The 71,111-nt window shown below is 52.4% G+C and overlaps 1 protein-coding gene across 1 annotated transcript; it reads right to left on the reverse strand.

Annotated features, from left to right (window-relative positions):
- Nucleotides 1-1,889: 1,889 nt before the first annotated feature.
- On the reverse strand, nucleotides 1,890-44,100 carry FAM78B (family with sequence similarity 78 member B). The gene is made up of 2 exons (XM_033092831.1): nucleotides 43,450-44,100; nucleotides 1,890-2,634 (listed from the first exon to the last, which is right to left on the reverse strand). Exons 1-2 carry the CDS (start codon nucleotides 43,710-43,712, stop codon nucleotides 2,112-2,114), a joined length of 786 nt encoding a protein of 261 aa, XP_032948722.1. The 5' UTR covers nucleotides 43,713-44,100; the 3' UTR covers nucleotides 1,890-2,111.
- Between the last annotated feature and the right edge of the window lie 27,011 nt (nucleotides 44,101-71,111).

The raw sequence follows: 71,111 nt of genomic DNA on the forward strand, positions 1-71,111 counted from the left end.
CAGGTCTTTTGTGAGTCACTGAGGTGTCGTTAAATGCACTGTTATAAATAGCTCCACTTGCCATGAGTAACTAATCTATAAGACAGCAGCGGGTGGTTGGGGTGTGAGGTTAATACCACATAACCTGAGCGGGATCTGTGAACCCTCTCATGTAAATAAGCACCATCCCCTGGGATTAGAACCTGAAAGAAATGAGACCAAGCGGAGTAAAAGTGATAACGATTTCCTCCTGCTTTCCCTGCTCCCTTCCCAAACTGGTAGAAGGCACATCTTAGGAGCCATAGGACTGTACTCATTGCTCTGACCTCCGCTCCCTCACCTCTGAAATTAGGCTGGCAGTATGCACCCATAAGACCCATGATGACATAGTGAGAGGTTTAGAATTATTTTGCATGGGGAGGTTTGAACAAGGAAATACACACACACATACACATTGTGGGTGCCAAAAAAAAAATGTACACAAGTGGACACTTTGGTCAGCATTGCTCAAGCAGTCGTCCACCGTAATCAGAAGTGTCTGGACGCTGATGGGGACCACTTTGAGCACCTCTTGTAATTGCAGAAGTCAAACATGACTTGTATTCATCTTTTGTTATTGGTATATATTGAATATTACATTTTTAATAGTTTTTTCCTTTCTTAATACATTTTTTTTGGCATCCTCTGTATATATATTCACAAGTTGTATGATTGAGAATAAAGGGAAAAGCTCTTTTTTGGGGTGATGTAAGCTAGAAAAGCTGGGAAAATTCTTATTGTAAAGACCGGAAACTCTTTAAAAACTTTGATATTGGCTTGACTAAAGGAAATATGGTCTCTCATCTTTATTGGCTGGCTCTGAGCTGTACAGGCTTGTTTAACAAGAGTAGCTCAGATTTTCATTAAAGAGCTCTGGAGTTAAGCTTTATGAAGCACTTTCTCACAAAGGCTCAAGAAGCTAAAGTTGAGCTTCTGTGAAATTGAGCTAAAGTAAACATATGTGGGTACACAGTGTATGTGCTGTGTTCCTCAAGGCTACCAGGGCATATGTGGTACTGCCGAGAACCCCGCTAGTAATTGTGCTATACACGCCCTTGCATGCATGCATTCTACGTGGTAAATCATTCAGAAACTAAACAAACAAACAAACAAACAAAAACAAACAGACAAAAAAAATGAAAATGCTATTCTTATTTGCTGAAATGTTCTTGAAACCCTCCGTGGATTCATGGCTCATAAATAATTATCTTTGTAAATTTAGGGCTAGTAATGGGAACAGAATAAACAGCTGTAAACAAAATCACAATTCAGGTGTCACTAAAGACATGGTGAAGGCCCCAAATAGCATAGCTGCTACAGAATACAGCAACGATCTATCCAAAGAGCGTGACTAAGGATACTCTGAATAGTCGCTTTTTGGAAAGAGGTAGGTAGGTGGAACCCCTGGAAGTCGCCATCGGTTAGTAACAGTTCACATCAGAACCTGGGACAGCTCCCAGGAAGCTCTCCCACAGAACAGGGCAACTCCCACTCTATCTCCAGTTTTCTAAGTGTTCCTTGCATTCTAGTGAGTATGCTGATGATCTGGTGATCAACTAATAAATGCACAAGAATTAGTTTGTAATAATACTGATTCCTTTCTCTCCCCAGTCTCTTCACCACCGTACTTCCACGCCACCCTTTTCCCCAGCACCTTATGGTCAGACAGAGAGTCTCTTACAAACACCTGGTGTGGATGTTTCCATGCCCCCTTCTAATTGGTAGAGAAGCAGCATTTGCCACAGGCACTGTTTAATTTCGTTTCCATCCCCTGCAGCTCACAGGAGAGAAATGGTCAATAGTTCAGATAGAAGGATCATCCTGGTCAGCTCCAAAATATGGCTACTTGCATGGTAATCACAGCAAGTCTGTCAAATCACTGATTTCTTTATTCCTAAAAGGAAGGGACTTTTCCTAAAGATTATGGTTCTACCACCCAAGCAGCAGCCCTCCTCGTCACCAGTGGCTGCAAAGGCTGGTGAACCAAGAGGTCTGCTTTGGCTCAGAAACTCAGTTTGGCTCCCGCCACCCCTGGCGGCCTCACTGCGTGTCTCCGCGGCATGTGCTCCCCACACCATCGGGCCAGTCTGCTGCTACTTAGGGGGGATCACAACCAGAGGTGGCCCCCGCTTGGGCCTCCACATGAGGACCTGTGCGTCGTTGGCATTGGGTTTCACTAGTGCATTGGGGGGGATGGGCTCCATCCGGCTCAGGATCCGGGGCTGCTCTTGCTGAGTCCTGCCTACCAGCCGGGCCCGTTGCCCCAAGAGCTGAAGGGGGTCCACCTGAATGTCCACTCTCATCCTCCACTTGATGGTCTGCAGAATGATTTTCTCCTTCGTGGTCGTGTTCATGGCCACCAGCCAGGTAGTAAAACTTTGGTCCCTCTTGATCCTGGTGAGCAGTGGCACGTTGCTGTCACTCACTGGCACTGCCCACGTCACACTCGGGTAGAAGTTGTCATTCATGCTGACGGAGAACCTGGAGATCTTGTTGGTGGGGCCAGCCAGGGTCACCGTTTCTGTGGTGTTCCCGTACCAAGGGTAGCTCACCCCGTCTGAGTCACTGATGGCTTTTACTCTCCCTTCCCTCAGGTCGGGCAGTTCCCAGCTTGACCTGGCAAAGCAGAAGAGATGCACAAGAAAAGGCTAAATGAATTTTTCAGAAGCTGGAGAGGGGCCCGCCACTTTACTACCACAGACAGCCAAGGTAGGCAAAAATGGGACGTTCAGAGGAGAATTCACCTCAGAAAGTTCTATGTTGTGCTGTTTGGAGGATTAAATGGGAACAAGTTTTTAAAAACCTACAAAAATAAAAGAGTGATACCAAAACAAGTTAAATAAAACCACAGCTGGTCCAACTAACCTAAAGCAGAAAGCTCCAAGGGGCATCTGTGACGCCCACAAAGTGGCATCGACTCTCTGGGACGGTGGAATTCTAATCAACCATTTAGAGGCATTCCACTGCAAGAACCACTTTCTTGGGAAGTATGAGTGTGTGTAAGGTTTCTTTGTTGCAAAGAGGTGGTGGTTAAAATGTGATGTACTTGGAAGGAACTATGGTGGCAAGGGGGGCAAAAAGGGGCGAGGTTAAGGTTACACTAATTCCTAGGAAGTCATAGAATTTAAATTCCAGTCGTTGGCCAATCAGCACTTAGAAAACATTGACATAGAAACTGACAACACAGGAGATAGTGGTCACTTTCTGGAAATCACCTCAATGTGGAAGTTGTGCTGCAGGCTGGCGCACACGGTCTTTCGGATGCTGTTCTCCCGTTGTCAGTCCAGCGTGGAAGTCTAATTGCTTAGTTTAGCAAACTTGCCATCTGGGGCACTTTGCTACTCTTCCTGGCTCCCCTGACCTTGTACCGGAGGGAGGAGGACCTGTGCCCCACCCTTAGCCCATGTCTCTCTCCCCTTCCATGGACTCATCTACCACCACCATCGTCCTGCCACCATCATCATTACCATTATCACCACCACCACCCCACCACCCCCCCCACCATCACCACCATCACCATCACCACCCCCACCCCCCCCACCATCACCACCATCACCATCACCACCCCCATCACCACCCCCACCACCACCCCCACCATCACCACCACCACCATCACCACCATCACCATCACCACCACCACCACCACCACCACCATCACCACCATCACCACCACCACCACCACTACCCCCACCACCACCATCATAGCTGATACTTATTGAGCACTTACTCTATTCCAACCACTGTGGAATAGAGCATTTTCTCCGTTAATGCTCAAAATATCCCACAAGATAAGTGAATTTTTATTTCCCTTTACACAGGAGAAGAAAGAGGCACCTCAGATTCCACATGGCGCAAACTAACCTCATCATGTCCACCGTAAACGTGGCCGTTTCCCCTGTCTCTGCGGCAGCGGGGGCCCAGTGCTCACTGTCTGCTAGGCCACAAGTGAGGGTCATCTTTGGCTCTTCTTGTGCCCTCTCCTGGACGGCCATACCTACTGTGTTACCACATCCTGTGAATTTTGCCTCGTAAGGGATGCTTGAGTCTGTCTCCTTTTCTCCATCCAACTCTCACTGTCCTCACTTCATCCAAGCCCTCAGCATCTCTGACCTGGTCCACTGCATGGTCCATCACTGGTCTCTCTGCCTCCGACCCCAATCCCTCTCAAACTCATCTTTTAGGATGCACTGGTGTTCCGACACGCAGACCTGATTATGTCCTTTCTATGCCTGACACCCTTCAAAGGACCCTCTACATGGACCTCACTGGAAGCACCCACAGGATAAAACCCAAGTTCCTCAGTGGACATAAAAGGACATATATGGCCCTCACAGTTGGGCCTGCTTGTCCCCACACCACGCTGCTTCTCACCTGTGCCCATTTGCTCATGCCCTGTCCTCCACCTGCCCTACTGTCTCCCTTCTAAAAATCTCACTGTACCTAACTACGCATCCTTTGAGAATCATTGCATGCATCACCTCCTCCAGGAAGCCTTCCTTTCTGTGCTCCCATGGATAGATCCAGATCTTTACAGGTCCCGGTTGTAATTATTTGTTTCTCTGTCTGTCTTCCCCATTAGATTATGATTTCCTTGAGGCTTGGGATTGTGACTTATTTTTGAATTAGTGTCTGGCACATTACTGGCACATGGTAGATCTCAATAAATCTTTGCTGAATGAATAAATAACTACCTTGTTTTAATTCTTTTCATGCCCGTATATCTGGGACTTGGTACAGCTGGTATACTACAAAGTACTTTATCATAGTTTTACACTTTATATATTCACTCACCTTAGAAAAGCACTACCATCCACTATTCATTTAGGATCGATTATTGGAATAGCACCAGGCCTAACACTGGGAGTTATTTATGCTTGAGGAGGAGGCACACAAGCCACACGTAAGTAGAAATGAATTGGTGACATAAATGATACTTAGTGACTGTTCATGCCATCAGATACCTGCACATGAAAACAAGCGACACAGACTCCAAGTGGGACATGAGTCGGAGACAACGACATCTGTGAGAGCTGTATCGGGGGAGAGCTCTGTGGAGAAAATGGGCTGCGAACTGCTGAGAATGAAGGAAAGAAAGGCACCCCCAGGTGAAAGCGTCCATCATGCGTGATCGTGTGACATCAAACATGAACAGAGTGTCCAGGAAACGGGAAATCGTGTCACTCCTCTGCCACCAAGTTCCCATGGCTCCTAAACCACCAGAAAAGCCCAGGTCCTTACAAGGACCTGAAGGAAAGAGGGGCGGAGGCTGTGAAGTTTAACTGAGGTGCCTCTGCCTGTGTGGAGTTGCAAAGCTGGGTCCAGCACTTAGGAGGAAGTCAGGCTAGAGAGGGGAATGTGGCACCTGTCTGTATGGAGAGGGTCAGTGCATGTGATGGTGACGGTGAGATCTCTGGGGTGAAAGAGAGATCTGAACAGGCTGGTTTAGATGGCACGAAAACCAAGAGGAATCTGGAAAGCAGAAGAGCCAGTGACAGGGAGAGCTGGTTTCCAAAGTCAAGAGAACTCCAGGGAATCACCCGTGTCAAAAGTCCCATAAACCGAAGAGACTGGGGTGAAGAGAAAGCCACGCAGATTTATTAACGACCAGACAGCAGTAAAGATATGCTGGTGGAGGCCATACTGCAAAGGGTTACAGAGTACTGAACAAGCACAAGAAAAAGCTGCGAGTTCAGGTCACTCCTGCAGGAAGGTGGCAAGGAAGGGGGGCGTGAGCTGCAGTAGGGAGCTGGCTCAGCACAGTCGCCGAGGGCAGGGCTCGTGGAGCCAGACTCCCGGCTCGTCAGCCTCGTGCTGCGACTGCCTAGCGTGTGAACGAGACGGGTTTCTCGTCCCCCACCTATAAAACAGGCATGATCACAGTACTTAGGCCGGGCTTGTTGTGAGAAAGGAAATTGGAAAACGAAGTTCTTAGCAGGGTGTATGGCCCAAAGCGAATGACACTGAACTTTAGGTCTTAGAAAGGGACAGAGATGGGGGAGAGAAGGAAGCGACAGCCCTGGAACCTTCGTGGTGTAAGCACATGACAGTAACCATCAGAGGCAGGGACCGGTACACGTTCATACACAAGGAAAAGCGGCTCAGAGTAAACCGACCAAAGTCCCCCGGGCGGGAAGGGGCGGCGCCAGCATGGGAAGCCAGGTCTCTCTCACCTCGAACCCTGCCTTTTCTACTGCACCTCTCTGGGAGGAGCTGCTTTGTTTCTCACTCTCATCCCTCTTTCCTCCAAGTCTTTCACGTGGTGAATAGAGGACACTCGGGAGGTCAGGGTGTCACCTCGCTGACCTCGGGAAGGTCCCTCCTGCCAGCCTCCTCCTGTGTATGACAGGAGGAAAAAGAGCTGGAGACCTCCTTACATCTCGGAGCCGTTACAGGGCTCAAATGAAGTGACGGTGTGTGAGCAAATGCACGGGGAACTAACACACCAGGTCAGCGTGAGTTACTCTCTCCTTGTCCTCCTCCAAACCTTCTTTTCCTCACCGTGATGAACAGTGTTTGCGTTTGAGGCAATCAGCCATTGAGCCAGAGCTCACAGCGAATGGACTCACCAATGGAGCTAATAATGAAAACATCGATTATTGCAACCGTCATGCTTTCTGCATCCCATCCTTAGAAGAAAGAGGCAAATCTCCATCAAACAAGCTCACGTGAAGCATTTCATTAAAATAAGTGGTCCCTGGGTGGAGGTCCAGGCTCTACCCAGACCCAGCCAGTTCTCTAGCGCCCACCAGAGCAGAGCCACCTCTCTGAAGAGACCCCCTGAAGCCCTGTGGTCATTGAAGAGGTAGGGGGGGCAGCGGCATTCTTGAAGGCAGGGAGGAGGCAGGTGTGCAGGGCACTGCTGCCCTAAGGTCCCCGCTGGAGTGGGATGGGAGTCGGGGGACCACATGTGGAGGGGATGTGCAGAGCTCCCAGGGGAGGCCTGGAGATGCGCGATGGTGGCGCCCCTGGGCTCAGGTGACAGGAGCCCCTGCCGGGCCCTACACATTAAAGGAACCCACTCAGGTATCTTCTGGCCATGTCCTTCCATCCTGACAAGGGGTCTGTGGGGGCTGTGGGGACCGGTGCCCTGCTTTAGACCCCACTCTGGGGGTCGGGGACCTCAGTGCTCCCAGCCAGCTGTCCCAAACCTGCCCTTTTCTGGTCTGTCTTCCTAAGGGAGGGGCACTCCCCGTGAGTGTGCCCTGGGCCCGGTGGGTGGCCACAGCAGCTGTGCTAACTGCACTGCGCTCAGCCGTGGGGAAGAGGCTCCACGTTCTCTCTCGTCTTCACGGCTCAGCCCTACAAAGTCACCGCAGGACATGGAAAGCTCAGTTAGAGGAGCCCCACATTTTCTCCATCTAGCACTGAGAAGCGCACTGTGCCTACGTGCCAGCGGGCCCTCCTGCTCCGACTGGGCAAAGGCAGCACCCGGCACCTTTCTGTTCCCCAAACCCCACTACAGGAGCTGGAGATAGAGAGGGGAGAGGATGGAGAAAAGCCCCTTTCAAGGGGCAGGTGGGGGCAGGGTTCAGGGCCGGGAAGCAGGCTGTGCTGGGAGGTCGGGGGGCTGGAGGCTCCATGCCAGTGCCCCGTGTCACCAGGCGAGTCACAAGCCCACAGCCTCTGGGCGGCCTTGCAGCCCACGCAGACGCCAGGCCCAGCCCCCGCGCAGATCCATTTCTCAGATGGTTTAACCATGATTACAGTGTAAGTTTTAAAATTAGGTTTTCCTCATTCTGCACCGTTGATGTCGGACTCTGGGAAGCCTGTGAATCCCAGCTTCCCAGCTCCCCTCCGCCCTCTTCCTTTCCGACCACATCCTTTCCTTTCTGGCATTTTTTCCCACAGCAGAAAAGACCATTTCCAGTGTTTTAAAGAGCCCTCTGTGGGGAGAGCGGCCGCAGGTTGAGGGGAAGGCCGCTCTCGTCAGCATCCTCTTCCGTTTGCACTGCGTCTCTAGGGCTGGGGGTAGCTTCTCATTACAGTTACCCTTCACTACTTGGAGGCTGGTCCTTTCAAACCGCCGTCCCCGCTGGCTTGTTCCCATTTCACAGCCCTGAGGTCTCGGCTCAGCGGCCAGTTTTCGGGGTCATGTCTGAGGGGGACTGGACCTCCAAATACACTTCTGAAGCTCTTGGAGCAGAGCGCCTCCCCACACGAAAAGCTGCAGGTCAGGGAGCCTCAAACATGTCCTCACGCAGGCCTGAGGATGGCTGTGCAGCTGGGGTTGTGCCCCAAGGAGCTGGCCGGGCATGGACCCTGTGCTGGGCATGGCGGTCTGTGCCGGCCTCGAGGAGCTCACAGCCTCCCCGAGGTGACGGGTCACATGGCCTCTTGATGGGACACACACCAGAATTTGTCTCTTCTCGATCTGCATGGCCTGGCCACCACCCTGCTCCCAGCCACTTGTCCTCTCCAGACACTGCAACGACCTTCTGGGCCCCACGCCCAAGCTCGCCCCGCCCCCACAAGCCATAGATGTGTTTTTTTAAAATGTCAATCAGATCCTGCCTCATGTCTGAGAGACCCCACTCCGGCCTCTTACGACACCACGGGGCACTGTCTGGCCCCCACCAGGTCTCAGCTGCGTCTCCACCACCGCCCTGGGCCCCTTACACTCCAGAACCCCGATCCTCTCCTCCTGGAACAAGACAAACCCCCTTCCCACCTCAGGGCCGTTGGACTTGCTGTTCCCTTTGTCTAGAACCCTCTTCCCGCAGCTCTTTATACACTCGGCTCCTTTTACCCTCAACTGGGAGCTCAAAGTCACCTCCTGAGAGGACCAACCTGTGGTGTGTAATTTCAATGTGCTGCGCTTACATATCCCCACTGGACTGTGGGCCCCGCGAGGACAGGCCTTGCCTCCAGGGGGCAGCCCACTGTGGGGGGCATGGGAGTGAGCTGGCTGCCTGGCGAGGTCAGTTCGAGAGTGCAGCAGGGGGATGAGGGTTCTCAGTCTAAATACACCTGTTCTAGAAACCACCAGCCTGGTGCCCTCCTGGGTGACTCTTGAGCCCTGTCTCCAGCGAGAGCCCTTTCACCTTCAGTCTCCTCATCTATGAAACCAAGAGGGTGGACTCAACCTCAGCGGACGAGGCTACGTCAGCGCCTAGCGTCTGTGACCGAAGCCCTCGGCCTTTGTGCTGATGGCCAGCGGGACTTTCGGGGCCACAGCAGGAAGATGTTAAATGAGAAACGCAGTGGGGATTCCCCAGGGATGAGCTGCACCTCCCGGAACACAGGACCCCACAAAACGGGTTCTCCTTGGGCTCCCAGGCCACTGGGGACTCAGGACATCTGCCCGGACCTACGCTGGGCCTAGGTCCTCCTTCACTCTCTTCCCCAGGGTTCCGGCATCCTCCTGATTGCGCCACCTGCACCACCTGCTGTTGGGGAGGTGGTAAACACCTCTGATTGGCTGCTGCACAGGCTTCTGACCTGCACTGCTCCTGCCTTCACATCCCTGGATCCCAGCCCCAAACCAGAGCAGAGGTGACCCAGGTGGGGGCAAGAGCCGTCCCCTGAGTGTTCAATGGAGATGACCCACAGCGGGTGGAGAAGTGGCTCAAAGCACCCACGGCCTGGGCTTCACACTGGGAGTCTGACCCATGCTACCTTCCCCAGGTGCAGCAGACACTAATAATGAGCTACCACGGCAATCAGGACAACAATCCCGTCCACAGACGCATCAAAGGAATAAAAAACTTAGGAGCAAGTGACCTCCCCAGGACCCGCAGAATGTTCTGTGGTCTGAGTGCCACTCCAGTCACCAGTTCCTTGCATCAAAATCATTAATTACACCCACCAGGAGCCCGGTCACAGCCAGTTATGTGTCCCCTTGGACACAGGAGGACTTCAAAATGATGTGCTCAAGAATAAATCAACGAACAAAGTGGGGAGGAGTGCAGATAAATACGGTGACTTTTTAAAATTGAACACACAACAGTCACGAGGGAGGCAAACAGTTTAGGGGAAGGAACTCGGGGGTCTAAAGGGTTGAAGGACCTCTCTGGGTTTAAAGCCCACCTCTGCCACTCAGCGGTGGGAATAGTACAGGGAAGCCACTGAAGTCCTCTCATTCGTCAGTCAGGGCTACCGAGGTCCCCTTCACCAGGACAGGTAGGTAGCCCAAACGAGGTGACCCGACCCAGGTACCTAGCATGGTGTCTGAAGCATGGCAGGAGCTCCAGGAATGGCGGTTTCCTTCCTGTCTGGAGAGCTGAACTTAACCTGGGGCCGTGGAAACGGCTGCTCGGGTAGAATCCTGGCCCCGTGGTTGACTGGCTGCGTGATCCCCCGCAACTCTAACTCTCTCTCTCTCCCTCTCTCTGGAGGTGGTGATAATAGAAGCCAGATGGCCGTGTTGTTACAGGCTGAGTGACAGCTAAGTGAGAGCCGGTGTGCAAAGCACTTAGCTCCATAGCAGTGAGAGGGGCACCGGGGCCCTGCAACACTTAGACGCCCCTCGATGTTTTGGAATCTCTCTGCCCCTCTAGTTTGGTGAGACCCATGTGAATTGCTCTGTGCCCCCATGTGCCCACCTCTACTCCCTGTGGTGTGGGGTGGCCCTACCCTCCATCCACGGGAGGTGGAATTTTGCAAATGGCCCTTGGACTCAGCAGCAGGGAGCTCGGCAGCAAGTGGGGGTGCTCTGTACACACAACTGCCTGGGGGTTGAACAGCAGCTCTTGGGGCGGCCTGGGGCTCACACTGGCCCTGACCACACGGGGGCGCTCGCCCTCCCGGCCTCAATGACCAAGTTGAACAGGTGAGGCGGGTGCAAAGCCAAACCGGAAGCTGCTAGTAGTAACAGCCTCCTGGTTAAGTAGCTCTTTTAAAACAGAAAGGTTCGCGCCAAGGCCGGGTATACAAGGCTCCCCCCTCCCTCCCTCCCAGGCCCTACCGCTCTTCTTCTCAGGGCCCACGTACAGACCCGCTGCTCTCGTGGGGGTTGAAAGGTGTCATGACAGAGACTGGGAACCAGAAAGCTCCATCCGCACGCACCACTCTTCAGGGCTCCTGAGTACACAGTCGCGGGGATAACTCTCCGTTTTCCAAGCCGGACCCCCAACCATCGGCTCGTCCACCCACGCGTGACGCTGCCCAGGCCTGGGCAGGCAGATCAACACCCGGCCATTGAAACTGACCCCCCCCCCCAACAGGCAGACCGAGCGGAAGGAGCCAAAGTAGCAAGGGAGTCGGTGCCATGTGCCAAAGGAGGTCACTTCTCCAAGGACAATGGGCTAGACCACCCGAGATCACAGCTAAGTTCATGCTTTCACCGCCGTGACTCGCCACACCGAAGGGAATGTAGCCCCAATCAAAATCTATAATAAAGAAAAGCCACCTCGGAGGTATGGCTCGTTTTAAATGAGTTCTGTGATTTCTCACTTTCTATGTGCCTGGCACGGTCCAACAGCAAGGGGAGACTGAGGCAGACAGGGAGGTGGTGGCCTTGACAAGTCCCCCATGGCTGTATGGTCTGGTTCTGCAAGGTGGTCGGTCTCAGGCATAATCCTCTGGGTCCCGCGCCCTCCCGTTGCCATGGCGATGCTCCACCAATGCGGTGACTGGATAAATGGGAAGCAGCCATTGCTAAATACTGCCTCAGAACTTGACATTTCACAAAATGCTTCTCTCATAAATGCCCTCGTTTAAAAGAAGAAATGAGGTTCTCCAGTTTTTAGACAAGAAACCAAGGTGCAGGAAGGTTCAGTGAGTTTTCTCCTGGTCCGACAGTAAGTGACAAGGCCAGTCTCAAACCTCCACACACGTCCTGTATGTTTTCTAACAGTCTCCCCTGAATCTCGCTGAGGAAGGATGGCTGGAGAATCTTGACCTACCGTGTTTTCCTGAAAAGCGGAAAAGGGTGGGAGCCTTAGATATCCAGAGTCTATTTTTCTGAAGAATTTTCCAGAACTTGGCTCTCTGGGAGAAGATCTGTCCAAGATGCCTGTAACAGACTTGGTAAACATGAGCCAGAAATAATTAGCTAATGAGCTAATCAGTGCTAACTGTCAGGGCGGACGGGTGGCTCAGTTGGTTAGAGCGTGAGCTCTGGGCAAGAGGGCTGCCGGTTCGATTCCCACATGGGCCAGCAAGCTGCGCCCTCCACAACTAGAATGAAGTCAATGAGCTGTTGCTCAGCTCCCAGGTGGCCAGATGGCTCAGTTGGTTGGAGCACGGGCTCTCAACCACAAGGTTATCGGTTCGACTTCCACAAGGGATGGTGGGCTGTGTCCCCTGCAACTAACAACGGCAACTGGACTTGGAGCTGAGCTGTGCCCTCCACAACTAAGACTGAAAGGACAACAACTTGACTCGGAAAAGTCCCGGAAGTACACACAGTTTCCCAATAAAGTCCTGTTCCCCTTCCCCAATAAAATCTTTAAAAAAAAATGCTAATTATCTGTGCCAATGGAGGCAAACATGGAGGTGGAGAATGAAAAGCCCTGGAAAAGTGTCCTGAGATGGTGAGGATGCAGCCCCGCTCCCCCCAGCAGGGAAGACCAGGCTATCCTGCCCCATGTGCAGCCTGTGCTGCCAAAGTTGGGCCTCCCTGAGTCCCCAACCTACACTGCTTCAAGCCCTGGAACTCTGGCCTTTAAGGAGCCTTGCAGAGAAGCACTTGGGAACACGAGAATCTTTATGTCTCATGTAAATAATCATCCATCAGTTCTTCCTGTTTCCTAAGTTTCTTTTAAAACTCGAACCCAGTTTCTCAAATAGCAGGGCATGTCAGCTTGTGAAAAGTGACCCAGAACAGGTGTCATGATCCAACATGAGGGCTGCACAGGGCACCGCCAGTCAGGGTGGACCCGGCACTGCCCAGGGCCCCGCTGCACCGGGGCTGACAGCAGCTGTGGACGCACGCTGTCGTGTCGTGTCAGGGCCCATTTCCCTCTGCTTCAAACAGCCAGCTCTTTACTTCAAGGCTGATAGTGCAGGAGCATCCCATAGGTGTGGGGACAGCAAGGGCCTGCATTTTCCTGCGGTGTTTGGTCCTGTGTGGAGGCTGCACACTCCCACATTCTGGAGGGAGCTCTGGGAGGAGCAGAGGGTGGCCCGGGCCGACAGAGGCTGTGCTGTGCCAGCGAGGGGCCGTGCGGGGCTCCTAGTGAGTGACAGCAGTAACGAGGAGTAGCAGGTACAGTGGTTTCCACCCCTAGTATGCACAGAGAAGCAGAGCGTTTTATGTACGTTTGTCCACTTAATGCCCAGGACTACCTTCTACACAGTGAATGCTACGAGACCCATTTCATACATGAGAACACGAGTTCAGGGAGCTGACGTGACTTGTCCAAGGCAGAGGTGGCCCAGCCGCTGACACCCAGTCCCTCCCCTCCCTTCTCTGTCCATCTGTACCCTGGCAGGGCCCTCTGGGAGCAAGTCCGCTGGCACTCCCTGCCCCAGGGCTCAGGAGGCGGGGCTGACCTCACAGGAGCGGCTGAATGTCCCTGCACTTCCCACAGCTCCCAAAGGACTGCCCAGGCCCTGTGGGGAGGGTGGCTTCCTTGGGCGGCTCCTTTCCTTCCTCAGACGTGAAAACCTCAAGGCAGAGGCCCCTCTGCTGTCCCTGTCCCAAAGTGGTGGCAGGCCTGGTAGTCGGCCCATCCGGGTGGTGGAAGAATGCACAGGGAGCACACGTGAGACCAGGGTGACAGGAAGGCAGAGGGGCAGGCAGAGGCGGCGGTCAGGCGGCTGGCGGCTAGAGAGCAGCACAGGCCTGTGCTGGCCTGAGCTCCCCACATCTGGGGACACTCTTCACGGCTTTGGATTCTGTGGCCGAAGACACCTGGGGGGGGGGTAGGGACTGCATGGGTGGGGAGGCCATCTGCGTGTTTCTCTAGAAGCAGTCCAGCCGGCCCTCCACGTACCAGCTGTCAGGTGCCGCCCTGGAGAACACGCTCACTCCCGCGCTCTGCCCTGTCCTGAGTCCACAGGGACCCCCAGGCCTCCTCAGCCACCCTTCTCTTCACCCCTGCCAGGAAGGGGGTGGGGGAAATGGGTGGGGAACTGCCAAGTGACAGACGAAGCCAGTGATGCACCTGCCCTCCCCCAGGGGTCTCTGGGGTTGGAGATGAGCAAGTCAGGAAGTATCCGGGGGTGACACTCCAGCAGGCAGAGGGGACTAAGGTGCCAGCGCCCGAGGACCAGTGCCATCAGACAGTGACAGATGCCGAAGGCAGCAAGCTCAGACAGCAGTGGAATTCCCCCGCTGGGCACAGCCCTGGCTCGGTTCTCAGAGGAGTGCGGCCCACACTCCCTTCACAACGGCTTCTGGATTATGGGTTAGAGTAAATAAAGAAGCACATCACAGCAACATAACCATAGGTTTGCAGCTTAAAATGACATCTGGTACCAACATATTGTCTGCCTCTGAGAAACTCAAATTGCCCGTCGTCACAGGAGCCTCTGCTGCTCTCAGCAAGTTTTCATCCCGAGTGGCTCTGAGTTGTGGGGAAACAGAAGTCTGGCTTTCCAGCTCCCCAAGTCCCTGTCATTACCCAGGAGCCACTGCCCGTCGGCAGGTGGGTGGGCGGTCCTGGCAGCCCCGAGACCCCCACACAGCATTTTTCTCCCCAGAGACAACTTCAAGTGCACAAGTGCCGATGGTCAGCTAGTGGCAGCATGTCCTTTGGAGGGAACTCACGCCACGTGGTGTCATTCCCGGGTCCACCATGTGCCAACCATGTGACCCAGGGCAAGTTATTTGGCTGCTTTCTGCCTCAGTGTCCTCGTCTAATGGGAATAAGGACGAGATTGTCCCCACGGTCCCAAGTGGACCGAGACCTGCTGCAATGTCTCGTTTGCCTCTTCTCAGCCACTTGGCCTTCCTCCTGGCGGCTGGAGGCCCAGGGTCAGAAGATGAAGAAGTGACCTCCAAAGAAAAAAAGCAGGGATTTGTCACTGGGCCTTCACAGCTTCCCTCGGCACAGCTGGGTGTCTCTGAAGAGCCAGGCGGTGGGAGGCCTGAGTGCTCTCTCTCCTCTCTCTCTGCCATTTGGACACTTTCACATCTTTTCTCCCTGCGGCTGAGGCCAATGCAGGCGGCGAGCGATCACAGGCCCCCTCCCTGTGCCGAGCGTGTGGCAGTCACTGAGTGGTGAGCACATCTGTGCACATGGCTGGGGGCTGGGCGGGCCCTGGTCACCACATAGCACGAACACTGGACCCACGTCACAGAGAGAAACCTGAAGCTTTCCCCCATGCCCACCCCCCAGTTCAGGAGAGGACAACTTGGGGCCTCACTTAAGAGACATGGCTCCTGCTCACTCATCCAGCAAAGCGCCGGGAGCGGAGCACATCTGGGCCTGCACGTCCCTCTCTTGCATCTTCCCGCTGTCATGGCGCTGGCTCACCCAGACCCCGATTTCCTCCCTCCTGCACTACTGCAATAGTTCCATTTGATGTTCATTCAAAAAGTATGGATCTATTTAGTGAGCATCCAGGCTGTGCCGGCCCCGGGGGTACACTGCAGAGCAGGACGCAGTGCCTGCCATTCTAGACAGGAATCCGACAGGAGAACAGGCAGCCCTCACACGCAAGGGGGCTGTGGGAGGAAGTCCAGGTCCAGCTGGCAGAAGTGGGGGCAGGTGGTGTTCAGTGGTCCAGGGAAGCTTGGGACCCCCAAGATGAGTCCAATCCATCACCTACCAAGAACTCCTCGGAGAGGCCTTTTGAAAATGAAATCCCCACCAGACCGCTCCTCTTCTCGAAGCCCTTTGGTGGCTTCCCATCACCCACAGAATGAAGGACAGGCTTCACGTTCTGACCTCATCTCCTATGACACCCCAATGCACACACACCTGTCTCCCCCAGAACGGGAGGACCTTGTAGGGAGGGCTTGTGTCCAGTTTAGTTCTCTGTATGCAGAGCTCAGAACAGGCTGCCAAACTTTGGGTGTTTAACACACTTCTTAAAAGAATGAACCCATTCCTGAGGCTGAGTCACTCTGTCCCAGAACAGAGGCCAGCTCTGCTTTCCTTGGGGTGGGTGGGGGTGTCTCATGGTAGGTAGGGCCCAAGCCCCCAGCAGTTCTGGTCCGTGAGGGGAGAAGAGGGGTTTAATACGGAATGGGGCCCACGACTCCTACTTCTGGAGCCCGGCCTATGGAGAGCTCGTCTTCAGTCTGCATGTCTTCCCTGCGCTGAGTCCCTGAAGATTCCTGTGTGGCTGTCCCACCCCCAGTCCTTGGCACTCCATCCCCAGGAGCCCCCCTACACCCCCCCACCCCCCGGTGCTCTCACACACCAAGCCTTTAGAAAGTTCTGTGTGAATGCTGGATATGCTATGCTTTGCACCAGGATGGGTTTATAACAGAGACAAATTCTCCCGCATTAATTTTCAAGGAGAAAAATGCACTTCAAGCAAGAAAATTGGGTGTCTGGGAAGGTTTCCAGCCAGGAGATTTCCAGCAGGACTTGGAAAAAAACTTAGCCATCCTGCATTATAGCAGAGTGGGGCGGGGAGGCACCCCTCCCCACCCCCCCAGTCAGCTGAGAGACACCGAGCCTGCCCTGCACTGTCCTTATTTTAAGAGACAACAGTATAGCTTAGGCTCTTTGTTTTTCTGCAAAAGTCAGCAACGTGGCTGCATGGTCCAACTTCTTCACAGCGTCTGACAGTCTCAGCCAGGCCGACCCCAGGGCACCCGAGTCCCATGGAGACAGTCTGGTCTTATAGCAAAGGTCGCCCTCAGCCTCCTCCATTGGACAGGGTACACATGGTGATTGTCACATGTTTGGGGGGAGGACGAGGAGAAAGAGTCGGCAGGTGGGGGCATGTAGTACGAGGGTCCTCCTTACTGTGGCGATTAGAGGGGCTGCTGGAGACAGCATCCAGGTGGCGTCTGCTCAGGTGGCAACTGGCATTGCTCAGACATGCATGCAGACCCTTGTTTGCTCCCAGGTTCTTCGTCCTTTCCAACCAGAACCAGAGACGGGACCCTGCCCCTGCTCCCCAGACAACAGGTGACAGGTGGCCACCCTGGACTGTGGCTTACCTATATCGGGAGGGAGACACTGCTCCCACAAGCACCAGGCTTGGCTCTATCCATAGCTGTGTCGGGAGCAAGAGGCATCCAGCCAGAGAAAGAGAAGAGCCTGTGCTCCCTCTAAAGAAGGTGCATCTGGGAGTAAATTTCCATTAGCCGACTGCAAGGTCAGAGTTGAACACCAAGCCACCCCAATGAAGCCCGAAACCCCGGAGTTCAAAAGCTCTGTATCTCTAGGCCCCTTTTGGAAGAAGAGTGTCTGTCGTGCGGGGCAGCCTGCGGGGTCTCTGCTCCCGCTCCCCACATAAAAACGCAGGACATGGTGAGGCCAAACAGGAACACCTACGGAGCCATAGGTAGGGGAGTCACACCACTATAGTCTCACTGGCGGCTGGGTTGGAGACACAGGAAGCAGGAGTCACATTGTTCGCAACCCTCACTGCTCCACTCGCAGGCTCAGCCACCATCTTCTTGCTAGCTCCCCCTTTTTCTGCTAGCCTAGCCACGGCATTTATATTAGTGCCCAATGGCTCACTGGTTACAGCTGATGGCCATTTGATCACAGTCGACGGCCATTTACCACCTGAGCCAGCACCTTTCTATGTGAGGCCGAGAGCCTGGAAACTGCTTTTTGGGGCTCTGTCCCCACACTCCACCCCTACAGGCTCTCGCCTCACAATCTACGCGACAAGCGTCTTCCGCGAGGGGCCCTGTGCGAGGAGCCTGGAGGTGAATGCTATTTCCTGGACACAGCCAAGCTCTCTGGTCACAGCCAGGGTTTCTCAGGGCACCACCAGTACTTCTGGGCACAGCCAGACTTCCTGGGCTTCTTAGGGTACCACTAGTCTCCCCGGGCACAGCGAGGGCCTCTCAGGGCATTGCCACTCTCTCTGGGCCTCTCAGGGCACCGTGCTGGAACAACAGCGGCTCACAGTCAAGGTGCTTACATATTCTCAATGGCAGCCAGTCAAGACACAAAAGCAAACATCTGCCAGTTCCACTACATGGTGGTAAGTTCCCAGTGCAAACAGTCAAGTGGTCCATTAAATTAGGGATGGAAGGCAATTCCCCATAGTCCATAGTCATTCGCCAGGGCTGTCCTGGGGGTGAGGGATGACCTTGACCTCACCCTCAGCTCCCACGGAGGACTCAGCAAGCCTTTCCTCCTGGGACTACAAGTCCCGCATCCAGGCTGCCTCAGCAAGCACTTGCCAGCCCACAGGGCCGCAACAACCTTCGCTTTCTCTGGCCTCTGCTGGTTGGGGAACCGTCCACGTCTTCCCACCCCTCCACGGGGTCCAGCTCTCAGGCAGCTGCTCCTCCTGGTCTTCCTGAGACTGAGTGTTCATAGGCACAAACTGCTCCACCGCCCTTCGGGGAGCTTTGGCCGACACCGTACCCTGCTCGCTGCGCCATTTGTCGTGCGGGGCGGCCTGCGGGGTCTCTGGTCCCGTTCCCCACATAAGAACACAGGACATGGTGAGGCCAAACAGGAACACCCACGGAGCCATAGGTAGGGGAGTCACACCACTATACTCTCGCTGGCAGCTGGTTTGGAGACACAGGAACCAGGAGCAACACAATTCTCAACCCTCACTGCGCCGCTTGCAGACTCAGCCACCATCTCCTTGCTGGCCCCCATTTGCTTGCTAGCATAGCCACGGCAGTTATATTAGTGCCCAATGGCTCACTGGTTACAGCTGACGGCCAACTAGCCACAGCTGATGGCCATTTGATCACAGTCGACGGCCATTTACTACCTGAGCCAGCACCTTTCTATGTGAGGCCGAGAGCCTGGAAACTGCTTTTTGGGGCTCTGTCCCCACACTCCACCCCTACAGGCTCTCGCCTCACAATCTACGCGACAAGCGTCTTCCGCGAGGGGCCCTGTGCGAGGAGCCTGGAGGTGAATGCTATTTCCTGGACACAGCCAGGCTCTCTGGGCACAGCCAGGGTTTCTCAGGGCACCACCAGTCTCCCTGGGCACAGCCAGACTTCCTGGACACAGCCAGGGCTTCTCAGGGCACTGCCACTCTCTCTGGGCACAGCCAGGGCTTCTCAGGGCACTGCCACTCTCTCTGGGCACAGCCAGGGCTTCTCAGGGCACTGCCACTCTCTCTGGGCACAGCCAGGGCTTCTCAGGGCACTGCCACTCTCTCTGGGCACAGCCAGGGCTTCTCAGGGCACTGCCACTCTCTCTGGGCACAGCCAGGGCTTCTCAGGGCACTGCCACTCTCTCTGGGCACAGCCAGGGCTTCTCAGGGCACTGCCACTCTCTCTGGGCACAGCCAGGGCTTCTCAGGGCACTGCCACTCTCTCTGGGCACAGCCAGGGCTTCTCAGGGCACTGCCACTCTCTCTGGGCACAGCCAGGGCTTCTCAGGGCACTGCCACTCTCTCTGGGCACAGCCAGGGCTTCTCAGGGCACTGCCACTCTCTCTGGGCACAGCCAGGGCTTCTCAGGGCACTGCCACTCTCTCTGGGCACAGCCAGGGCTTCTCAGGGCACTGCCACTCTCTCTGGGCACAGCCAGGGCTTCTCAGGGCACTGCCACTCTCTCTGGGCACAGCCAGGGCTTCTCAGGGCACTGCCACTCTCTCTGGGCCTCTCAGGGTACTGTGCTGGAACAACAGCGACTCATAGTCAAGGTGCTTACATATTCTCAGTAGCAGCCAGTCAAGACACAAAAGCAAATATTCTGCCAGTTCCACTACATGGTGGTATGTTCCCAAACAGTCAAGCGGTCCATTAAATTAGGGATGGAAGGCAATTCCCCATAGTCCATAGTCATTTGCCAGGGCTGTCCTGGGGGTGAGGGATGACCTTGACCTCCCTCTCATCTTCCAAGGAGGACTCAGCAAGCCTTTCCTCCTGGGACTACAAGTCCCGCATCCGGGCTGCCTCAGCAAGCACTTTCCAGCCCACGGGCCGCAACAACCTTCGCTTTCTCTGGCCTCTGCTGGTTGGAGAGCCGTCCACATCTTCCCACCCCTCCACGGGGGTCCAGCTCTCAGGCAGCTGCTCCTCCTGGTCTTCCTGAGACTGAGTGTTCATAGGCACAAACTGCTCCCCCGTCCTTCGGAGAACTTTGGCCGGCACCGTACCCTGCTCGCTGCGCCATTTGTCGTGCGGGGCGGCCTGCGGGGTCTCTGGTCCCGCTCCCCACATATGAACGCAGGACATGGTGAGGCCAAACAGGAACACCCATGGAGCCATAGGTAGGGGAGTCACACCACTATAGTCTCACTGGAGGCTGGGTTGGAGACACAGGAAGCAGGAGTCACAATGTTCGCAAACCCTCACTGCACCGCTTGCAGGCTCAGCCATCACCTTCTTGCTAGCCCTCACTTGCTACTAGTGTAGCCACGGCAGTTATATTAGTGCCCAATGGCTCATTGGTTACAGCTGACGGCCAACTAGCCACAGCTGATGGCCATTTGATCACAGTCGATGGCCATTTACTACCTGAGCCAGCACCTTTCTATGTGAGGCCGAGAGCCTGGAAACTGCTTTTTGGGGCTCTGTCCCCACAGTGTCTTTCCCCCGACGCCAAGGTTTACGTATTTCATCTCCCACTGTATTCTCTCCAAGCAGAGTCATCCTACGGTAACCTCACCGCCTCAGCTGAAACGCCCATTCTCTACTCATCGCGGAGTGCTGGCTGGGTTCAAGGGCTGCTCTGGGACCAAGCACCCCATGGTCTCATGATTACCTGTGAAACGGGGATGAGAACAGGTTCGCCAAGGCTTCCTTTCTGTGGCAGCACCCTGCCAACTGTCCTGGCTGGGGGGCTCACCATGGCCCTGACTTTGAACTTGACGTCTGCCAGCCTGTGGGCTCTTTCCACTTTCTCCCCAGGTTTAGGGAAGAAAGGTTCAGGCCCTGGAGAGGATTCTGCCTACTTTTGCATTTTGTGGAACATGTAGTTTGCTGTTGGTGCTCAATAAATACAACAGTGGAACAACAGACCCCCCCAAACGGCACGGTTTCCTTTGTCCATGTGGCCCATGTGCCTTGCCCCCCCTCCACCAGCACCTTCCCCATCAGTGCAAGCGGCGGCCTCTCCCGTAGGCTAACACCGCAAGTGCCCAGTGATTCCCACCTGACGAGTGCCGTTTCTAGGGCCCTCGTTTCACCCCAGTCTTAATGGCACTATTTCTCAACGGATATATGAATTCATCAGCATAGACTTCTGTCCAGAAGGCCATTGGCTGCGTTAGTCACGGCGGGACTGGCTGAACTGTGGGTACATAGCTGAGCAGAGGGCACTGGGGGTCTGACTGGTCTGGAAAAGAGTGGATGGATGGACTTTACCTAAATGGGTATCACGTGTTCTAAACCTTCTTCCTGGACGAATTGGGGCCCAGGGGCGGGACCCAGGCAGAGCTGCCAGGTGTCCAGGAAGGGAACAGGGGTTGAGCCAGGTGGGGTGCAGCTGGATGGGGAGCTAAGCAGGCCAACCGGCGGGAGCTCGCTCCGAGGGGCTGGGCCAGGGTGTGCAGACCTGACAGGGGTAGCTGGGGAAGGGTGTGGGGCTTGGGACACAGGCCCAGCAGGATGAGAGGGAAAGCAGCACGGTTGATGGTCCTTGGAGCAAACCTCCTGGACTCAGCAAGGGGAACTGCAGCTCATCTGTGGGGGAGGAGGGTGGACAGAGAAGGGAGAGCCAAGGAGCTCAGGCAAGGAGGGCCGAACGGGTAGTCACGGAGAATCAGGGCCTGCTGCGCGGACAACACGCTGACAGCTGGAGGGGGTTGGACGGAGCGGGCTGTCTGGCCCGAGTGATGAGCTCTCTGCAGACCACAGGGAACCAGGAGTCGGGGGCTTAGAGGGGCTTCCAGCACGGAGGGGCAGTGCACTCACGGCCTACAATCCTTCTAAGAGTCTGACATTCGATGAGCTATGTTAACGAGTCTATATCAAGATAGCCATCTGCTGTGTAACTTCAGTTAATCACATTGCAAATAAAAGAAGCAACAATTTCACGTTCTAATGGGTTTTATGCCTTTTCAAGATATAACGTGCAACTTTATTGTTAGAAAGACTCTTACTGGATATGTTTATTACTTTGTTGGTGGTGGTTTCATGGGTGCCTGCTTATGCCCAAATTCATCAAATTAAATATTAAATATGTACAGTTTTTTTGGTACCTCAATAAATTGATCATACCTCAATAAAGCTATTAATTAAAAAAAGAACTACTGTAACTTTTTTTAAAGAACCTTATTGGTCCTCTAATCCATGGCTGGCAAACCATGGCCCACTGCCTGTTTTTACAAATAAAGTTTTATTGGAACAACCATGCCTATCGTTTACATATTGTTTTTGGCTGTTTTCATGCTAGTAACCAAGTATTTCATGCTCAGCTGAGTGACCATATGTAACAGTGACCATATGACCATATGACCAGTGAAGCCCCAAATTTTTATCTGACCCTAAAGCAAAAGCTTGGGACCCTACAATTTAATTCAACCCCCCACTTTATTGATAAGAAAACTGAGGCTGACAGAGTTAAGTGGCTTCCTTTCGGTTGGGCCAGTTGGAGGTAAGAACCACAACCGCTGACACTCAGGCCCGTTTCTCTGCTTCAGCTCACAGCGTCCCATCCCTGGCTGCTCTGTTGACAGTCCCCTCTGCCCATCATGCCATGTTTTCATTTCACAGACACAGGACAGGCCTCATGCGTGTGATTCTGACCACAGAGCAGGCTCCCAACTGCTACTCCAAGAAGGCCAAGGCTGTGGAAGCAGAGAGAGCTTCTAAGACAAGAAGTCAGCTGGCTCCGTTCCCTCTCGTCATTAGCAGTCACCTTCTGGTATCCCACGAAAGGACACATTTACAATTGTCTCAGTGCAACTTGAAAACCCTTTGCACAGGTTTCCAGGGAAATTACTTCAAGCAGCCCCGGTGGGTCAAAACGATGTAACATACTCAGGTGCCTTCAATTTCTTTGGTGCCATCTGCTACAAATAGCAAAACCTACGCTTACCTGTATTTACCTTCCTTTGGAGTGAGACTCCACAGGAGGCATGCAAAGGGAAAACTACACGCCCCATCTAGCCACAATCATATTGAAAGGACGAACAGCCAATGTTCGAACAGCTCTCTGTGTGGGCTTCCCAGAGTGATGCGTCAGGAGAAGGCTCTCCATCTGCCCAGGAGAGTAGGAACTGCAGGGAGACCCTGCCTCCTTCCCCCAGCTCCCTCCCTAAGCAGCCTTTCCATTTCCTGCCTTTCCACTTCTATTGCAGACAGGAATGAATATTCATGCAGGAGATTCCAGCCCATCCGTGGTCCTAACCTAAGTGGTTAGAAGAATAAAGGAGGCGTGTCATAAGCGCCCACCCGGGACTCCCAGAGCCTTGCCAAGATGACATGTGTGTGGTTCCAGGGGGCCCACAGAGCTCCTGCCCAGCTCAGACACAAGCTCGAATTTCAAGGATGACATTTCCCAGCCAAGGGAGGAAAGCTAAGGATGAGAGACATTGGAGCCACAGAGGCAGCTCTGCCTGGGGCTCAGCCCCGGGTCCTGCTGGTACTTTGGCCCCTCCCGGCAGCTCAGGTGCTCAAAGCTGTTGGGTGAGACCTTACAGGAACTGTCAGGCACGGGTGGGGTGCTGGCGACAGGAGAAAGAAGGTCCTGGCCCACATTTCCTGAGAACCTACTCGTGCCAGCCTTCCCATATGCCATCTCCATAAACCCTCACACGGCCATAAAGCCAGCTTAGTATCCTCACTGAAAACATGCAGCACCCCCCGGCTCAGAGAAGTCAAGTAACTGGTCCAAAGACACACAGCACATAAGTGGTGGAACTGGGCTTTGAACTCAAGTGCGTCTGCATGCTTTGATCGCACGGTGCCACCGCCAAAGCCTGGGCCTTTCTTTCAGGGCACCGGCTGGCTGGCTGTGCCGTCACCTACTCAGCAGGAGGTCAGCCACTGCAGGGACAGGGTCCAGGCAGGTGCACTGGGTGTGCTGCATATCAGGCCGGAACCCCAGCAAGTTGAAACGCGGAAAGGTGTTGGGAGAGGGGGGTGCAGTTGTGGGTGCTGGTGTGAGTTACGTGGGTTGATCTGGGCTGGTAGGAGTGCCAGATGTACACACGCTGTGCTCGCTCAGCCCCACGGGCTCCTGAAGAGCGGTCCCCAGGGCCACCGCAAGGGAGGCAAGGGTGGCTCACACACAGACTCCATCCAGCTGGCTCTGGAGCGAGGTGGGTGGGCGAGAACAGGAGGGGTGGAGTGCTGTCTCCAAGAGGAGGCGGGCAGGCGAGCAGAGGGCACCCCAGGAACCATCACCACCAATCCGGCGGAGAGCTTGGGGTTACCTGCGAGTGTCCCCACACAGGGCGAGTCTGCCTTCCTCCCAATGGGCCCAGGACCCGGTACTTCACGGGTCCCCAACCTAGAACGTCTGCAGCCCCTCTCCCACCATCAGAGGGGCCCCACTGTATGTGCTCACGGCTGTTTACAGGGTCAGGCACACCGGGAGGTGCCCAATAAATGGTTGTTATTGTTATTACTGATAGTAGAAATGGAATATGCTGCCTCTAAAAATGTATTGCCAGTTTGAACAACATTGGTCAAGAAAAACGTGACAGAAAGAGAAATTTAGTTCACAAATTTGTCTGAACAGCCCCTGTGTGTGTTGGGGGCTGGAGCCAGTGGAACAACCATCCGAGAACACACAGGTACCTGCTGAGGTTAACCCAGGTCATACCTCACCTGCGACAGCCCTGGTTGGGTGGGTGGCAAACGGACCCACACAGAATCCCTCAGCACACACCTGCGGTTACCTTACAAGTCACCAGTTACAATGTCGAGCCATCCTAGCCCACAAGGCATTTTGCTATTTGATAAAAACAACCCGTGACATTGGCCTTGCTACTAGTGTACGCTTCAGGGTAAAAGTAGCGGAAAATGCATACGAAACACAAGCCTAAGACACAGGAACTGAAAAACAATGTGGAAACAGAAACAGGTGAGCTAAGCCAACAAAATGCATGGTGACGCCCTAATTAGACCTGTTAACAGGTGCTAAACTTTTCTTCTTTGCAGTTCATCTCCCTCCCTTTTATTTATTCCTCGTTCATTTATTTATCGATTCCCCATTCTCTTATTTGCTCACTTATTTTAGTGCTCCCTCTTTTATTCCCCACCCCACGATGAGGCCTGCAGCAGGAGGAAAGGAAGCAAAGGCCCTAACAGAAGTGACCAGGTGGCAGGAGCCTGTATGGCAGGCAGGCAGTTGGGGTTCTGGTCCTGCACTGGCACACGGGACTTGTGTGGTCTTGGACAAGTCACGCACCTTTCTGCACCCCAGTCCTTTATAAGTAGGGGGTGACACCCATGCTACTTTCCGTCGTGACAACCAACCGGGCTAATGGTCACGAAAATGCTTGCTCGACTGTGAAAAGCTATCCACGCGTAAACCACTGCTCTTGCTCATCAGCTGGAACACGGAGGGGCAAGTTTCACAGCGAGATCCCATTGCCAACAGCCCCACAAACGCCAGCCAGCTGAGCCTGGGGAAGCTGGTCCTTGGGACTCTCCTCCCACTTCCCCTGGGGTGGAACCTGGCATGGGGCTGGGAGTGACAGTGGCTGAGGCAGGATGGCCGTCTTCCCTGCGGCAGACCCATGGATGCAGGAAGCATCCCTCTGGCTGGTTAGCAGATAAATATTAATGACCAAATGTGTATGTAGGGTGGCAAGTGGATGGGTGTCCCGGGAGCCATCGCTTTGATTGTCTCTTCTTAGATGCATTGAAAGATCTCAACCTCACAATTGCAGTGAGTGCTGGAATGAAATAATAAAAAGGATGGGGGTGGGGGGAAAGGTAAAGCAATTTTGTGGGAGTAAAAAGAGACCACCTGTGGTCGGGCCACCTGTGGAGGGGACAAGATTTGAATGCTGCCTGAGGTGTCCCTGGGGGGGGCAGAGCTGTTTGTGGGAACAGGAAGGAGTGTGGGACACTGACTCACACACTCAGTCCAGGCTCTGTCTTCCTGCTGGGTGTGTGAATGGTGGCAGGAAGCCCGGAGGTAGCACGTCAGGCCCAGAGCCTGTGCTGTGGGCACACGCCTGTGTACAGAGGGCGGGCATCCCGTGTATGGCTAGAAGATTAGGAGGAACACAGCCTACAGCTTGTGTTCCACGTGCAGTTCTGCTCCTGCTAGTGACTAGTTAACTCCAAACTCAGATTCCTTCTGCTCTGCAGAGGACAAAGGCTCAGGCCAAGCCGCTTTCCTTTTTCTCACTGCATGTTATGTTTTAAGGGTCACATAAAGAATCCCTAAAAATGGTAACTGGATTTGAGAAGCCCATCTCCATTGAAAAAACAATGCATTGCGCAAACATGCTGTACAACAGGACTGGGCAAGTAGGAAGTGTGTGAGGCCACTGCAGGAAAAGACATGTAAGTATTTGGGAAACACCAAAAATAATGCTTTCCCCTGGCCCCTCTCCAGTGCCCCAAGTTCCTCCGTCCTGGTTTTCCCTCTTGTCTCCTCCTGTTCTATTTATGGGAAGCTCTCTCCCAGGGTCCCCAATTCAATACTTTAGTCCCCCTGCCTTCCCCCTTCCTCCTCCACCCCAAAAGTGAGGGAAGGCTGGGTGGTTTATTCAGCTGGCGGGCTCGTGGCAGGACGAGGGGCGCTGCTGCCCCTGGGAAGCACAGGGTGGCCCCCTGCTCTCCAAGAGCCCTCAGGATTTCTGCGAGAGCCTGGCCCCCAGCGCTCTTCTCTTGGCCGCGTGTGTGGGGAACAAGGGCTGAGCTTTGCAGAGCTGAGTGTCCTGATCAGGAATCTATTTCTAATTTCAGCCCATACCGGAGTAACGACTGCACATGCTTACTGCCCACGGGACAAAGTACTGCTCCCTTTTACTTGGCCTGAAACTAGGAGGCCCCTGCTTCAGCTCAGCAGGGTAGGACCGGAGGCCATTAGCAGCTTTCACCTGAAGAATTATTTTTAAAGAAGCTAATTAAGTCCACAATGAAAACAGCTAGATTACTACGCAAAAACATCAATTAGGCCAATTTGGAGGTTCCTACAAGTTCCCTGAAAGAGCTCCGTGCACCTCCAGGGGCACACCTTCCCCAGGCGACTTCCAGGTAGAACCTGCCTCAGTCGGCATTTTCCTGACACCTGAGCAGACATGGCTTACATCCGCCCCAGAAGACAACTGAAAACAGTGAGTCAAGGGGCAGGAACACATCATCTAACACTGGTGTATAACACCAATGCCATCTTAACACACAACATTCTTTTAAGTCCAAACCCCTGAAAACAATTCCTTTCTGAGCAAAGGGTGGGTCGGGAATGGTCAACCGACTCCAACTCCTAAAGCTGGGAGGTGGGACACGGGAAACCATCTCGAAGAAAATTCAGGTTGCATTACCCGAATCCTTCCGGACCACGGCACATAGCATCCCCCCCGTGTCTCACTGGCAACGAGGATTAAGCTTCCGCTGCTTTTCTATTCAGTCCAGTAGCATGAGATGTGCTGGGTGAACACATTCTCCTGGAAGACTCAAAAGAGAGGTGGCACTCTCCAAGGTGGCGAGGGGAGGAAGGGATGGAGAGGAGCCTAGCCAGAGAGAATTCCAAATGCCTCCGTTTCCGTGGTGGCCTCAGGGTTCTGGGTTCAGGCCCCAAGCCCAGCCCTTCTGACTCAGCCTGGTGGCATCTGCCCAGGAGGGAGGGGGGGTCTCCACCCGAATGTGCCTCCAGCTCCTCTGAGGAGCCTTTCGTATTCCATGTGCATTGTGCACAGATAGCGCAAAGGTGAGTAATCTGAGGTATTTCAGACTCGGGACAGACTGAAGCCATTCCCTAAAGGTTGGTGTTGGAGAGATTAAGAAGGTATCTGATCTCCCGAGACCCGGGAAATCGCCCAGCCGCCTCCATTCCCAAATGGAGCCCCTGGATGGACCTGCAAATATCATACTACTAAGCGCGTCAGTCCCGCGGAAAAAGTCAAGAACCACATGATTTCCCTCATATGTGGGATATAAAACTGAAAGCAGTAAGTGAATGAACAAGACAAACAAACAAAAACTCACAGACACAGAGCACAGCATGGTGGTTACCAGAGGGAAAGGGGCTGGGGGAGGTAGCCAAGGGTCAAACATACGGTGATGAAGGAGATTTGAATTTGGGTGGTGAACACACAAGGCAACATACAGATGATTTTATCAATGAAAGTCACCAATACATTTAATAAAATTAAAAATAATAAAAACAGTCTCCAACTTTAAAAAAAAAAAAAAAAAAGGACTACGGAAACGTGGCCTTGACACTAAATCTTTTCAAACAGCCCCTTTCTCACTCACCAGTATTTTCAGGTGGGTTGACCAAATACCCTGTCTTATAACCAAATCCTGCCCGTAATTTGCTTGTTTATGGGGCCAGCTGGGAACTAGCAAAGGACACGCAGAATAAGCTGTGAGATCCCTAATGGGTAGAGGGTGTCACAGATTTCGAGTTCACTCTTACACCGATGTCTGAACGCACAGCAGGGCTTTTTCCAAAGGCCAAGTGCTGCGAGGATGGCATGTCGATCTTCCCGGACCGGAGCCCTGGGTCGTGGCGAGCCTGAGCCTGCAGAGGCAGGGCGTGGGGGGGAAGCAGCCGTCAGGCTATGTCCTGAGCACGCGGAGCTTGGGGACATGGAGACCTCTGCGGGCTTTATCCGGGCATCCAGCAAAACGCTGCTGTTCCCGGACGTAAGAGCGTTAAAGGACTGAAGGAAGAGATGGAATCCTGTCACCTGTGTGTCCCTCACTTGGTTGGGAAACTGCTTTGTCTGAGACAGAGGACCTTAACGCTCCTGTCACTGAGTGTTACTATGTGCCTGTGCCGGGAGCTGGGCCCGTAACAGGAACTCAACAGACAGCGTGAAACAAGCAGATGTAGGACCTTCCTGAAAACTCGGCAAGGAAGGCATGTTAAGTCCCATCTTACAGAAGACGGACGTGTGCTCCTGCCTGGAGGTGATGGGGACAGGCAGGGTGGGAGGAAATGGGTGTCCTCAGGACCTGGAGGACAGGACAAGGACGCAGTCTGCTCAGTGACCTTTAACGAAAATAAAAAAGGAGGGAGTAAGGATGAGGCAGCAAAAACAGCTGACAAAAGGAACCGAAGAAATCCTGACCCCAAATGGGTGGGTCCAGTATTCCCAAGGAGTAAGGGGATTGGTGAGTGCCGACTTCTAATTATTCAGGAAATAAATACCCAACTCAAAACTGCCTGACAGTCTGTGTGTGTGTGTGTGTGTGTGTTGTGAGAGAGAGAGAGAGAGAGAGAGAGAGAGAGAGAGAGAGAGAGAGAGAGAGAGAGAGAGAGAGAGAGAGAGAGAGAGAGAGAGAGAGATTTCCCAGGTCCACGCATGCTGGGGCATTTGGGTGGGAGGAAAAGCTGTGAATGGGGTGGGGGGGTCTAGAACAGGTCTGGCCTTCTTCCTGAATGATCCTGACGTGGGCGTCACAAGTCACCAGATGGCAGTACATTTGTAGGAAACGAAAGAGACAGATTTAAACCCAGGAGCACAGGCACCCTTAAGCTGCTTCCACGTACGGGAGGCACACAAACATGACATATTTCCTAAAGGAGGAGCTCACTCCCGGAAGGTGGGAGGCAGGAGATGCGGGGAGGACGCTAGCTGTCGCCCGTCTGGTCTGGGGCGGAGAGGGGGCAGCGAGAGGTCTTCCAGGTCTTCCATTCATCTCGAGCCTGTGGGCTCGTGACAGATAAGGAGTGGGTGGCTGTTTCTCTCCCAAACCTCAGCTCTTTTCTACAGTAACAAGGTGTAAACTCACTCTCCTCAGGGCAAATCTTCAGCTGTCAAAGGGAGAGAGCACAGGAAAGGGACAGAGCCCCCAGGGGAAGGACAGGCCTGCCGGAGACACTCCCTGCTGTTCCCCCCCTCCCCTCAGTATCTCGCCCAGAGGCTTCTCTATGAATTTCTTCCTCTTTCCATAGAAGCAGCAACCCTCTTTTCCAGCCTCCTGCCTATGAAAGGAAATGGTTTTGGGTTTCTCTGAAAAAGCCAGCCCTGGGGTGGGCCCTGGCGGGACTCAAGACCACCTGCTGGTCTTTCTTTTTTACTAGTTTCAGGTGTACAAGACAATGTACGAGTTAGACATTTCTATCCCTCACAAAGTGATAACATGACGGTAAGTGAAACAAGTCAGATGGAGAAAGACAAATACCATATGATCTCACTTACACGTGGACTCTAAAGAATAGAATAAATGAACAAACTAATCAGAACCAGTCCACCTGCTATTCCTGACTGTCATTTAAAAGGCACATTTCAGCCCCGGGGTCCTTGAATCTCGAATTCTGCCCCACACAACAGGTGGTAGGGAGCCATCAAGTTGGGTCGAGTCCATTCTAGTCAAAGTGAAGGATGGGCCACCTGGATGGCCCTGAACCAAAGAGCTGATCCCCCGTTTGATACCCACAGACGCAGGAGGCCACGGATTGCAGGACCCGCCACTCTCGCCTGGACTCTTCTCTTTTCCATGTTTCTATCACGTTCACCGATCCAAGTCAAAGGTGTGTCCAAACGCAGAGCCGAGACAAGGCGGTACATTTTGGAAGTTCTTCCACCTGCCTCCCTGCCCTGCCCAACCTGTGCGAGCACGTTGGCAGCCTGCCCTCCAGCACGCCCTGCAGGTGGGAAGCAGATGCCATCCTGACATCAGCACCTCGCCTGTGCTCACCAAGGGAAAGGGCTTCTCGGTGGGCAAAGAGGGTGCGGAACGGCCGGGGAGGTCCAGGACACTCACCTGTTCTGGGCTGTGTGCAGGAGGGCAGGGATGAGTCAGATGTTTTCCCAAATTCCCTTCCAGCTGCTTTCTGACATTGAGAGGCCACAGCCCAGTATCTTAGCAAGAATCAGCAGAGTGTCCAGTCTTGGGTCTGTTTCCCATCAGACAAGATCCCGTCAGACGCACTTTTGGCAGCCGGTGGAGCTCATCTATGCAAGTTTCCCAAATGAAGGCGATGGACGCTTTTTATTGGTTGGCTTTGCATGAAGCTGATGCTCAAGTTCAGAGCCCAGGAGGCCAGCAGGAATGGGAGAGTGGGCAAACAATGGAGAATGGGTCTCGGGGGTGTCTCCGTCACCTCTCGGCAAAGGTGAATGGCCTCCCCAGCATTCGCGGTCATTTCATTTTGGCTCGTGGGACCTAGACTTACCCTGGCTTCCTTTTAAGAAGCTTCAGGTCCCCTGTCTTCCTCAGTCTTCCCTGCTCAGGCTTAGCTGGTGACTCTCTGATAATGACCTCCCATCTCTTTGCACATGCCCCCAGCCACCAAGCACACGCACAAAGCCAACAGGGTTCCTAGAAATTCTGAGCTCATATCGGAATCCCTGGGCTTTGAGTTCTGGGTCTGGCTCTCAGCTGCCTGGGCTTCAGGAGAGGCCAAATCTACGTAGAAGACGGTCAGAAAGGCCCTCACTCCAGGAGAGGGGACAGGAAGGAACAAAGCGCAGCTCAGGGGGCATAGCGATGGACACGGGGAAATGCCAGGGGCTCAGCGCCAGGACAGGAGGGCTGACTATATGTGTGGTGAGGACGGCCAGAAAAGTCCTCGGGCTGTCGAGGGGGACAGCTGCCCTCTCGTCCTGGAATGCTGTGGTTTCGGAGGTAACAAGCAGTCACAAAGGGATAATACCACGCAGACAGAATCAGGGAGCAGGAGGCATGGGACGTCCTCTCGTGGCTGCTGCCCTCTCAGGCCACAGCTTCTCTGGGAACAGAGTCCCCAGAACAAGCCAGTGAGAACCTCTAAGGACACTTTAGGGAAACGGCACAAGTCTGCCCAGAGAAGGCTGGTTGTCACAGGTCTACTGCGTCCCCTCTTGTGGGTGGGCCTCCCTGACCACCCAACCTATGGGGGCTGGCACAGCACCTGGCTCCTAGGTGCTTAGTAAGTGCCAGCTGGCTGGTCAACGGGATAAAGGGCTTCTACACAACCGAGACAAGTTTTTCTTCATAGTATGGAAATTTTCCTAGCCTCTTTCCTGGCACATACCAGGTAGTTAATAAATATTTGTCAATAAATATTAATATTTGTCAAAAAATATAATATTTGTCAATAAATGTTTTTTTAAAAATTAACTGAAATGTAGTGCCTGCAATGTATCAGGCGCTGTTCTAAGTACTTTATAAATGTCAACTCATCTAATCTTCCTAACAACTTCATGAAGTAGGTACTATCAACATCCCCTTTTACGGATGAGGAAGCAGAGGTACAGAGAGGTTAGTTAAGCTGCCTGAAGTCACACAGCTGGGAAGCGGTGGAGGCAGGATTTGAACCTAGATACTGAGGTTGCAGAGTCCATGCTTTTTAATATGACGTTACTACCAGTCAAAGAGGGGTGAAGGGCAACGAGCTTTCGATGATTGCTGACTCTGAAGCCCAAGCCTTCCCACTATGGGGCACTCTTCTGTTTGTGGGTCATCTTGAACGCTAAACAGCCATCACAGTGACGGTAACAGTGACACTCAGGCTCATGCAGCCACCCGTGTAGAAACCGCAGATGAATGCAAGGCAAGATGTGAGGGGTCCACAGAGCTGCTGACACAAAGAACTCAAATTTTTGACGATATTTTTTTTAAGAGAGTGTGTTTTTGGGGGGCTTACAAATAAATCTCGACTACCTTTCATATACTTGCAGTTTGGCAGGAATGTGTGTCATAGTCTTGGTATCCGATGTTCACATTACTTTCTGCTCCCAGCAACTGAAGCACGGCGTGGAATCGAGGGGGCTGTGTGTCTTTCAGGAGAAGCGGTGACGTCCGGTGACTTTACAGCGTACTAACAGTGGGCAGCAGCATACACAGCGTCCTCGGAAGCCGGGGTTCAATCCTGGCTGTAGCACTGTGAGTTCGGGCACGTCACACCGTCTTTCAAAAGCCTCAGCTGCTTTAGCCAAACAGGGATCATAGGAATTTTAAGTGAAGCTTTACGTGAGATATGATGTGTGTGAAACACCTAGCGTCTCGTGTTCGTCTTAGGCTTTTAGGTGATGAAGCTATGACAGATGTCTGGGTTGGGAAGGGGCTCAGCCGACAGCCTAGCGGGTGAGATGCAGCTCAGGTTTCTGATGGGCACTAAATGGACACAAGACAGGGGACGACTGACTCTGCCACCTGGAGCCAGGAGGCCCAGCTGACAATGGTGGTTCTGACACTTTCCTCCCAATACAGGGTCTGTTAGGCTGGGTCATTCCTAGAGACTGTCTTGTCATTCCATTATGGAGTGTGTTTGTCAGAAAAATGATAAGCCTTCACGAAAAATTAAATCCACTGAATTCAATTGTTACTAAAAACCACAGTCTTGTTTGCAAACAAAGTCAGTCCCTTGAGGATCTCAGCTGATCTGCCACTTAGCTTCTGCTGTGACCCCCGGAGGTCCAACGGGGCAAAGGAAGACGCGCTGGCCCCCACCTGCTCGCCAGCTCCTCCCTTCCCCTGCTCCTTTAGAGGAAGCAGACATAGCACAATTAGATCACGCCCCTCTGCTAAAATGCCTCCAGTTCACCAAAATAAAAGAAAAAAAATGGAGGGAAACCCAAGTAAAAACCACAACAGAAACAGCGTCTCCAGGCTGCTGGGACAGCCCTCCCAGACGTCCCCCATCTGTTCCCTTCCACGGGGGCCCCCAGCTGAGCCCTGCTGTCAAGGGAGGGCCCCTGGCCCCCTCACAATCTGTCATCTTTGACACCACTTGGATCCTGTTTCTCCTGGAGCTGCCAGGGGCCATGGAGCTCCCTTGCCTGGCTGTGGGCTGGGGGCCAGCACCTGGGCTGGAGGTGGGGGCTGAGGGGGGAGGAAAGGGATTCTGGATGTTGGAGACCTAGACTGAGTCCCACTTTTTCCACCACCCCTCCTCCCACAGGCCATCAGGCCCTCCCGTTTCCAGCCATCTGTGATGGGCGTCTCTGGGGAGATCCTCTCCTTTCTTACCTGCTAACCACGACCTACAAACACTGAGAATACGCTGGTCTCCCTGCTTCTGGCAGCTGTGCAGACATCCCTGGGGGTGACAGAGGCTGCACCCCGTGTGGTTTCCTCTCTTGGGCAGGCCCACAGACTTGGACCCTCAGCACACAGGGCAGGGGGCTGGTATGAAAAAATAGGAGGTGGTAACCGCTGATTGTAACTGCTTTACAGTCCCAGGTGCGCTCAGGCAACATCCGGAACACTCCCCCTTCATTCATTCGCTCGGTCACTCATTCACTCAACCCTGATGAGGCAGGATAACCTCAAGGGGAGTTCCTGGAATTCTGGTTTCTAATCCTGGCTCTGCCACTGACCAGCGGGACGACTGCTGGGCCGGTTGCCCAGACTTTAGCCTCAGTTTCATCATCTCTAACATGGGGACAGAGTTCACAGACAGTGCCCGCGCAGCATTTAGCACCAGGTGAGTGTTCCACAAATGGCTGTTGTCACTGCCATTCGGTTAAGGTGCTCAGACAATAAGCAAACACCTGCCCATTCCTTAAAGTGTACACCTGCCCAGCAAACGACAGGCTCCCTGGTTCCGAAGGCCAAGAAGACACCTTCAACAGGCGTTTGGGTTTAGCTTTCTTGGCACGTATCTCATCCTTCCTAAACACATGTGAAGGTTGTTCATGGAAGTTTGGAACGGATTCTCCAATATTCGAGTCACTCAAAAAAAAATCCGGTCTTGAGTTGAGTCTCCCAGGCTCGGAGGCAGAGGCTGCCGTTTTGGAACGGAGGCTCAGCCGGTGGCTCTTGGGAGGAGGGACGAGAAGGCAGCAGCCTGCTCTCAGGACCAGCACGTCTGCGTGCCCTTCAAGCCGCTCCCTGCCCACATATCCTGAGTCCTGCCCCCCACGCCCCAAGCCTAGGGCAAAGCAACGTCTCATCTGCCTGTTTCTGGCCATTCCCGGTCCTGCCAAAGCCTGTTCCTGCCACCATTGCTGCCCAGAAACCCCGACCTCCTTGGCCGGCCGGCCCGTTCAGGATGCTACACGGCTTGCTGACAGCGGCTGTGATTCATGGCTCCCCATTAGTCAGACCTGTGACAGCCTCTGAGCACCCGGCCTAACACAGGCCCACAAGCCAGCCTGGAAAGGTCAGGCCTCGAGAGAGGAGCCGGCCCGAGGCTTTCCGAGGCCGCCTCTGACTGTCACCCCACGGAGGGGGCCTCAGACGGCACGTGGCCTTATTTGTTTTGTTTTAATCTGACAGCCTGAGATTTCTCATTGCTTTTGCTGAGGACATTTACATGCCCCTGTCTACCCTCTCGCCTTCAGAGGCCACCGGTGGTGCCCCCAAAGTACCCATGTGCCACCCGACCCAAAGGAGCTCACTGCACATGGCTCCTGTCCCAGCTGGCAGCCCGTGCACTTGGCACAGGAGGCCCCTGGGGCAGGAGGTGGGGACCTGGACACCAGGTCTGATTCTCCCAGCACCTGCCAGAGTGACCTTGAGCATGTTCCTTCATCTAAAATGGGAAAACAGTTGCCCTAAAGAGGTTTTATGATTATTGTGTGGTTCATGGCGTGAGGTCCCCTTATAGAGAGACCAAATCGTGAAAATACGTATTACAGATATATTAAAAATATGTCGGAAAACATGTATTAAAAATAGTTTTGGACACAAATCACTTGCAGCGTTGGTCTCACCTGCCCACCCAGGCTGGAAACTCCACATCTCCCTTCCTGAGCACGACAGTGTGGCTCACACACTCTCATTGTCCCCAGAGTCTGTCGCTCAGGGCAGATCTGGGAGGGTGACTTCTGGGTGGGGTGACCAGTAGCCACCCCCCCCCCCCCCCCCGAGGATGCATGGAAGACAGCGCTGGCTGGGAAGGGAGCTTTCTCCTCCCTTTCAGCTCTGAGGGGCCTGGAGGGGGGGCAGCAGCTGATGGCTCAGGGGCCCCTCCCTGGAGTCTAGATGCTTCTGTGCCCCGGGAAGCCACAGGGCCACCGCGAGGCCCTCCTTGTTCCTTCAGGCTGATCCGTCACACTCTATAATAACACAAATAACATGTGTACCACATGGTACAGCTCGGAGAGCTCTGTCAGTGTAATGTCACTGATTCCCGGCCCCGGGAAAGAGACACCTCTCCTTATGGTCCATTTGTATGCATGCAAATGAGACGCTGCCCTGCTAAGGGACCTGCCAAAGGTCACACAGCTGGCACTCAAACCCAACCCCTGGGCTGCGAAGCCAGCAGCCATATCTTCAACTGGCCCAGTGAGCAGTGGCAGCTGGCTCATATCTCAGAATGTCAGGTCTACACGGCTCTCATGGTGGCCTCAGGGGCCTTGGAAAAAGGAGTAATAGTGCAAGGATCCCCGAGTACGTCCGATGGGCTGACGGCAGAGCCGGGGGCCTCCCCCCACCAGGAGGGGGTCCTCTTGTCCTCCTAACATCTCTCTGAACAGCAACTCTCCACACAGTTGGAGGGACAGACGGACCCCAGGTCAGCCTCTGGGTGACTGTCTGATGGGGCCCAGGGCTGCCCTCAGCGCCAACATGTGCCCACTGGGCAGCAGGGGAACAGGGCGAGAGCCTGCAGCCCAGACGACCAGCGTGGGGCCCGAGAGCTGAAGAGGAATCTCCCACTCCCCGAACCTCGCCATGAGTTCCCCCTTCACTGGTATGGTGTGCACGGGGCCACGTGCGGAAAGCACCCAGCAAACAGACCTTACGGCATTTTCTTCCCCTTCCGGCGGCGGGATCTCCTTGACGAGAAAGCAGCGCATACCCACACCCCCCTTTCCTAGAACTCATCACAAAGGACCCCCAAAGCCTGGGCACTCGCCCAGGGCTCTGTTTCTGTGGGGGGAGTGCCCCTGCTGTGGGCGTCTATCCCTCCCGGGGACGCTGGCACCACGCTGACCCTGCTGCTCTGAGCGGCCAGTCACCAGACTGCTCTGTGACTGCTAATGTCATGTCACTTGTCCTCCCCGCCGATTTATCAACTACAGCCACTTCTTATGGCCTGTGTGGCATTCACACCACAGAAACGGTGGGCCCTCGACTATGTGTGACAATGGACTGGGGTGGCTGGTTGGGAAGGGAGTTATAGAATCCTCTACGTGGGACCTTGGGACAGCCCTGAGCTCAGCAGGGCTGAGGAAGAAGTGGGACCTGAGATGCAGCAGCCATAGCCACCGGCTCTTGTCCTTCTGGGCCAAGCTGTGGTAGTCGGCGTCCCGGCAGACAGGACGCAGGGTCAGAATTCCCCGGCTCAGCCACTCACCAGGCGTGTGGCCTCGGGCAGGTCATCTGAGTTCCCTAAGCCTCAGTTTCCCCACCAGTAAGATGGGCATCATAAAGCAGCCAGCTCACAGGGTCGCAGAGAGGGTCAGACAACACCAGATGCCATCCGAACGAGAGAGAAATGGGTGTTGGGACCTTGGCTCCCACACCGGGTCCTGCAGTAGCCGGGGACAGGAAGCTTCCTCGGACGTGGCCCCACACAGCTCTGGCCTCTGCCGCCATGGACACCCCGCAGTCCCACGCCCTCCCGGCTGCCCTGCCCTTGCTTTCTGCGTCCCACCCAGCACCCGTGCAGACATATTTTCGCAGCCCAGGCTCCTGAAGCCCATTTTGCTTTTAACCCGCCATTGATTTGTCTCCTTTACCTTTTTCCCTCATCATCTGCCTCCTCCCTGTTCCTCCCACCCCTCCGACTCCCGGGAGTCGTACTTCATCTCCGGTGAGCTTACTGCTCACCTGAGAAGACCTGCTAATCCTCTGCTCCTCTCTGGCGGAGATGGAGATTGGAGGGCAGGCTCAGGCCAGCTCCCCTTCAAGGGCACGCAGGCCTTTCCTGGGGGAACTGGCTTCCGGTCCCCATCTGCCGCTCAGATTGGGGGTCCCTCGCTACGTCCCGATCATAAGCTCCCTGACCAGGGATGGGATGGGACTGTCTCAAGAGGCCTGGACACTCAACAGGCTCCCTGGACGGATGGGCTGAGCTGGGCCCCCAGAGCCAAATGCCCAAAGGAGGCGTCTCTGTGACCAGTGGGGGACATGCTCGCAGCCACACCACACCCAGGCTGCGTGCAGCTGGGAACGGGGGAGCGTTCACCTCGGGGCAATAACTCTCCCGGCAGGGTGGGCATTTCAGCAATGGCTGAGCCTCCTGTCCCCGAGGCCTGGGGTTCAGGCCACGAGTCAGTGATGCGGGTGGAACAGCACGATGACCAACTTCCTCTGTCACGTCTCCTTGGGCAGACACTGACCACGGCTTCATAGGAGGGCACATGAGAGAGAGACCTGTGCTTGCTAAATGCCACTCCTGGGGCACGCAATGCTGCAGGGACCGAGGACGTGACAGACAGGAGCCAGTGCTAAGGAGAAGGAGCAGTGGATCTGGGGGGGGCCATGCTATGTGACGGCTGGGGTGTCTAGAGTTCAAGAGCTTTGTGGGATCAGCCTTAGCTTTAATATGAAAAGCTAATTTTGAAGAGACATGTGATTTGGTGAGGAAAGACTGTCCGAGGTTAGAAGAAGGGCTCGTTATTTTTGTCGGCTGTTTATTGAACCTGTGCTGTGGGCCCAGCACTGTTGGTTCGTAGAGAATAAAATGGATGGAGTCTGGGCTAGCGGAGCTTACGTTCTAGATGAGTCAATGTTAAATAAGCACCCAATTATCTTCTCACTAACTGCAACGAGCAAAAGATTAGTGCATTATGAAGGGGAGCAGGGGAGCCCTAATTTAAGCTGTGAAAACAGGGGCAGCCTCTCTGAGGAGCTCATGACAGTTTGAGACCTGAAGGAACAGCAGGAATTTGCTAGAAAAGGGTGGGCAAGAAGAGCATTTCAGACCGAGAGCAGCGCAAGGAAAAATGCTGAACTGGGACGAAGTTGGTTCCTTCGGAGAAACGGTAAAAGGCTGACAGAGCGTTACGAAGAGAAATTCAGAGAGTGGGAAGAGATCTTCAAATTGTATCCAGTTGCAATGGAAAGTCACTGAAGAGTTTAAGCAGGAAAGTGGTAGCATTTATATTTTTAAAATATCACTCTGGCTCTTGTGTGGGGAAGAAAGAGACTGTTGGGCGGGCAAGAGTGGGGGTGGCAGGTTTGGTTAGAAAGCCTCTATTGGAGCAAATGATGGTGACATGTCTTAAGCTGGAAGGGGTGGGCGCAGAGAGTGCTGGCTGGATTACACAGCTGTCCTGGAGCGGGATCACCAGGATCTGAGGATGGAGTGAAGGGGTAGGGAAGGACAGGATGACACACAGATGTTTCAGCTTGCGCAGCCCAGGAACTGGTGGTGCTGTTTACTAAGATGGGGAAGAATGGCGGAGGTACGGATTTGGGTCCGTTGCGCTTCAGATGTCTTCTGGACAGCCAAGTGGAAATGTTGGGTAGAGGCACACACCTGAGCTGCAGGTGACGATATTGCAGAGAGCATCAGCTGCCCTTGGGACGGATGAGATTACCCGGGGAGAATAAAGGAGACGAAGTGCCCTGATGGACTGGAGGTAAGAGAGAGACAGAGGAGCAGCCAGAAAAACAGCACGAAAGCTAAAAGATGGGCGTGATTCAAGATGGAGGAAGCTGTGGGCTGCGTGGAATAGTGCGGAAAAGGTGAGTGTCTAAAGTGCCTGCTGGATTCAGCAACTTGGAAATCACAGGAGAACTGAGCAGGAACAGTTCTGGAACGAACAGAAAGCGGCTTGAACTGAATGGGCCACGGAGGTGGGTGGGTCGAGTCATATTCCCAGTGACATTGGCTCCGAAGGAGGAAGAGGCACAGGCAGGAGCCGAAGGAAAAGTGGGCTGTGACCTCTACACGGGCCAGGGTTCTTGTGATTGGCGGCTGAGATGGCTTCCACACCACCAGCCCTGGGCTGAGCAGAGCTCCCTCACAGCTCTAGGAGGCAATGCGCACGGACTCGGAGAGGCTGGGAAGGGCCTTTGGCTATTGCCGGCTCCCCTCGAGCTGAGCTTCACCTCCTCCATCCTTCGCACATGAACCCCATTTCTTGTTCAAACCTCACTCAGGACACCTCTTGGGTGTTGGACTCTAGCATCCCATACTGTTCCATCACAAAGAACTCGTGCCTCCGTGGAAAAGCTCCTGCGTGCTCAGAGGTCTGAAGAAGGTCTGAGGGCCTCCTGATACTCTGACCTCAACCTTGTCTTTCCAGGTCATCCTGTGCAATGGCCTTCCCCCAGCAGACCACAGCCTACCTCTTGGACCTCATCTCGCACTGTTCTCCTACTTGAAAGCTCCACTCCAGCCTACTTAGCCCCCTTAACACGCCTTATATTGTCCCACTTCCACGCGTTTGCTGCTTTCCATTTAGGGTCAGTTCCTCCTCCTCACCTGGCTGAATCTCGTCCATCCTCAAGTCCAGCTCCAGCCCTTACACCTCTGGAAAAGCGGTCCGGCCCCCAGCCTCTCTCTGACATCTCTCCCACACTGTTTGGGAGTGCTGGCCTTCCCTGCAGGGGTCCACACCTCTTACCTACACTAAGGAACAGTGAAGCTGCCCACTTATTCCTTTCTTTTCTTTGCTGGCATCGGTACATTGGAGACACCCGGTAAATATGTGTTTACTGAGGGACGAATTGAGAGACGCAGTGGCCCTTCCTCCCGGAAGGGTGAAGGCTTGCAGCTGGCTCCTTGGGGCTGCACCGGGTTCACGGGCCCAACTGAGAGATGAATGTACTCACCAGCCTGGTTTCTATCGACTCCTCTGAGGAAATTCCAAGTCACCTGAGTTCAAGTTCAGCTTAAGCTCTGATCTCCACGGTCATCAATTATTTCAAAGTTTTCAGAGGCCTAGCTTTCTTGGAAATGTTAAAAATTTAAACCACAAAAGTTCATGTTTTCTATTAAGCCCGAAAGAAGAGTTTTCTTGCCATTCTGAGTTGTCGATTTCCTCTGGCGTCAACCCTTCTAAACTGTTAACAAGGCAGCTGCCTCATACCATACTTTGCGTAACAAGTGCATTTCACAGGTGAAAATTCAGCTGGCAGTGTTTTTCCCACTCAAGGTGCTGGCAACAGTGGACGTAATAACCCACAGGCTGCAGTGACTTTCACGTACTATGAGCTCCTGTGAAAAAGTTTATACCAGCAAAATTTTCAGGGCATCAGCATTTTGTGGAAATTGGTTCAATCAAAGCTGGGCCCCAAAGCGGTCTTAAAGACATAGCAATTATGGCAGACACAAAGAGACAGGTAGGCTCTAGACACAGATTTGTAATAATATGCTTTACGATTTCTTGGGGACTATTTTTGCTGCCCTGCATCAACAACATGAAAACAAGAATCTTAAAATATAGAAAAGTGGCAGTCTAAAGGCAAGACTTTTTCCCAAATTCCAAAGACAAGAACTCAGCAAGCACGAGTCAGGGAGGACGTGTCCCTTCAGTCTCAGACCCAGCCCCCATCCACGCCCATCAAAGTTGGTTCCAATGTGGACATACCCTCCCACAGATTCAAGAAAGTTCAACTGACTCCCACATCCATTGAGAGCTCGCCTGGGCCTCTCCTCAGATGGGGCCTATTTTCTTTTATTGAAAGAATTATCTATGTATTTGCTTTTGATTTGCTTATTTACAAGAGATGTGAGGCAAGGGAGAGCCCAGGCTGTGCAGTCTTGGGAAAAGGGAAGCTGTCTCTGTTCAGTCCTTCTGGCTTCCTCTACAGGGGCTCCAGGCTGCAATCACTGGTCCCCAGGAAGGTCGCACCGCCCTCAGGGCCAGGCCAGGCAGACAGAAGGGAGGGCTCCCTTGCCCTGTCTGGGCCTTTTTCCGACTTGGCTGCAAATAATGGGTTTCTAAAAACAACAGCTTTAGGAGACACATGTGTTCAGATATAATCATACTTCTGAGGGTGCGTCTGTTTTGAAATGACGTGATTCACCCAATATAACCTCCCCCCCATTTCTCACATCCAGCTGCCTTCCAGAAAGACAAGATCGTAACACGTGGAAACATGGAGAAAACTGGCCTTTCATACACCTTCACTAGGAAGGAGCTTTCTCCAACACTGAGCTTTTATGCTTGAGAAGTTCAAACTCTCTGGGGGGTGGTCGTGGTGATGGGGGCTGTGGGGGGGTGGGGGGGAGAACAAAGTGACCTGTCAACATTCCATTTAGCAGCTCTGACTAGCGTTAACTTACAAGCTCTCAGCGTAATAAAAAAAATCCTGCAAACTGCTGCTAAAAAGATGGTTTGATCTTTTAAAATAGAAATTCCCCACACCATAGTCACTGGACGAACCTTGGGAGCTCTAGAGGTTTAGATTAATAAATGAATGAGGCTGACTTTCCAGAAAAGGGTTTCCCTATAGGGTGTCGGCTAATTAGGGTGCTCTAGACCTACATTGTAACAGGAGGTAGAATGCAGGCCCCAAACCTTTCCGCCATTGCAGCTGCCATCCGCTCAGAGTCTACTTCTGATAGGAGGCGGGCAGGGAGTTATGAAAATGTAGTAAATATGAGCCCTGGACATGACAGCCCCAGCCTGCGGTTCAGGGCAGGCTGTCGGCCCCTGGCGGCCGTGGAGCCGCCGCGAGGCTGGGTCTGCACGGCTGCCGCCGCGCCTGGCGCGCACTGCGCGACGCTGCTGAAAGAAGTTGGAGAGCTCCCAGCTCGCCGAAACGATCCGGCGGCGGGCACCCGGGAATCCCTTCCCGCGCCTCAATTAGCAAAGTTCTGGAATAAGTAAAGACCCTCGACCGACAAGAGACCCCTACTTTCCTGGAGCACAAGACACACAGCGCGCCGCGCCAGCCGGAGCTGCTCTCACAGGCCACCAGCCCTGCTCCGCCGGGACGCGCTCGGTGCCTCCCGCTCCCACGGCCCAGAACTCAACCAGAGGGCGCCGAGCCAGACGCGCGGCTCTACAGGATTTGCGGTTCCGGATGGAAACGCCTCCAGGCTTCCTGGCCTGGGGGACAAGAGCTCCAATTCAACAGTGGAAGGAACGTGGACGCCCGGGGACCCTTTCCTCCAAGCCCGCTCGGGTTTCTCCAAAGGACGCGCAGCACAGCCCCATGCGACCCCGCACTGCACTCCGCTCCACTCCTCTCGCCACAGGTCCCCCCAAACTCTTCCCGGGAAGCCCCACAAAACCCAGACGACGCCCCGAAACTCCCAGGGCACTGGCCAGCCACCCCGATCTGGGTCTTGCGAACCCTGCTTGTCGCGTTCTTCCCGCCCCGCACCGCGCTCCTTGCGTTCATGGGGAGTCAGACGCAAACCACAAGAAAACGCTTCGCGAGGAGCCTCCCTGCGCCCGCCCTGTCACTGAAACAAAAGCGCAGGGAGGAGGGAGGTGGAAGAGGAGGCGGAAGGAAGGTTTAGCGAGAGGATGGAGAGAGCGGAGAGAAGGAGCTGGGGAGGAGGGTCGGGGTGGGGAGCGGAGACCGGGGCCAGGGACCCGCTCCGGCCCCGCGCGGCCGGTCGCTTACATGCCCAGGTCGCTGTAGGTGTTGAAGAACTCCATCTGGTTGCACGCCTGGATCCAGCCCACCACCCAGGTCTCGTGGCGGGGGATGGGGGGCATGACCACGCGGGCCGAGGCTTTGAAGTAGGGGGTCTTGTAGCGCAGGACGATGGGCGAGGTCTCCTCGATGCGCGTGGGGCACTGGTCGATGGTGGCGCACACGTCGTACACCACGATATTGTCGCGCCGGATCCGCGCCTTGCAGGTGACGCTCTGGATGCAGCCCATCCTGCCGCCCGGCCGGCGCGGCGCGGCGCGGGGCAGCGGGGGCCGCGCGGGCAGCCGGGGGGCGCCGTCACGCCGGCATGGCGCCGCGCCGCCCGCGCCCGGGGCGACTCAGCTCGCGCCGAGGAGCGGGGCGCCGCCGCCGCCGCCGCCGGGCGTCCTCCGGGGAAGCCCCCTCCTCGCGCCGCCGCGCGGGGTCCCCGCCGCCCGCCGCCCGCCCCTCGCTCCGGCAGGGCGCGCGGAGCGTGCGCTCCTAGCAGGCGGCGGGCGCCCCCGCCGGCTCCAGCGCCCGCGCGGAGGGCAGGGAGGGAAGCAGCACTGCGCGGGGGGGCGCCTGCCGCGGGCCGAAGCCCCCCGCCCCTCGCCCGAGAGGCGGCGGCCGCATGGAGCCCGGTCTGCCCGCCGCCGCGGCCGCTGCATGAACCTCTGCACCGCGGCCGCCCCCCGCGAGCGGCGCACCCAGCGGCGCGGCCAGGCGGCGGGCGGAGGCGGCCGCGGAGGACACCGCGCTCCCGCCAGCCCCGCCCGAGGCGGCCGCGCCGACACTCCCCGCCGGCCGCGGGGCTGCGGGCGCCGGGGGGCGGCGGCCCGGGCGGAGGGCCCGCGGGCCGGGCGGCCGGAACGTGCTCGCGGAGGAGCCTGGCCGCGCGCCATGAGTTTTGTCCCTCTCCGGCTGCCGTCCGCGCGGGGGGAGCCGCGGAGGGTGGGGGTATTTAAAGGGCCGCGGGCACGGGTGGGGCCCGACACGTGGGCCGGGCCGCGCGGGGCGGGGCTGCGGTGGGCGGCGCCCGGGTGGGGACCCGTCCCGGGTGGGGCTCCGCGGGGCGCGGCGGTCCGGAGTCAGGGTGGGAACCCGCCTGGAATATTGGGGCAGCCTCGGGGTTCGGGGAGCAGCGGCAGCTGAGGTTGGTCCGTTATTTATAACGGAGTTGGGCTTGAGCTCCCGGGTACCTGCCTTGAGGGCAGCTGAAGACGGGCCCGGGTGGTGGTGCTAAGGGCAGGCAGCCGAGGGATGGCTTTGCCCGACTGCATTTGCTCTGGAAGTTTCCTTCCACCACTGCCTGTTGGGAGGGTACCCTGAGAATCCCGCGGTGCCTAATACCGAGTCACCAGATGCCAGCAGTTTGGGTTGAAGCATGAACCCAGCTTTTACTCACTGCCTGCCTTCATCCAAATCTTCTCCTTCTTAGAAAACGCTCTTTCAACAAAACCTCCTACACTGGGAGTTAGAGCAGCGGTGGACTTACCCTAAACAAGGCATGTTGAATGTAGCTGCATCCTAAGGACAGGCTGTGACCAGCAGGACGTTCCAGCTGCATCAGAACGCGTGGCCGCCTTCTGGAGGTCACCCAAGGGAACCTGTGAGCTGCCCAGCACAAGGGAACCTGGCGAACGTTTTTGGAACAGGGCCGGATTTAAGTAATATCTGCTTAATGACACAAGTCCAGGGTACCCACCTACCCCACAGAAAGCCTGGAATCCCGGGGACCCGTTCTTGTGTTTGCTTCTCCAGAACACGCATAACGACTGCACATGGTGGCGGACCCACAGTTGTCTGTGAATGAATGAGAAAAGCAAACCAGCCTCACTAAAATGGTCCTGTGGAAACTGCCACCACAGGTACTGGACATCGTGTCCAGCAATGACCCATGTCACGTGTCTGATGTTGGGTTCTACTGTGGTCAAACAGGAAAAAAATAGTCAGCAAAGGCTCTTTCTGGGCATCTTTTTACATTTGTAGTTTCAAAGCTAATAGGTTCTCTGTAAGTCAGTCTTGTGTGATCGTTGAACATTTGCTGGTGCCCAAGTGTGAAATACTCTTAACAGGCCACAGGAGGCTGGCCAGAGTTAGTCTTTAGCTGGAATAGATGTAATTTAAAAATGGGTTGAGATCGAAAGCACTGCCCTCCATCCTTGTTTTAACTCTCCTGGCACCTTGATTCACTTTATAGTTAACAAAAAGCAGTTGTGGCCCTTTGATAACATGCTTCTCTCATTTTACTAGACAGCTGCAGCTCTGAGTCACCCGTCCTTTCATTCAGCAAACACTGCCTGCCTGCCTGGCAGGAGCCACACTCTGTGCTAAGTACTAGGATTCAGAGATGACCAAGAGCTCGTGGACCACTGAAGACACACCTGTTAACCAGCTGTTACTGTACACTGGGACATGTGATTTAATCGTGGTGCGTGTCCAGTACTGTGGGAACCCAGACTGGAGAGCTGATGAGACAGTCCCACGTGGCTGTCTGGAAGTAGTGACATTTGAAATGGATCCTAAGACACTGTAGGGACTCACCAGGAACAGTGAGTGACAGGGCAGCATAGGGCAAGAGTTGGGCAAATGAAGAATGCACAGAGGTGGGAAAGCGCGTGGCGCGTTCAAGGAAATAGGCAGCTTGCAGTCAGGGCGTAGCGTGTAGACCACGGGCAGCAGAATCGCTGGCCAGGAACTGGTTATTCATAGAGCCATATCCCAAGCGTCCATGAATGCCGAGAATGCAAGATTTGCATGTTGAGAACAATTACTCAGTGTCAATTTGGAGGCTGGAGCAAGGAGAGTTTAGAGACAGGTGTCAGGATATGGTGATGATAGATTAGTACCTCGGTTTTCGAACATCTCCGTTGATAAACATTTCGGTTTACGAACGCCGTAAATTATATGGATCTATGGTATCATTAGATAGTAAAATTCATGCTAAATTTGCATTTTAGGGGTTGATTTTAAAGGTCTTGATCGGATTAATCCATTTTGCATTACTTTCTATGGGGAAAACCGTGCCTTGGTTTTCAAACGTTTCAGAACTCAAATAGTCTTCCGGAACAGATTATGTTAGAAAACCGAGGTACCACTGTGTGTGGCCCTGAGCGAGGACGATGCCATGGCTGGAGAGGCTGCACTCTAGAGTCACGTAAGAGATGACACTGATTTACTTGGGAACTGATCAGATGTTGGGGGAAGAGTCTGGCCACCTCTGGGTTTTCCGGCTTCAGCAGGTAAGCACATGGGATCCTCATAGGACAAGGAGACAGAAGTGGAGGCAGATCGAGGTGTGCTGTCATGTTAGGGCTGAGGTCTCTTGGGGGCATTTTGCGGAGGGGGCCAGAGTTGGAGTGTCAGAGGTTATTAGGTTCCAGGAAATAGACCAAGAGAAAAGCATTTAATTGCGGGAATGTAGTTATCTTTGTTAATTTGAGTTACTTGTCAGGCTGCAATTTGGTACATAAATATCATCCTTTGTCCCTGGCAGCACATACTAAGCCTCCATAAACAGGGTAGAGCAATGGTAGCCTTCCCCAAATTATAGCAAAATCATGCAAAGGAAAATAAATCTTGTTTTCTTTCAAACTGAAAATGAGACCTTGTTATATCCAGTAGAGTGCCCATAAAATATGACTCATTCACAGACTTGAACCCTTGACATTCTCAGAGGGTTCACCCATGACCTTCATGAGTCTCCAAAATCATGAATGTCACATTGACAGATACTTTCCACCATACGACGCAGTCAAGTACAACGGAAACATGGAAAGGATCCTTTAATGGTTCTGTAAATATGGGGCCAAGGTAATTTCGAAAGCTACTTCAATAAATTTTGCCATTGAAATAAACCCCTTACTTTATTACATCTCTACCTTATTGACTCTATTTCCCTGACTCTGCAAAGAAAAACAAGCGTCAACCACAGTTGAGAATCACCCGATACATGTCCATGAGAAGAGTATTCAGTCTGTATACATGACAATGGCCCGCGTGCCTGGGGCTCCAATGCAAGTCCTCCGAAGTGCCAATGTCGCTACACTGCTTCTCTAAGCTTGTCTGTCTCTCAGCATCCTGTGGGGGTCCCCTGCCTCTAGGAGCACCCTGTACCTGCTCTGTCAGCACCTTTCATGCTGTGTCACAGCTGTTGGCTCTCACTTGTCCCCTTCGGTTAGCGGTTCATTCCTAATGGGAATGTGACATCATGTCCTATTGCCTAGTCTACAGCCTGGCCTCTAGGAACTGCTCAATAAATGTCTGAATGACTCATTTTAAAAAACGCTGATAAAATACTGTTTCCCGTAACCGTACATGAGCTCTGTCTCTACCCTCCAGCAAGCCTGCGTTTTCATCCCACTTCTTTCTGTGTGGCACCTTGTCCCCTCACTTTTCCCTCACTGTGCTTCCTCGAGGCTAAGTGACGCCCTTTGTCTCCGAGCACGATGCGTCATCTCAGGGGTTATCTGTTCTGGGCACCGAGAGATGGAAACACTTCAGTGACAGGACCTTGATGACAGTCATTCCTTGTGAGTAACTTCATTCGAGTTGGTCTCGGGCACAGCACAAGTGCTCCTTTGTACTTCATGCTTTTGAGGAGCTTGTGCGTGACAGAGCCCCTCGGCTCCCCGAGTAATGGCTCTGGAGCACACTCCAGGGTGCTGGCCTCTCACCCCCCTGACAAGCCCCTCCTTCAGCCTCCCCTGACCCCACGCCCCATCTTTCCAGAAGCAGGGCGATCGCTGACTTTATTTTTCCTGTTGATTGACTCATTACTCAGCTTGTCAAGTAAGCTTTTTAGAAACTCTGGGTCACAAGGGCCTGTTATCTAGTTGACCTTGGCAAGGGTTTTCAGGAGCGGTAGGACAGACTACCAGAAGCTGGTGAGGAATTATGTCTGGAGCTGTTCAAGTGGAGATGATTGCTGTCTAGCTTAGATGGTCTGAAAACGGGCAAGAGGTTAAATGAATCCTCAAGGTCCAAGAGCACAGGATTAAGGGCACGACTCTTTTTTGGCTGTGGACTCCTCCTACTCCCCCTTCAAGCCAGAGTACCCAATTCCTCTTCTAGACCAGGTCAAGAAACTCAACATGAGTAGGCCTTGGCAATGGACTTGGGCTGCTTTGCCGAAGGCATTCAGCCCACGAAGCGGCAGCTGCTTCAAGTAGCCAGTGTTTATCAAGCTTTCCCCTCCTGCTCCCATTTCATTAGGCTGCAGACCCCGAAGGGTGCTGTAGTTCCTCAGCTCATCTATCGAGGGTCCTCCACGCCTTGCCTGCACATTCAGTCCTTTCCTGTGGTGGTCCTAAGAGAGTGAGAGGCTGGCTGCTGTCCGGCTGTGCGCTGTGCGGAGGGCGGAGCCACCTCTCCTCTCCGTGTCCTTGGCCACTGCCACCGTTGGGTCCTCACCAGGGAGAGCTCTGGGCTCCAAAATGATCCCACTGGGCCAGAGAAAGCAAACAATAGAATGTCTCGATTCAGCCTTTCCTGCTAAAATTTCTATTATATATGTGTGTGTGTGTGTGTTCTTAAGGTATCAGTATGGCACTGATGTACATAATAACGATTGCAGTTCCTTCTTGTGGGTCTCCTGGTCTCAGTTCCCTTCTTTTACGTGATGCTGAGCATTGTCTTTCTCAAACACACTTCTCCTTGTTCACAGGCCTGCCAGAGCCATTCACTCTCACATTCATTCATTCATTCATTCATTCACTCATGTGCCGAGCAGCTGTCCTCTGTCAGGAATTGTTTTCCGTTTTCTTTGCTAGATTAGAAGCTCCACGAGGGCAGGATCTAGGTTTATATTTTTCATTGCTGTTTTTCCAGCTGTCAAAACAATGCTCAGTTCATAGCGGTCATTCAAAAAAATATGTGTTGAGTGAGTGGGGACCTTGTCTTGGTGACGTGCCAAGTGTCCTAGTCCTTCTAGAGTTGTCGCTCCATCTCAGCCTGGACAGACACTCCATCACCCAGACACCGTGGGGACTGTCTCCACTACTTGCTCACAGACTTCCCTCATGCTGCGTGGCTTCTCCGTGCTCCTGGATCTGCCTGCTCGGCCCCTGCAGGACGCTCAACCAGACGCTGTGGTGCGGAGGCCAGGCCTCCCTGACACCGGCGGAGCCTGGGGGACCAGACACATTCTCTCAGCAGCAGCTGTGGGATCTGCAAGTCAGTTCCAGCTCCACCCGTCCTGGGCTGCGCCATCCACACTGGGTGGTGGTAGGGGGAACCCCCAGGGGCTGCTGTGTGGGGAACACTAATGTGTGCTGTGTTCACTCATAGAATTCCACCTGGGCCTCAGTGCAGACTGAATAAACAGGGATCAGCGTTAACCATCGGAATAAGTACTTATTTTTATGACTGCTGGACACTAGGATTTTATGATTTATGGGTAGAAAGCAAGTCCAAATCACATGATAATAAAGGGAGTTAAGCAGTAAAGGGAGAAAGCCCCACAAAAGGGAAGGAGAAAACTCCAAACCCGAGACTCTCTTTCGACTGGGCATTGTGTCTCCTGGAACGGAAGCTGATCTGATCTGGATTTCTCGGTAAGTCTCACACAGAGGAAGCAAAATAACATTAGTGTTTACACTTCCTGAGGCAACTCGTGGCAACACCCACAGTCCTGTACCAACCTGAGACAAGCATCAAGCAGGTCACACATCGCAATTTCATTTCACAAACCCCCCACGGAGCTGGGGGAAGAAGGCCAGGCAATTTCTCTCAAATGTTCGGAGCACAATTGATTGTATCTTAAAATAGGCCCACAGCCTGGCACGGCAGTGGAAAGTTATGTCTCTGAAGTTTTGTGTCTTTTAGTTAACAGAGCAACTACCTCCCTAGTCTTGGGCAGCTTATAGGAAGCCTTTGAGCCTCAGTTTTCTTGTTTGCATTTATCATTCAAAAAGATTGTCTGCATGGCTGTCTCCAGATTTCCTCCTGTTTTTGTGTTGATAAACACGTTGATAAACTGCTGAGGGCAGCAGATGAGATAGGAAGGATGAATGAGTGACCCCAACGAGAGGGCAAGAGACAGCAGTGCTTGCAGGCGGAGGCACACTACAGTGTGGGAGCATTTTATACACTTAGGGAACAGAGAAGCCCAGGCAGACAAGTCCTGAGTTACGGCCGGAATGGGAAAAGATGGAAGACAATACAGGACGGCTTGTTGGAAGCCAGGGCCATTAAAGGGATTTGGAGCAGGTTGGGAAAGCAATGGAGTATGCAGCCTGGGTTAAACCCCATTTGTCATGATGCGTTATCTTCTCTCTACGTCGCTCCATTGGCTCTGCTAGAATTTGGTAATGGTATTAAGTGCTTATGCTCTGGCGTTTCTTTATCGTGATGCCAAGGCCTGCGGCTGGTATCGAGAGAAAGCAGGCTTCAGAGAATGAGCTGGAAGTATTCTCTCTTTGTATTAGTTTTCTATTGCTGCTGAAAACAAATGTAGTGGCTTAAAATAACAAGAATTTATTACCTTCGAGTTCTGGAGATCAAAAGTCCAAAATGCATCTTTCTGGGCTAACGTCAGGTGTTGGCAGGGCTGGCGGTGGGCGTGGGGGTAAGGCCCCTGGTCTCTTCCGACTTCTGGAGGCCGCCTGCCCCTTGGCTCACGGCTGCTCCTTCCATCTTCAAGCCAGTTCTCTCTCATGCTCGCTCTCCGTGTCTCTTCTACGTGTAACGGCTCTTGTTTCTGCACTGGGACCCCCAGGACAGCGCAGGATAGTCTTTCCATGTCATGGTTCTCGGTTGAATCATGTCCACAAAATCCCTCTGCCATGGCAGGAAACACGTGACGTTTGTTTCCTCTCCGTCAGGGAGCCCTGTCACTTCCTGCCTGCTGCCCGGTGTCTGAAACCTGCTGTTCCATACACTTAGCTGTTTAAAGACAGAGAGGAACTGTTTTCCTCCTTGGTTGGAAGCAAAAATAGACACAAGACAGCTTAAGATGAGATTACTTAAAGACTTGGCTTTTGAAGAAGCCTCAGATCCAAAAGAATGATCATAAAAACCGAGTGCTGGAACCCTGGGGATGGTAAGGAGCAAGCGAAGAACCTCACTGAGCCCCAAATCGTATCGTCGGTCCCACCCTGCCACGCTGCTTTACCAGAGCAAGACAGACACCCCCATCGGCGCTGGGGGCTGGAACAGCAACCTCACCCTTAGTTCAAGTGAAGCCACTTGCTCCAACCTGCTGAAGTCAGCAGGCAGGGTTGGGCCTGGGCTCCTGGGCACAGTGGATTTGCCTGGCTTCCATGAAGGCTGTTTCTGCCTGTGTTTCCAGGGCAACAGGCCTGAGACCCATGGGGCCTCCTAACCTCTCAACACTGAAACTCAGGCCTGAGAAGTAAAGCCGTGTGCCCAGGGCCTCACTGCTGCCCCTGGGGATCAAGATGAACTCTGTGGTAGAGTCATGATAAATGGCTCTCTGCTTACAGTAATTCAGACCTCCTGGGTGGAGCGGCTCTGCTGGGCTGAGGCCTAAGAGGTTCCCTGTGCTGCCGGGGCACTGGGGACCTGGATGGCTGAGCATCCCTGACGACTGCCCTCTGGGAAAAGCCAGATGGAAACACAGTTCTCTGCAGAAGGTCTCCCAGGCCTGCACTCCTCACTTCAAAGCACCTGGATCAACAGCCCAGAAGATCCTCTCCTTACATCTCCTGGGAGCTAAGTGTCCCTTCTGGTTTCTTTTGATAGGGGCAGAGTCCATAGATAGCAACACCAAGGAGGGACAGCCAGGGTGGCCTGGCCAGTGGAAGCTCCCGCTTCCCTGGGCAAACGGTGATGGCTCCTATGAGGACGAGATTGTCACAGTGATGGCGGACGCCAGGCGTCCTCTCTGCACTTGGCACAGCAGGCCCTGTTGACCGCAGGGTCTGAGCACGTGTGTGTCCAGCACGTCTCGCGAATCAGCTGCAATGCCCGGCACAGCTCAGGGTGCCCCGTGGGTACACAGAAAGTGCTCCCTGAATGCCTAAGCAGAGAAGAGTTCTGCAGCGGTCACATTTAGTGACTCCTCCTAGGAGCCCGGCACCCACGATATGCCACATGGAACTGAAAAGCACGCCTCACCTGCCACAGGGAGTCTCGGGTAAAGAACTACAACACAAAGTAAAAAGTTGTGATGTCCACAAAAGCAGTGATTCCCAAACCCCCGGAAGAAGAGACCACTGGATCCTAGCTTCTTCCTTCAACAGGAGTCCTCCAAAGCTAATAATCACGTGTTCTAAAACCCTTCCACGTTTCGGGCATTTTGTTCCTCCCCTCCCCAAGCAGAGAGCCAGGCACACACGTTCTCAGCCTTCCTTGTCGCTGGGGGGTAGCCACAGACCCAAGTTCTGACAGTCAGATACGCTGCTGGGGGACTTCCACTAGGAAAGTGGCAGAGGAGGAAGCCGGGGCCGCCCCCTCCTTTCTGATGTGGGAGACTATGGAGCACTGGCAATGGGGGGAGGCAAAGGCAGAGCCTGGGGCTCCCAGGGGTGTGAGCTGTGTGCTGTCACCACCCGCAGTGCGGTCCCCACGGTGGGGTCCAACAGTTGTCCCTGGTCCTGGCATTTCCAAGCCTGGCCTCAGACCTGCTGGAGATTTTCTGAGCGCCCAGTATCTTTTAATATGTTCCTTTTCTGCTTAAGGTGTAGCCAGAGGGGGTTCGCTATGTGTAGCTGAGAACCCGGTGGAAAACCTCACCATTATGGTTAATAAGGGCCAACGCTTCCGGTTCACGTGACGACAAATGGAACTCATTTGTTCTGTGACTCAGATACAACTTCCTGAGAGCTGCTGGTCAGAATGAGCAAGCAGGTCCCAAACCATCCTTCAAGGAGCGGGCATAAATCTCCCGTCTAGAATCTTCCTTGCAACATGTGCACTCTAATCATCCTGGGAAACTGCACGCGCCGGTTTGGGTTTGTCAAGCAGAGGTGTGCAGTCATTCCAGAACCTTCCTCTCGCTCATCTCCCAGTGACACGCTGTGAGCACTTGAGGTTATTACTACTTAAATGACAGCCCTGTCTCCATCCGCGCTGCCGCTTCCCACGCTCAGGCCTCTGTCCATGGTGTCTGTCTCCCTGTTCAGCGCCCTGCCTCCAGCCCCTTCCCATTTCAGATAATCTTCTATGCCACCAAATGTAGCGCCCCCTCCTTCTGGGGTAAAACCTTTCAGGGGCTCCTCAGTACTTGTAGACTAAGGCCCAAGCGCCCTTTGATCTTGTCCCAGAAATCCGTTTTAAACTCAATCCCTGCTACTCCCTCGTCTCCTGTGTCTAGCCACCCACCAGTCTCCACACACCAGGTCCTCTTAGCTGCATCTTAAGCGGGCACTGCTCTCACTTCTTGAGATGTCCTTTGTCACATGATGCACTTGGCATACTCCTCCTCTCCTTCAAGATTTGGTGAGAGAGAATGCCACCGACGCTAGGAAACGGTTCCTGTCATTTCCAGCAAAGTTACTGCTGCTTTCTCTGGGCTCCCCAAGTGCCGTGCTCCATCCTTCCAACACATCGCCTACCCCACTGTTGTGACTGACTCACAGTGACTGCCGCCGGCCGGGAGCGAGGGGCGGGGCCACTATCCTCTTCCCTGCGTCTGCAGGACCAAGGCCTGGACCTAGAACGCAGTAGAAACTCCGCTGACGTTTGTGAATGTAATGGATTAATTCACAGTCAAAGCCACTCAGGAAAGAACCTTGAAACAAGCCTACCCCACTGGCAGCCTGCATTCCCCGACAGAGGCTGTTACTAAAAGCAGTAAGATTCTAGTCACTCTGGCCACCGCCCCCTCTCTGGAGGGGCCATGTGCAGCTCCCCAGGGAAGCTCCTGGCCCAGGCGGCCAAAAGGCAGACCCAGGAGCGGGAACAAAGCACCTACTAATTCACAAACACCAGGTATCTGGGATTGTGATTAACACAAAGTTGACTCATAGTGAAGGAGTAATTAATGGCTAAATGTTGGCATTTAACAAAGTGATGGTTTTTCCCCACTTTTTTACAACCAAGCAATGATTTCAAATCAGGATGCTCCAAATGGCTTGGAATGGGAGGAAATCATCCCGGACACCAGGCAGATTTAAAAGGCAGTGCCACTCGTGGGCGCCTTTCCCCACCAGCGTTGACCCCCATGGGAGCTGCGAGCATTTACTGAGCCCCCGGCGGCAGCCATGGCTGAGATCTCTCCTACGAAAACAAACCACACATGCGAAGCAAAGGCATTTAGAGGGAGCTAGGTGATCACTCCTAGCTCCACAGAGACCCTTAGCTACACTCAAGGGTCTCCCCCGGGCTCCTTTAAAGGGGAAACTCACTGGAAGCACTCCTAATGTCGCGTCCGTAAGGAATCGAGGAAGAACTAATTCTTTCAGAAACCAGTCTGTTGAGCAGTGAGGTGTGGGTCCCCTTCGGAATCGCTGCTCTGACCTTGGCCTTGCCATGAACCTTGGCCAGCAACCCCACGTACAGGAAAAGGCAGGGCTGGCCAGAGAGCGTGCTGGCTCTGGCTTTTGGCCTGCTGTCTGCGTCTCGGTGTTCTCATCTGACACTGGGACCAGGAGTGAAAAAGGGGTGAGAAAGGGCCTGTGACGCATTAGCGTCCTAAGGCTGCTATAAGAATGAGCACTGCAAACGGTGGCTGAAACCCCAGGAAGTGATGGCTTCACATGCCCCAGGCCGGAAGTCTGAGGTAAAGACGTTGGCGTGGTTGCTTCCCTCCAAAGACAGTTCCATGCCTCCCTCCTGGCTTCTGGAGCTATGGTGCCATCTCTGGTGTTCCTTGGCTTCTGCTGCATGACCCCAATCTTTGCCGTGATCATTGTAAGGTGTTCTTCCTGTGTGACCCCATCTTAACTAATTACATCTGCGATGACCCTGTTTCCAAATAAGGTCACATCCTGAGGTCGTGGGGTTAGAGCTTCAATGTTTGAAATTTGAGGGATAAGCCCATAACACGTCATTATAGGTCTGACCTTACGTCTCTGAGATGACAGACAAGCTATACTTTTCTTGTTAGATACTTTGCTTTTCGTGGCTAACATGTTGCCAAGGGGAAGGCATTTTCATAGAAACAATAGCCAGCCACAGAGAAACGACCCGAGACGTAGAAACGAAGACAAAGGGTATCGTGAGCAGAGAGCAGGTCGGGAGGCAGCTCCACAGCAGTTTCCTCTTCCCACCTCTGTGGTTCCTTCCCTCTTAGGAAACAAGGTGGCCACCCAGGGATTTGGTCACACTTTCCTTGCCACACTCAGGAGTACGAGGGAGGGCTGGCACTCTGTTCTTACCATGACTCACTTGCTGCGGGAAGAAGATTTCTCACACCCAGCAGAACCATCCTTCTGTCAGGTGGAGACATCTCCCTGCCTCCAGAGTTCTGTCTAACCAGCCCCAGGAACAATGAGTCGGTCATCGCCTCCTAGGTGTGGTTTCCAATAAACTGCAAAAAAGCCAAGCATGTCGTTGTCCCATAGGTTGGATGGCTGGAGGCATGGTCAGCAGCTGGAAGGAGTGACTTTGGGGGATTTCGCATCTGTGACACGCTGTCTGTCCTGTGCTCTGGTCCCCACTACAGTGATCCTTGGGTACTGGGACAGATTGTAGTAATGACTGCAATTGTTTCCACCTTCTGTACCCAAGCATTTGCTACTGTCCTCCCACACTGACTTTTGGCATAGCTCTGTGTCTTGATTTGGCCAAAGGGAGCAGCTGGAAAAATCCCTGGGCACTGGGGTTGTCCTCTTGCTGCTTATGCAACCCCTGCAACTGCCACCAATGACCAAGCTCGAGCGAGCCTGCTGGAAGAAGAGACACCATGTGCAGCAGAGATAAGAGATAAGCCACCCCAGCCGGCCCTCTGAGACGAGCCAGCTGCCAGCCAACGCTGCAGCTGGTCACAGGTCTGCATGTGCCCAGCTGATTGCAGCAGAGACTGGCCTCATCCTGCAAGAGCCACGCCTGCTGTAGGAGGCCCACATCGCACACTCTCCAAACTGGGTGCTCAAATCACGTGTTTCTTTTCTTTTTGTTCTGGTTGTAGCCACTTGGTTCTGAAGTGGTTTGCTATGTAGCCAAAGCTCACGGACAGATGTTTTCCTAAGGATTCTTCTGGACTCTAGTACCAGTGGTGACTTCATGTGTGTTGGGATTTTAAGGGCACTTGTCTGTCTTGCCAGGTGTAATTTGGACCATTTGGGTCAGGAGGTGAGATCTGTTACGGGTCACGCCTGTGGCCTCTGGGAGCACAGGCTTTGGGGTCAATCTGACCTCGAGTCAATCTGGGCACTGTGCCAATGGGGAGTAATCACTGTAAAAACATCACCATCTCAGTGGCTTGGTCCCATAAAGGTGTACTTCCCTCCCACGTCACAGCACATCTACACATTATAGATGTGGTCTCTCATGACATCTGTGACAATCTACAGAGCCAGATGGGGGCTGGCTCTTGTCTGCCTCTCATCCTCCAGCTGGTCAGCCTACCCTCGATCACACTTCTATGCATCTTTGTAAATTCAGGGACCCAGGCTCCTTCCAACCAGTGCCCCCTGAGTCTTCCCCTGGGTCCTCTGCATCCAGCCAGGAAAGACCTAGAAAGCGGAGCATCTAGTGGGCCTTCTGGTCAGGGCCGGAAGTGGCATCAATCACTTCCTCTCTTGCTCCATTGGCCAAAACCAGTCCATGGTCCTGCTCAGATGCAAGGGGCCTGGGAACACGATCCACCAGTGCCAGAGAAGAGGAGAAGACAGATGCTGACAAGTTACAGAAGTCTGTCCCATGTAGCAACTCAGTAACCAGGCACTTGGGCAAGTTATTAGATTTCTCTGATAGTTAGATAGTCCCATGTGGGTTGTACAATCTATGCAGAAGTGGGCTTGCTCCAGTCTGTGCCTTTTCACTCTGGTCTGTGGCCATTCCCCCTCATACATGAAAAGGGGAGCTGACGGTGTGGGGCTCAACACATATTTCTTTTTTTTTTAGATTTTTTTATTGGGGGAAGGGAAACAGGACTTTATTGGAGAACAGTGTGCACTTCCAGGACTTTTTTCCAAGTCAAGTTGTTGTCCTTTCTATTTTAGTTGTGGAGGGTGCCATTCAGCTTCAAGTTGTTGTCCTTTCACTCTTAGCTGTGGAGGGCGCAGCTCAGCTCCAGGTCCAGTTGCCGTTGCTAGTTGCAGGGGGCGCAGCCCACCATCCCTTGTGGGAGTTGAACCGGCAACCTTGTGGTTGAGAGCATGCGCTCCAGCCAACTGAGCCATCCGGGAGCTCAGTGGCAGCTCAGCTCAACGTGCTGTGTTCAATCTTAGTTGCAGGGGGCGGAGCCCACCATCCCTTGCGGGACTTGAGGAATCGAACTGGCAACCTTGTGGTTGAGAGCCCACTGGCCCATGTGGGAATCAAACCGGCAGCCTTTGGAGTCAGGAGCACGGAGCTCTAACTGCCTGAATCACCGGGCCGGCCCTCAACACATATTTCTTGAACAGAGAAAAGAACCTTATGGATCTTATGTGAAAACCTAACTCCCTCCACTAGTATGCTTTGCCCATATTCATTCACTGCTGCTGTCTTAGTCATCTCTAGCTAATAAATGACTCTAAAACTTAGTGGCTTAAAACAACCATTTTAGTCTCTCTCACTTTTCTGTTGGCTGGCTGGGCTCAGCGGGGCAGTTCTTTCGATGGTCTCCCTTGGGTTCTCTTGCAGTTCTAATTAGATGGAGGCATGGCTGGGATGCCCGACAGCCGGGCCTCTTTCCCTGTATGTGGTCTCACCGCTCCCTGTCCATGTTACCTTTCAATGTGGTCTTTCCAGAAGGGGAGCTAGACTTCTTCTATGGAGGCTCAAGTTTTCCAAAAATTCAAAAATGGAAGCTGCCAGGCCTATAAAGCTTAGGCCCGAACTGGCGCAGTGTCAGTTCTGCCATCTTCTGTTGGTTACATCAAGCTTCAGTGAGGGAGGGGTCTCTGTGGATGGGGGAGTGTGGGTCCCTCCTCGCCCCTCCCTCTCAGTACACTCACCCCTGCAAATCTCATCCCAACACAGCACCAAAGGCTGAGACACTGTCCCCTGCGTCAGGTGCTGGGATGGAAGGGCCACCTAGGGGCAGGGCCCCATATGCACTTGCCCAGGTGCAGAGACCAGTGAAGGACAGTTCACCTGCCCACCCCCACCCCCCCACACTCAATATGTGATGGTGAAAGAGACAGGAAACCTACACTCAACTCCCCTGTACAAAAAGAGGGGACAAGGGAGTCATGAGCAGTTGCTGATCTGCAGCAATTTTGAAATCCAGCCTGGCTGGCACTTGTCCCAACTCGCCTGAATCGAGGCAGAAGACGCTTCCTGATTAAGGCAGAGTTTTGCTTTTTAGGACCAGTTCCTCCCTGGCTCTTGGTTTCATGCTCTGGGCTCTGGCTCTGAGTCATTCTTCCCTTTCCCTAGGAATGGCCCATTTGGAGCTACATAGCTTTAAGCCCATTCCCTGCCTCCCTGGGAGCTGAGGGCCCAGAGTGAAGGCAAACCCCCAATGGACCACACCTCCAGTTTGCATCCTTCTGCCATTCCCTCCTTCGCTGGATCTGGGCTGGCCTGGGACCTGCTTGAACTCAATGGACTATGGCCGAGGGACACTGCCAGCCCCAGACCAAAGTCTTCAGAAGCCCTGGCAACTTCTGGCTCAGTACTTTTGGGGCCCTGGGCCGCCAGGTGAGAGGGCCGGCTGCGCTGTGGCAAAGGCTCCATGGAAGGGCCACGTGGAGGACGGGAGGCCTCGCCAGCCTGGCTCACCCTGGAGGTTCCAGAAAATTCCACGCCACCTGGTCAAGAGATTGCAAGTGCACGAGAGACGTCGCGTGAGACCACCACTGGGACTGCCCGCTGAGCCAAGGCAACCTACGCAACTGTAACAGGTGAGAAAGTAGGTGTTGTTTTAAACCATTACATTGGGGTGCAGCAACGGACAACAAAGTCACATGTACCCACTCACTGAAAGTTATTTAACTGTCCACTTGTGCCAGACCCCGTGTTAGGCAAAGCGGTGGCCAAACCAAAGAAAGCACTGATTTGGAATTCTACCTCATTTCTGTACGTCTGTGAATGAAAACTCTTCGAAAATAGAAATATCTGAATTTTATATTTTAAAGGTGAAAGATTTCTATTGGAGATATACTTGCAGGGAATCGTACTGTAAAAATGAAAAATTACTTCTGAGGTTTTTCACATGCTCACGTTAGAGTTTTTAAACAGTGAAGTGCACCTGAGCTTTTAATAATTTAAATCAATGTATTTTTTTTTTTGAGCACTTACTATGTGCTGCCTCTGTATGTGTTTCAAATCTGTGTTGAGCTTCTGCTTTCCATGGGCTCTCTGTCCTGAGTTACTTAGGGATCCTGTTTTTGTCTGTTCGCATGATTCCTGTTACTGTTGTGCCCCCCCCCCCCACAGGCTGTGTCCTTTCTGCTTCAGCCAGAATTTCGTTCTGCGATTCCGTTTCTAAATGGCCTGACTGGCAGCCCATTTCCTATTCTCTCCAGACGTCTCTACGTCTCTCGGGCTCCAGTTGGACTGCCCTCCATTACTCTGTTTTCCTCTCTGACTTTTCCTCTACATCCTGCTGATGATTTCACGTTCCACTCTTGTCCCTCCATGGATCTCTGCCCAGGCATTGGAGTTCTCCTTGCCTTAATTACTGTGAAAAACAAGTCTTTTCTTGGTCTATCCTTGCTAGACTTGGCTGGTTCTGAGTTTCTAGCATCTCAGCTCTCATGTGTCTTTGTCTTTCATGGAAACAGTGACCATAAAGCAGAGGGGGCCTGGAAAACATAGAATTTGATGGATGAGGACTCTGGTCAGAGAACCGAGTGACAGAGCCAGGGCCAGAATCCGTATCTCCATGCCAAGCACTCGGCGTCACCGACGTAATCAGGCACCATTGAACCCCATCAAACTAATGTAAACAGTCTAACTGATGATGGATCAATCAGCTCTATTTATAATTAATGGATTTTAATTACATCTCTATTCTTAGTCTTGGGCTAAAACCGGGGGAAAAGAAAAAGAAAAAAAAGAGAAGTACAGTGGATTCAAAGGTGGGTAGCACTAGTTCAGAATAATTTTTAGAGTTTAGGATTTTGATAAGTGCTCTTGAACCTCTCATTCATTTATTCAATAACTATTCATTGAGTATCTGCTATGTGCACACGTGTCTGTGTGTGTGCACACACATTTTCCCTAGATCCTTTTTTAAGGGGACACTATGAAATAGTGTACAATATCCCCATAAATATCTTTATAACACTACAATGAGAACTGCCATGCCGCTAGCAGTGTAGCACAGATTTGTTGCTTTCTTTTGGAAAAGGGACTCTGTGACTCCTTACAAATAATTTATCTTCCTAATTATTCCCACATCTCAATCCTTAGACTCACCTGATGCTTCTATTTCATAGTGGGGGACCTCAAAGTCAAATGCCTTCAAGGGCCATGCGATGAAGGTAAATAAAGGCCAGGTGTCCCACAGGTGGAGTGCTGGGGACCCTGGCAGCTTCAAGACTAACCCCACCAAAAGAGGGCAGCTACTGCTCCATGTCAGGGGATTTTTGCTATGTAGGAATTCAAGCGCCAGTATTTCTAGAACTTCTGCATTTTTAAGAGAGGCTGGAACTCTTTACTTTATGTGAAATCTCCTGATTTTTAAAATGCTGGTGACTGATTTTTAAAAATTTAAAATGACCGTGTGGGCCAAATGAAGCCTGTTTACCAGATTCAAATCTTGGGCAGACAGTTGGCCCCTCACCCTGGTGTGTGCCTTCTCCACTGGCGGACACAGCAGAATCCAAGCTCCCCAGGGAGAGGAAACTCATCTCCTAAGAATTCTGTAACTAAGGGCTCAGGGGCCAAGGTTCTCCCTCACCGACCTCGTGAAGGGTCAAACAACCCACCCAGTGATTTGCCTGGTCAGTCTCCACGTGACGTCACTGAGAAAATCAAAGTCCCTTCTTAAAAGATACAAATGGGGAAACAGTGCTGCTTTTACAGAGATCCAAATAAGGGCTTGCCTTGCTTTTATTCGTTCAAAGTATATTAATTATTTTAGAAACGGAAATGTAGCATTGGCATTGCCAACCAATGACTGTGTTAGGTTCCTGTTCCTCCATGGGTTGTGCTAACACAAATCTATACATGGCATCTGGAATCCTGTTTCTACCAATAAGTGTCTCAAACTGTTCAGTTTGAGGTCCTCAATAGTCTCCTAAACTGCCCGTCTCATAGCCTGTTGTCATTTCTTGTCTTATTTCATTTGCTCATCTGTCAAATACTTAGACAGTGCCTTCTAGGTATCAGACATGTTTTAATCACTGAAGATATGACAGTGAATCACACAGAAATGGTGTGCTCTCTCGTGGAGCTCACCTGCTGTGAAGGCTAGGGAGGGAACAGTCACGTAAACAAACAGTGATGGGTGTACGGAGAACGTCACCTGGGGACGTGGCACAAAAGGAGTGAGGAAAGGTGTTACTGCAGTCACTTGGGTGGAGAACTGACTGAGGAGAAGCAGACCACAAGGCCAGGACATGAAGACAGAGGAAGCATCAGGAAGGGGAAACGCCTGGAGCAAAAGCCCAGAGACGTGAATGGCCTTGAAGTGTTCAAGGACCTGAAAGAAAACTGACTGGAACCTCTCCCTTGACTTCTCTCCAGCATGAAGCGCAGTTTACAGCCTTGGTCTTCACAGCTCGCGCCTGGTACCAGGTACCGGCAGCCTTGGCTGGCTCTCTCCAAGGTGCTGAAGAATGAGCATGGTGTTCTGTTTCTTTTTTCCTTAGAATGTATCCACTTTTAGAGTCTTATCCACTAACTCAGTGGTGCACTCACCTGAGGACACTTACTAAGCTCTGAATCCGAAGACTTACTGCATTTATAGCTTTCTTCTCTCTAGAACCCAGAAACAGTCTGCAGAAGTCCAAAAAGATAATGTCCTGAACTCAAGTAGTGGCCGAGGGAGAACCATGGGTACCTGATGGCCTGTTGGATGTGAATATGGATGTGGGTATATGTTATGAGGGTGAGGTCATAGTAAGGAGGGTGATTCGGAAGTGTCGGATTTCAATCCGTGGGGGATGGTGGTGCCATTCACAGAGATTCAGTAAACAGAAGGAGAGGCAGGTTTCATTTGGCTGCAGGGAAGGATAGGTAGATGGGTACAGGAGATGGAAGGTAAGACAGAGTAGAGGGGGTTAAGAAGTTCCCAAATTTTAACGTGGGTCTCCTGCAAGAGAAGGTCTCTTTCTACCATCTCAGATCGGAGCTCCAAGTAAATACTGCCAAATAAGCATAATTACAGTGAGAATATGGTCCTACAATGCTATTGACCTATTGTTCTTCTACATTTGGATAAAATAATTTTATATGTTGGTCTAGAAGCTTACCCGCCAACCACGGAATTGCTTCCATTCGAGTTGAGGCAAAGTCAGGCTAAAGTTGACTGGTGTCCTTTCAAGGTCCCCTCTGTCCAACTAAGTAGATTTTATGAGCGTGACCATTGGTTTTTGAGACTTGGAGCACAGTGGCAGGCCTGGCCACCATTATATCCGGGCTAATGTTCACCAATCACTGAACAAAATTTCTTGGGCACGGACTGCTCGCATGTGCCCAATAGCGTGCTGGGTGTTGGGGACGCAAAGGTGAAGAGGGCAGAGCCCTTGTCCCCAAATGATTAGCAAGCCACACCAGGGCTGATCTTTCTTCTTCCAAAGAGTGACGCCTTTTTTATAACTGATGGATAATGTCTTTTTAAATGGTCTGTTGTGTATCGAGAGTGTGTGGGGCCAGCTTGTGCTCAGTCTTTTATTCCTAAAGCTCCTTGTAATTCACATCCCATGGGAGGACCCTATGATGCCAACAGAGTCACTCAGGCCACTCGGAAGAGGGAAGGGCTAGGAATGGTGAAGTCCAGGTCCACGTGTTGTTTGAAGAGTTCGTTCCACTCGGAGAATTTCCTTGGTTATTATTTATGAATCCTCTCAACTGGTCCATTGATAAAGCAGCCTGGGCCTAAGTTCCAACATTTGATGGAAGGGGTTTATTTTCTCCATCCCGAATACCCGGTGCTACTTGCTAAAAACAGCGGTGGACTGAATCTCTTCCCTTAAGGCTCCTGACAGCTCTGCAGCAAATTTGGCCACTGAGCTGGCGCAGGCTCTGTCACTTTGCTCCAGAGTGTGTGCGTGTGTGTGTGTGAGAGAGAGAGAGAGAGAGAGAGAGAGAGAGAGAGAGAGAGAGAGAGAGAGAGAGAGAGAGAGAGAATGTGCTTCAATGTCCCTATTCTCAAATGGAAGTGGTTTTCTAGTTGTCTCAGGATTGTTCTGAAAGTAATAAGATAAAATAAGACAATGAATATGACTGTGCCTAGAAAAAAATGAGTTGTGACATTTAAAAATATTATTAACTGATCTGTGGTATTAAATCATTATCACTCTGCCTTCCCGTGAGCGTATAATCTGTATGACCCAGTGGTTAAGGCCTTGGGCTCCGTGAGGTGGCTTTGGCTAGCTGTGTGAGCTTGGGCAAGTTACTTAATCTCTTTAAGCTCAATGTCTTTATCTGTGAAATAAAAAATAGTAACTTTATCTGCTTCAGATAGTTGCTGTGAGGGATGAATAACTTCCAGGTGAAGTGCTTACCCTAGAATCTGGTAAATGGAAAGTGTTTACTTAACCAGGTACTTGCTTATTCCTGCCACGCCCAAGGGGACCTTCCAGCTCTTTCCAAATGTCCCGGTACAGAAATGACCACCTATGTCTTCCCATGACCCACTGAAAACCAAAAACATTTGCCAAATGAAGAGATATCATGTGCCCAAGAGAACAAGCTGTTGAAGGACCCAGATTTCAGTTCTGATACTTTGGCCACCTGGCCAGGTGACATTGGCCAGACTCTGTTCGAAGTGGTCTTAGCATTTCTGCAAAATGCTAATGAAGAAGCTGAAGGCCCGGAATAATAGAATAATAGAAACTCAAGTCTCTTGCACCTTTAAAACCAACCAACCACTAGCCAGCCACAAGTTTCAGTAACAGATTTTCTCTTTTAGGTCATAGTCAAGCTTCTTACAAGGTTGTCTACACGAATTTCTCCCACTTTTCCACATGCACTCACATCTTAACAAGGCGTGGCGATCTAGGCTTGGCCTCTGTCATGCGATTCCACCTGCTCTGGTTAAAATTACTTCCTCATTAACATAAACCAATGGCTCTCTTTCAATCTTCCTTTTTAAAAAAACTTTTAGCCACAAAGAGAAAAAGGCAAATGACCTTGATGTGTGGGAAGTACATTTTCGAGTTTGAGTCCAGACAGAGCAATTCTTGATGCCGAAATCCAAATTGCCACATGAAGGGACTTTGTTCTGCTGAACACATCCCATATGCAGACACAAAATGTGAATTATTCAAGTAATCAAGGAAACTAGGTCTACTAAAATATCTAACTGTGACATCAGACACGAGAAGTGAAGTCTGATGACAGGAAAATGACTGGAGCACAAAGCGATCTGCAGCTTTGTTCTGATACGGAGTGATGCCGCTGAAGTAGACACCTGTGGCCATCTGCACCTGATGGGTCCTAGTACATTTCAGATCATTGTCTAATCATTCTGCCCTGTCCAATCGAATCGTATTTGTCCCGTGTCATATACCATTAAGACCGTCTTCTCTGTTAAGGAGCCTCGCAAAGATCCAAGCAGCATGTTAAAGGTAGTCATTTGCGTGACAACAGGCATTTTCAAGGTTTCATTTTCAGGCACGGAGGCAGGTGGGTGCAGGCAGTATTTTTGGTCAGGGGAGTTTTTCCCAAGCCCCCTGAAGTCCCCGCCGCCTTCCAGAGCTGAGTGCATTTTATTTTAACAGGGTGTTAGGTGAAGCTGCTACCCTGAGCTGAGTCAGATCACTGCAGAGAAAGTTTATCATTCTCAGAGGCTGTCAAGATGATTAAATAGAGCTCTTGTGCAATGGGTCCCAAACGGTAGCAGCAGCGGGGTGGGATAAACACCGGACTGGAATCGGGGAGCTGCTTTCTTCTGGCTCTGTGCCTCTGGCCAGGTCTCTTCCAGTCGCTCGGCCTGGATGTTGTCACCCGTAAAAGGAGCGGCTGGCCTAGATTATTTATAAGGCCACCGTGTCCAGTTCAAGGATGCTGAACTCATTTTTTTTAATCTCCTCTCTCTCGACTCTCCAGGTCTCCTTCTAGTAGTTTCTTTGACCTGTTTTTACCTTGCCTGATTTTACCACTACTTTCCAAAGCTATTATCTCTAATCTCTCTGCCTCTTCACTTCCTTTCTGGCTCATCCACTCAGCGATAACCCCGGGAAATATGTATCTCACAGGCAAACCATCTTCTTCTTTGCAGAGAGTGCATCTCCTTGCTGTGTCCACAGCGGGCGATCACAATGTAAACGCGTGATGTGTCCACAATAGTGACTTGTACCCAGGAAGGCTCTTCAGACTGAACTCTGGGGCCTTTCCTAAGATGGTTCACCGAGGTTTGCGTGCAATGACGACCAGTGGCCTGTTTGAAATCAGCTAACTCAGCTAGACGACCAGGCCCTAGGTGGAGTAGACTCTAGTCTCCCCAGGCCTTTGCTCTGACCATTACTTTCTCTAACTGTTTTCGAACTCTGAGGTTGATGGAACTTTTCACTCTCTTTTTCTTGCCCTAGTTCCTCACACCCAAGCTGACGGAGGGTTGAGGACTGGAAGCAGTGTTGAATCACCATGGAAAATGTCAACAAGAAGGGGACACCTTCTCTTGGGGCTCATTCATTAGCATTGATATAATGAGGTTATTTATTTATTTATTTTAAGACTCACGACTAGAAATACTGTAAAATTTCAGAACATCAAGGATAGAGAATATCCTAAAAAATTTTCCCAGTAGGGTTAATAGATAAAATATAGGACACCCAGTTAAATGTGAAGTTCTTACAAACAATGGACTTTTTTTTTTTGGAATAAGTATGTCCCAAATATTTCCTTCTTTATCTGAAATGCAATTTTACTTGGGTGTCCTGTATTTTTACTTGCTAATTGCTGCAACCCTATTCCCCAGAATTAGGCGAGATCACCCACACATCCCTCCAGGAGCAATGGATGGCAAAAGGCAACTTGAGGGATGTTTTAAAAATTCTGAGATATTATGGTTTTCCATCTGGAGTCCCAAACCTACACATCAATGAAGTAGCAAAACATTTTAAGACAAATTAAAATAACAAGATAGTTTTTTAAAATGAGAAATTCAAACATTTTAGGACATTCAACAACTTAGGAAAAACGACTTCTTAGACAGTTTTCCAGCATGTGCTCCAGCAAAACACGAGAGGAAACCCAAAGAGGAAGACCTGGGGTCTATGAAAGTGTCTTCAAAAGGCCACGAGGTGCGCTCCTACGACGGCAGACGACGGCAGATGTCCAGCAGAACTCATGTAACAGGTGAGATTCTTTGACAAAAAGTAACAGAAAAACCAACTCAAACTGGCTTCGACACAAACCGAAGGGAGGGCGGCCTCCCAAATCGACTTCATGGTTCACAGATCAACCGAGACCCAGGCTTCTACCATCTTTCTGCTCTGTCTCCCTGCTTTTGGCTTCATCCGCAAGCTGTTTTTCCTCCCGGTGCTCCGCTGGTTGCCGGAAGCAACCTGAGCAGGTGCTTCTTCGTTCAGATCTGGCAGGAAAGAGCCCGGCTTCTCCTTCTCAGCAAGTGTGTATCTCCTCACGTCTCATCACCCACCATTGGCCCAGAAGTGTCTCGAGCACAGTCACCTTGATTCTTCCACGTAGTGCCTACGTGCGGGTGCCCTTCTCGGCACTGGGGATAAAGCAGAAAATGAAGCAGACGGAACTGCCTGCCTTCCAGAAGCTTCCATCCAGGTAAACAGATGATGAACAAGTCTGCAAAACAGCCGTATGCTGTGTGGTGATATGTGCGAGTGTGAAAGATAAAGCAGAGGAGGGGACAGGAAGTGGCAGAGCGTGACGGGACTTTAGGGAAGGCGTCTGGGGAAGTCCTCCCTGAAAATGTGACTGCCTCGGTCTAATCATGTGCAATGGGATGGGTTTGGGACACTCGGCCACACTGTCCATCCACCTGCTGAACACAGAGTGCAGGTCGACGCAGAAGGACAGAGGGCCCTGCGAGGGAGGTCTCCTGGGAGAAAAGGAGACTTCGTGGAATACCTGGTGTAATGGGACATTTTTGAACAGTGTTAGAATCAGGAGAAACAGAAACATGGAGGAGAAATTCTATTCACAGAACGCTACTTGAGTTACACGTACAGAGCCAAAATAATGGAAACGCTGTTATTAGTTTTCAGATTTTAGAATGAACTGATAGAGAAAGCACAGGAGATTTCATTAGAACGACAGAACCAAACGTAAATGTTGTCAGCCTGGACACTCTAAGATGGGAATGCTGAAGGAGGGAGACAGAAGCAGCAAAGCCAAGGTCAGGCGCTGGAGCTCTCCTTGTCCCATGGGACATTGAAGGAGACTGATGATATTTGCTGGAATAAGAAATGGTGTATGTTTATTATCGACCACCTCAAAGGTAACCAAACAATGAGAAACTAAATATGTCTTGTGACAATATGGGGAGTTGGGGAGGACGAGGGAGAAGTAATGTAAGGAGCTAAATCTTATAGGAGGAAGTTGAATGGCCAAAATGGACCAATTCAGAAATAGCACAGGAACGCATGTGTACTCCAGAACCATAGAAAAATGACAGCATTTCTGCTTCACTACAGAGTAATATGTTAGGATTAGTGGATTGACCCTCGGCGGGTGGTGGTGGATGGAAAGCCTGAGGGGAGAGCGAAAGGCAAAGTATTATTAGCTCTTCGAGAAAAGTTGAGTTTTGAACGGTGTGTGCACCTTACTTCGATTTAAGAAAAGGTCTGGTCTCCGCTCTAGAAAAATTTCTTCCTGAATTCCCAAAAGTGATGCATGCTCAGTAAGGAAAACATGGAAACCGTAGAAAAATTTTCCAGTATCTAAAGGCAACTCATAAAATACTGCCGTATTTTTCTTCCAGTCTTTTTTTTTTAACGGATTATGTTTGTACACATTTGCGATTATGTGGAGTAAGGCAACATCACGATGGATTCAAGTCTGTGAATTTGTGAATGTAAACTGATTAGCTGAGGTTCCGCAGACAATTTGCCAACACTTTCAAATCTTCCTGAGGATTGAAAACAAGACCAAAATAAACATGATATTAAAGTGTTTATGTGAGGAGACCTTTGGCAGGACACAGCAACTGCACACTTGGCCTGTTCATCAAGGGGACCAGACCCAGCAAAGTCGAGCCCACGCTGGTGGTAACTAGGCAGTGAGAGCGATGCATCACCAAATTAAAGGACAGATTTCTGTCCCATCTGCAGGCAGTTCCACAGACACCTTATGTAACGGAGGCATGGTCTTCAGGCCCTGATTTCTTCACTGGCCTCTCTCCCATTCCCCAATCTCCACTCAGGGCCCACGCCACTCACTAGTGGGACGTCCCAGAATGCACCAGGCTCCTCCCTGCCTTGGTGCTTCTGCCATGCTGTCGATCTCCTTTGCTTGAAATGTCCTTTTCAAGCCAGATGACCTGAAAAATGCTACAAATCCACTAGGCCTCAGCAAATAAGGCTCTCTTTCCTGTGACACTTAAGTCCTTTGTGGATCTTTTGCTGCCTCTTTCCTTGCACCACACGTACTGTATCCGTGCCATGACTAGTGTACCCACAGTGTGAAACTCAGAGTATGTGTCGTGGGGTCGGACTGACTGAGCTTGGCTCCCAGCTCCTCCTCTAACTAGACATTGGGCACGTCACCTAAGCACTCTGAGCCTCAGTTTGCTCATCTATAAAATGGCACTAATAATAAAACCTACCTCAATGGTTATGGGAAGGATGAAAGGAAATAAGACAAGGAAGGCACTTGGCCCAGTCTCTGGACTATGGCAAGTGTTCAGAAACATCTGCTATCATTTGTGGTCGCCGCTGCTGTAAAGACTAGCTTACATGTCCAGCCACTGAGATTAGGGACCCTAACTTTTCATCTTTCATCCTCTGCACCATGTAGCACTTGGTCTCTGTCCTTGAAAGTTTGTAGTCTAAGTGAGTGAATAAGCAAACGATTTAGAGAGTGAATCAGCTGCATTTCTTTTAATAATGATCCTTTTTAGGGAGCGTAGTTCCAAGGAGGGGCCTTGGAGTCATGCGAAAGGCTAACCGGCATCAATTCAACGAGCCAGTATTTTTCTTGTTGCAACAAAGACCCCGAATACACTTACGATAGGATCAGCTCTGAGAAAGATTCATCTGAGAGACACAAGGGGTCTCCCAGCAATGCAGGGCCCTTCCTGCCTCTTTCCTACATGATTTCTCAGATGTCAGTACTTCTGCGTTACAGAGATTGACGACTAAAGGGATAACGCATTTCAAGGAGACATGAAGAGTTCTTAACCACAATACAAGAGAGGGGATCATTAAAGCACTTTAAAAAAAAATTATCTGACTTAAGGCTTTTGCAGTTGTGCAGGGCTGGCTCATGCCCTCAGGGACTGTAGGGGACTCAGGGTGATTCTGTTCTGCCTACGGTGCTCCCCCTGTGTGTGCCTGAACCCAGAACCAAGGCTCCCGACGCTCCACCATCAGGATGAGAAGACGCCTGACTGCCTGCTGGCATTTTCCACGTCTGACTCCAAGCCAGACACTCTGGTCCTGGCGAGAATGTTTGTCCTGCTTATCTTCCAAGGCTGCTGGAAGACTCCACTGCGCCATTTTGTCAAGGACAAAATGATCTACAAATACGAGGGTTTTATTATTATTAAAACCATCTCATTTTCCACTGCAACGTCTCGATAAAGGAATGCTGGGTGTGATAAAGAGCTGGAACGAAAGGGGAGAAACACTAAAAAACCTAATTACCAAATAGCACACAAATGCCACGGAGAGAGTGATTACTCGATTAACGAATGAGAGGGGCCCAACGTTGAAGTCTTTCGGTCATATTGGCATCAGCCCTCCTTGTCTATTGGCTTATTTCTGCCTATGAGTAACTATCAAACCACTGAGGCCCAACTGACGTGATTAATATGGGTTCTGCTAATTGTATGGCGTTTTTATGCAAGAAGCTGTAGCCTTGAGTTTTCTCCCTTAATTTCCTCCTGTTTAACTGTGGGTCATAAAACAGTTTCAACTATATCTGTTGAGCATGAGAGCAAGTTTTGCAAGTCACGTAGTGAAACAGACTGGGCGGGAGTCTTCGGCTTCCATTCCCAGCCTCTCTGGCTCCCTGGCGCTGGGTCTCACCTGTTACCACCACGAAGGCATATGTAGCGTCAGTAGTGGCCAAAGGCTTAATTAATCACGTTCTTCCAGACAGCCCATCAGAGGTGGCCCTATTCAACCTCATTCTAGACTTGACGGAGAGGATGACATCTGTCAGTCTAGTCTTCCCAGCATGCCTTCATTTAGTCTTTTGGGTAACAGCATCTGATTTTCTCTGGGGAACCTACCCGTCCTCCCGGTTCTCTGCTTCCATTCTCACTGGTTGGAGTAGAGTAGATGTCACACCCCTTGATCCAGGGCTGGGCTTGCACATTTAGAATCCCAGCGATTGGTTCA

This window comes from Rhinolophus ferrumequinum, chromosome 22, assembly GCF_004115265.2.
Source record: "Rhinolophus ferrumequinum isolate MPI-CBG mRhiFer1 chromosome 22, mRhiFer1_v1.p, whole genome shotgun sequence".
In the NCBI taxonomy this organism is placed as follows: Eukaryota; Metazoa; Chordata; class Mammalia; order Chiroptera; family Rhinolophidae; genus Rhinolophus; species Rhinolophus ferrumequinum.

Bases quoted from the DNA above. Each gene is read 5' to 3' on its own strand.
- FAM78B (XM_033092831.1), bottom strand. From the start codon at position 43,712: ATGGGCTGCATCCAGAGCGTCACCTGCAAGGCGCGGATCCGGCGCGAC. The intron at 2,635-43,449 runs GTAAGCGACCGG...CTGCTTTGCCAG, and splicing joins ACCTACAGCGACCTGGGCAT to GTCAAGCTGGGAACTGCCCG.